General features: G+C 36.7%; 1 protein-coding gene across 1 annotated transcript; it reads left to right on the top strand.

Moving 5' to 3' along the window:
* The first annotated feature begins 16,798 nt into the window (after nucleotides 1-16,798).
* Nucleotides 16,799-70,259, top strand: LOC134844491 (uncharacterized). The gene is made up of 6 exons (XM_063861195.1): nucleotides 16,799-17,065; nucleotides 17,981-18,214; nucleotides 58,059-59,847; nucleotides 60,490-60,828; nucleotides 63,620-63,949; nucleotides 69,793-70,259. The coding sequence occupies exons 1-6, from the start codon at nucleotides 16,892-16,894 to the stop codon at nucleotides 70,239-70,241; spliced, it is 3,315 nt and encodes a 1,104-aa protein (XP_063717265.1). The 5' UTR covers nucleotides 16,799-16,891; the 3' UTR covers nucleotides 70,242-70,259.
* The last annotated feature ends 1,830 nt before the right edge of the window (nucleotides 70,260-72,089 follow it).

The raw sequence follows: 72,089 nt of genomic DNA, 5'->3' as shown, positions 1-72,089 counted from the left end.
AAAAAAAAAAATCAAAAAAAAATATTTCTCTTGTAATTTTTTTTTGGATTTTCAGAATTATTGATTCTCAAAATGTCTTTTAAAAACTCCAAAACCGAATTAATGGGATTATGGGATTCGAATTAAAATTATGCAAAAACAAGCTGCTGTAAACGGCTTAAAGTAAGCATAGATATGCCTGCTTGCTCGCTCTACTCGCACGAAAATAAAGAAAGAGTCAAAAATTTCAAATCAACTTTTCTCAACACTAGCGTCACTGGCGGCGACTTAAAAGGCGTCAAAAAGATAAATCACTCAACCCAGTCCAATATTTTTTGTGGTTCCTGATTTTGCATGGAAATCAAAAAGACAAAAACTAGAAAATAAAAACACACCCGAATACTAAGTTCCCAATGGTCAGAACAAAAAAAAATATTTTAAATTTTTTGAAAAATATAAAATTTAATTCTTTGAAATGGCAATGTTTTGCGCAACAAGCATGACAAATGGTAATCCTTGTTAAGAAAGTATAATTAATTGCTACCTGTTGAAATATTTCACTAAAAAAACTATGAAGCCAATGCGCATTGCACACAAAATTTTAATTTTTCTAACCGTTTTCACATTGATTTTATTAATAAATGTTTACCTGAGTACGATTGAGTCGGCTCAAGCGTTCAATTTTAATTGAAAAAAAAAACGTGAGCTAAGTTATTGAAATAAGTAAAACAACGAAAAAAATATAGGGAAAAACGCAAAAAAAAAACTAAATGATTAGTGATAAGTCGTTTTCGCAACATAATCAAAAATTAATTAGTTTAACATACAATTAAACTACGATATTCTTTTTTGGCGCTTCAAATAGGATGGTTGATTCTTTCAACCGATATCATTGAAATTTTTAACGAACTCTGGACTCGTTTGTTTTTGTAACGCAACTTTTCGTGCCGGCTATTAGCTCCGCAGATCTGATCTTCATGATTTTGTTTCGAAAATGGTGACTTCCAGGACGTTTTCTGCAGTAAACTTCCAAACGTTTCACGCCACTCTCCAATTGAGAAATAATTTAAGTACGTTTTGCGAGTGCATCAGCATAGAAAATTGATATACAAGAAAGACGAATAATGCGCGCTAGAAAGACAGTACAGAGTAACTATAATTCATGTGAAATGAGATGATTTCCTTAATGTAGACCTTAATTTGAAAAAATAAACGGAGAAACAAGAATAGTCGGTTACTGTGCAAGTAGCACAGAATGTTCCGACCACAGTCTTAAACAACACAAAAACCCTTTTTTTTCAAGTCAGTGTCGTTTTTTTCCACATGGTGTGATAAAAAGATCTGAGCGAGAAAAACACAATAGGCATATATGACAGTCATAGTAGAAAAAAAAACATTCGGAAAATAGTTTTTGAAGAAAATTGACTGAAAAACGAAAAAAAGTAAAAAAAAATGAAAGTTTTTCTCAAACAATTTTTCAGAAATTTTTGGAATTTTTAAACTTTGTTTACAAAATGGAGCTCTAAAGTATTTTTATTAGATTACAAGTAAGTTTTCCCGGCTTAAGGTAAGCTCAAATAAATTATTGCAAGTCTTCTTTCTCACACTGTTTTTGTTCGAAATTAGACCAAAATTCAAAAATTCAAACCGGTTTTTCTCGACACTGTGAAATGTCTTCGAATTTTTTAAAAAGTTGTTCGAATTACAATTGAAAGAGCTTCAATATGATATATCACTCAACATCGGTAATGATTTCTGGTACTTGAAGAATTTTTGGAGAAAACAGAAAGAAAAAACTAAAAAACAGCCGAACACAAAGTTCCTCCCCATTTGTCAAATGGTCTGAACAAAAAATCGGACAGTATAAACGTTCTGACCTTTAAAAAATGGGAAAAACTTTGTATTCGATTGTGTTTTGTTTTATTCCGACCATTGAAAATGTGAGGAGTTTTGTGTTCTGGTGTGTTTTAGTTTTTGTTCCGAGCATTGAAAATGGGGAGGAGTTTTGTTTTCGGTTGTTTTATTTTTTTTTGCTTCTTGTTTTTCACGCAAAATCAGGTACCGCAAACAGTCATTGGCCTGTGTTGAGTGATATACCATATTAGAGCCCTTTTAGTCGTGATTCAGACCACATAAAAAAGTCTAAAATGAGAAAAACTGGTTTGAATGTTTTTAGTTTTTTTCCTAATTCGTGCGAATAAAGCAAAGGAGCAGCCTTACAATTTGAATTATGCCTCACTTAAGTCCTTAAAACTTAATTTTAAGCAAATAAAACTAATTTTGATGTTTTTTAGCTTCTTTTTGAATTTTTTTGTCGCGTTTTTTTTCGTCATTTTTCTGCAAATATTTTTGTCCAGTATAGTTTTCTTTTTTAAGCTGCCGAAAAAATTAAGCTTAGCCGAAAAAATTGAAAGTGAAAGAGAATGGGAAACTAAATAAACTACGATAAAATTTAGCCTTGTTCCAAAAAACTTCTTGTAAGCAACTCAAATAAAGTTCACTAAAAATCTGAGAGCTACAAGCAAATCAGTTTAAAATCTTGCTTGAGTTTTTTCAAATTTTACGATGATAACGAAACGACAGACAAAATAATTGAGAACAAGCAGAAAAACGGAACGATATGAAACTGGCTTTAAATGAAAACAAGACTGCTCGTAAGTCAAGGCAAAGCCCTGAATTCACTGCTCGCACTTTCAAGCCAATTTTAAAGTTTTTGATCGTAAAACTGATAAAATAATCGACAATTTTTTTCAATTTTTTTAAATTTTTTTTCTCCGCTATTTAAGATGCTTTTCATATTCTTCTATGAAAAATTACCTCAGTTTGGCTTGCGTGTTATCAGAGCCCAAAATATTGCCCAGGGGCACTTTTTCATAACCGTCTCAAATTTTTTAAATTATCCATTTTAAAATTCCTATAAATTTATGACAAGTTGTCACAATTTTATGGAGCTTCAGAAATGCTTTCAGATGATTAAAAACAACCCCAAGTCTAAACATTCTGTTTTTTCTTCGAAAGTCAACAACAGGACTGTACATATCAAGGCCAAACACTAAAGTTTCTGAATACCCTTAAAAAATGTTCGGTCGGGTTTTTGCTTTGATAAAATCATGAATGCTTTTTAACTTACCCCCAGCCAACGTCAAATATTGAATTTCTTATCTTGACTTTTCTAGGGTATGAATTGAGCTAATTAAATTGCCTCTATTCAGCTTTTTGAGCGCTCACCATGCATGTGTCCAGGCATGAAAACTCGCTCTAAGGTGCTGAGCATCACAATATAAACTTCTAAAAACCCCAATGCAGGTTTGTAAGTTAGCAATTTTGAAACTTCCGAAAGTGAGTATTATTGATTTATCGTTTTTATTTGGACCCCCGGGCAAATCTCCACTCAAAGAATGCTTGTCATACAATTCATTAAGAAAATGATAAAAATTTTATGTATGAAAATTGTCTAAGCAATTATCTACATGACTACAAAATATTCCAAGCAATAATTCGCAAACGGAATAAATGTTGTAAGTTTTTTTAGACGAAAATCAGGTCTCTGCTCAAACAAGCATTGTAAATTTTTGTCCAAAATCAGTGTGGACTAAGTTTCCCACGTTTCATCATGCCGAGCCAGAATTCTGATCAGCAATCAAAATTCGTTAAATTTGCGTTAAATTCGTCAAAAAACAGGCTATAATTTGCAACCACTGTCAAAATAGACGCGTGATTCGGATGTACAAAAACTTTTTGTGATAATTTTATGTAAAATTCATTACAAAAAATTTTATAGCAAATTTCTTTACCTCTACTTGACCTGTGGGTTCTCTAATATTAAAAAAAACTTGGTTATTGTGTTTTGAACAAAACACAAAAATATAAAGTGCAATCTTTTCAGTTTATGCAAATGAATGATAAGCCTTTTTCCATAGTATGAAAGCGTATGATAAGCCAGCCTTTTTGTCAACCCCGGTCAAAAAGCCATTATCTGCTTTGGGGCATAAATAATTTCTTTCTTTTAATCTGAACATAAAAAACTGTTTATGCCAGCAAAATGGAATCCGACGAGTAATTTATAATTTTTCCGCTGTTTTTTGCGAAATGACAATCTGCTAAGAAATTGGTGGAACAATTTCTTTGCGAACAGATTAGATCCTTTTTCGTTTGAAACCATCCTAGCTCTACCATTCGCCTGATCATCCTACTATTCAGTTTTAGTATAATATTAACTAGTCATTGTTAATAACCTAACAATTTGAATAAAAATCTTTATCTCACAATAGATTATCAGTTCATTGTCATTCAACCTTAATTAAACAATTTTCGATATAAAAATGAATCGAATCCTTGTAAATTCATTCCACAGCTTTTCTCCTTCAAATATTTTAAAACCCAATTTCAGATAATAAAAGAGTTTCGAATTTTCTGATTCCTTCAAGATGAGTTACATGAGAAGCCGAAGCAGCAGCAGCATGAGTCATTCCTCGGCCTCTCGGTTCTGCAGTCCCTGCCTGCCGATTCCAGTGGCGTTCCCTAGCCACGACACCCAGAGTTACGTCAGCGAACACAGCGTCCACGAGGACAACGGAATGGGTGCCACACGACACGAGAGGGTTCGTATTACTTAAAAATAGCTGTCGTGTTTTAAATAGCTCAAATTTTTAGTAACAATTACGTCGTAATCAAACTCAGGAATTTCAGTTTCACGCGTGGCAAAGTTTTTTTCTGAATAATTTGGCAATTCGTATTGGGCAAAATCTATTGTCATAAGTTAGATGCATGATCATCAGTCAACATTATTTATATATCGATAGGTATTTTACAAAACTTTGCATATCTTTGCGTAATTGTGGATGCAAGTATTACATAATCTGTCTGTTTTAGTCTCACCGCCACAGACGATCTCACAATGCATTCCCTGCTATGATGGTCCTCGGAGGTTACGGAGGATCTTTCTCGAGCAGCCATCACAGCAGCAGCAGTCACCATCACGCATTATAACTCCTAACTCTATTGGACAAAAAGCGGACCAATTAGAATACGCGCTCTAAGTGCTTGGATTGCCAATTAAATCAGATGAGCATGCTTGAAACTAAAATGTTAATTGCTTCTGAAAATGTTTTGTTTATTGATTGCCAAAAGAATGAAATTTTGCGCTTGAGTTTTTTCTAATAACTAATGATATACTTGAGCTTCAAATCACAGGCCGCAAGGGAAGTCTTTTTAGGTATCGCATATTGTTCAGGCCACCAAAAATAAGGACCAAAATTGAAAATTAATTTCTTTTTGTATCTTCTTACAATGCTTGAGTCATTTTTTTTGGCTAAAATTGGTTTAATTTTTGATGATCAAGTGAAAAGTTGCTCTAATTTTGGCTCTTTTTCCTCCCCCCCCCCCCCCCCCCCCCCCCAAATTTGCAGGTGGGGGAAAAGGAAAAAGAGCCCTAATTTCTTTAAAAACTTTAAAAACAATCAGCCCGTCTGTGGCTGAAATATTTGACTAAAAACAGAGTGAAAGTGAGTTGTTTATCAAAGTAGTGGGTGATTTATTAGAATCTTCTGCTTTAAAGTCTGAAAACGGAAAAACACCAGACCAATGTTTTCTGATTGAGAATTACTGTCCTTTGAACGTGTCCTGAATTTCCACTGAAGAAGTATTCTGAAAACACAATTTTAGGTCTTCTTTCACGGCTCGTATCTAAAATCTACTGACTGTTGAGCACAAACCTGTGCTTTCTATTTCACCAAATATTTGCTAGCAAGGTCTTCTTTGAAGCTTCTTCTGGAAAATAAAATCACAACTGAGTGGAGTTTTTGTCGAAGTGTCACTCAACCCCTTCTTATTGTTCCGACCATTTGAAAAAAGTAGAAGAACTTCGTATTTGGGTGTGTTTTAATTTTTTTGCCACGCAAAATCAGGTGCCACAAGTAATCATCAGTCTTTTTAGATTCGAAGGGCATTTAAAATTTTTTCGTGTTAAGAAAAACTGGTTTTAAATTTTTGAGTTTTGGTCAAATTTCGAGCGAGTAAGGTGATCGAGTAACCTTCGTAAGATATAAACATAGGTCATTTAGGCTTATAAAACTTGAACTAAAAAGTAAACCAGTTTTGGAAGCTGCATTAATCGCTTTCTTGGCCATAAAATTTTTCGTACAACTTTGTTTTATTTTATTTGAAGACAATTGCAGTAGTTTCTGCCTAGTTCACTAATTTTCAACGCGTTTGTATAGCTCTATAATTACACCACGAAGAAAAATGATGCTAAATTAAAGATAAAAATGTATTTTTTTTACGAATGTGGTCGGAACATTCTATGCTGCTTGCACAGCAACCGGCTATCCTTGTTACTTTGCAAACCTTACTGCACGACAAAAGACACCTTAAGCCATAGTTTTTTGACACCCGTAGAAATGGTCGGAGCTTTAACTTGTGGCACAGTTTTTTTTACATCGCCATTTACGTTGTCTATCTACAGATTGAGCTGAATAAAAGAAGCTGATTTTTTTTTAAAAAATCTATACAATTATAAGTTTCGAATTTAAAAAAATATATTAAGCCTTCAGCACGTAACATGGTAGGTTCCTCTGCTTTTAGCACTGAAAACGCCAGCAGTAGCTATCGGGATAAAAATTGGTTGAGGCAGAAGAAAAACCGAAACGTTCGTTTCAATTTTTCGATTTTTATTTTGAGTTTTTTAAGTACCCTTTTTTGCTTGGGGGAGGGGGCTGACTAGAGCGTTGAGAGGAGAGGCAAAATTAATTGTAACTTAATATTTTAAGCCCCACTCCAAAATGACAAATGGTTTAAGTAGTTTTTTAGCAACTGAAATTTAAAAAAATTCTGGTTATCGAAAGTCGCATTGAATAGATTCTAGTGGGTTTTAAATAGCTAAAAACTTTTTTGCAACAAAAAAATCTATGATATTTTTGCGAAAAAAACTTAGAAATTTTTCGAGCAACGACTGAAGAGTCTCAAAAAAAATAAACACAGAGGCGAAATTGCACTTCGCATACACAAGCAAAAAAATGACCGATAACGCTACTGGGAAAAACCAAATGAGTAAAACTTTGAGTCTACAAAATTTCTTAAGTGACGCACGCCAATTATGACGCATTAGAGGTAACAGTTAGTTTTTTTTAAAAAGACCATTAACAACTAACATGCCTCAAATTATACAGCAGTTCAATCAGTATAAGAAGAAAAAGTTTTTTTTAAAAACATCCGATCCGACCCTGCCCAGGTTCGAACCCTCTTATTTTGTTGCGGGTCTCTTTCCCTACTTCTACACTACAACTCCATGATACCTTGAAGCTAAAGAGCTACTAGAGGCCCAGCTAAAGCCAGAGGTACCTGTTTATTATTTTTCGACTTTGCACTTTTGCTGATCGATAGTGGAATTTAATAAAAAGAAGGCAATGAAGTGAATTTAAAAAAAAACAAATCAAAAGCCAATCTGCTAAAAAAATCAATTTTAAGCGAGAAAATTTTTTTTAGATTTATTCCTCTAAGAAAACAAAAGAGATCACCAAAACTTATTTAAAATTGTTCACTACGCTCACAACTCTTACAAACCAGTCCATAAAATTGACGCTCACAACTCCAGTCCATAAATTTGTACAAACCTTAATTAAAAACACATCAACTTATGAAAAACTCCAAAAGATTAAGATTTCAAATTCAAAAGTAAAATATTTAGTCTGAAAAATAAAAAAGACCAGATTTTAGGTATACGTCAGGGCTAAAAAATGTTTTAACTTGATATTACACTTGGTCCTTAGGAGATTTTCTATGAGCTAGTCAAAACTGATTTTTAAAAAGTAAATCGTTTGCTATATTTTTCCCTCTCTCTGAGTTGGTCGAAACGGAAAATTTATAGGATGGCAATTCTTCATTTTAGTTCTTAAAACGTTGGCTGTACTTATTTGCATGAATCGTTTTTTAAAATTCTATTAGATGGTTGGCTCAAGCTCAATCAAAATTGGCAGTAGGAGTTGCTCTTGAACTTGTGACTTATATTGCAAAAATTGACTTGTATTACAAGAATTGACAAAGATTTTTTGAGAAAATTTCGCTAGCAAAAAAAGTTAATGCATCCAGGGGTGCATTGCATAGACATGACTGTCCTCAGATTTTGCCCGATTTTGCACTTTTGAAAAAAATACGATACGTGATTTATAATTTTTTGTATAATGGGTATAGAACATTTAGAGCAACTGATACTGTTCGCTAGCATCTCAAAAGCAGCTACTGAACAAAAAAGATCCACCATTTTTTCTTCTTAAGATTCTTTCCAGAAATTCAAGGGCATCAAAAATAACGGTTTATTTCACTTGCCCAGAAAAACTTGAATCGAATTAAAGCTTTTTGAAATTCACGTTTCGTTTAGAATGCCTGGATAAACCTAATCCAAATTGAGGTAGGTCTTTCGTGGCTGTGAAATCTAAAACTTTTGAAAATAAACACAGACGCGAAGTTGCATTTCACATACACAAGCAAAAAAATGACCGATAACGCTACTGGGAAGAACTGATTGAGTATAACTTTGAGTCTACAAAATTTCTCAAGTGACGCTCACTATTTATGAATCTAAGTAATTGCTAAGTGACGCAAGCCAATTATGACCTATTAGCAGAACCAGTCAATTTGATAAAAACAATTACCCACTAAGTTGCCTCAATTTATAGAGCGGGTGCATTTTAACTAGTGTACGAAAAAAATCATTAAAAACATCCGACTTGCCCAGGTTCGAATCCTCTTATTTTGTTGCGGGTATCCTTCCCTGCCTCTACGCTACAGCTCCAAGATACCTTGAAACTAACGCACAGCTCCAAGATACCTTAAAGTAAATCGTTTGCTATATTTTTCCCTCTCTCTGAGTTGGTCGAAACGGAAAATTTACAGGATGGCAATTCTTCATTTTAGTTCTTAAAACGTTGGCTGTACTTATTTGCATGAATCGTTTTTTAAACTTCTATTAGATGGTTGGCTCAAGCTCAATCAAAATTGGCAGTAAGAGTTGCTCTTGAACTTGTGACTTATATTGCAAAAATTGACTTGTATTACAAGAATTGACAAAGATTTTTTGAGAAAATTTCGCTAGCAAAAAAAGTTAATGCATCCAGGGGTGCATTGCATAGACATGACTGTCCTCAGATTTTGCCCGATTTTGCACTTTTGAAAAAAATACGATACGTGATTTATAATTTTTTGTATAATGGGTATAGAACATTTAGAGCAACTGATACTGTTCGCTAGCATCTCAAAAGCAGCTACTGAACAAAAAAGATCCACCATTTTTTCTTCTTAAGATTCTTTCCAGAAATTCAAGGGCATCAAAAATAACGGTTTATTTCACTTGCCCAGAAAAACTTGAATCGAATTAAAGCGATTTGAAATTCACGTTTCGTTTAGAATGCCTGGATAAACCTAATCCAAATTGAGGTAGGTCTTTCGTGGCTGTGAAATCTAAAACTTTTGAAAATAAACACAGACGCGAAGTTGCATTTCACATACACAAGCAAAAAAATGACCGATAACGCTACTGGGAAGAACTGATTGAGTATAACTTTGAGTCTACAAAATTTCTCAAGTGACGCTCACTATTTATGAATCTAAGTAATTGCTAAGTGACGCAAGCCAATTATGACCTATTAGCAGAACCAGTCAATTTGATAAAAACAATTACCCACTAAGTTGCCTCAATTTATAGAGCGGGTGCATTTTAACTAGTGTACGAAAAAAATCATTAAAAACATCCGACTTGCCCAGGTTCGAATCCTCTTATTTTGTTGCGGGTATCCTTCCCTGCCTCTACGCTACAGCTCCAAGATACCTTGAAACTAACGCACAGCTCCAAGATACCTTAAAGTAAATCGTTTGCTATATTTTTCCCTCTCTCTGAGTTGGTCGAAACGGAAAATTTACAGGATGGCAATTCTTCATTTTAGTTCTTAAAACGTTGGCTGTACTTATTTGCATGAATCGTTTTTTAAACTTCTATTAGATGGTTGGCTCAAGCTCAATCAAAATTGGCAGTAAGAGTTGCTCTTGAACTTGTGACTTATATTGCAAAAATTGACTTGTATTACAAGAATTGACAAAGATTTTTTGAGAAAATTTCGCTAGCAAAAAAAGTTAATGCATCCAGGGGTGCATTGCATAGACATGACTGTCCTCAGATTTTGCCCGATTTTGCACTTTTGAAAAAAATACGATACGTGATTTATAATTTTTTGTATAATGGGTATAGAACATTTAGAGCAACTGATACTGTTCGCTAGCATCTCAAAAGCAGCTACTGAACAAAAAAGATCCACCATTTTTTCTTCTTAAGATTCTTTCCAGAAATTCAAGGGCATCAAAAATAACGGTTTATTTCACTTGCCCAGAAAAACTTGAATCGAATTAAAGCTTTTTGAAATTCACGTTTCGTTTAGAATGCCTGGATAAACCTAATCCAAATTGAGGTAGGTCTTTCGTGGCTGTGAAATCTAAAACTTTTGAAAATAAACACAGATGCGAAGTTGCATTTCATATACACAAGCAAAAAAATGACCGATAACGCTACTGGGAAGAACTGAATGAGTATAACTTTGAGTCTACAAAATTTCTCAAGTGACGCTCACTATTTATGAATCTAAGTAATTGCTAAGTGACGCAAGCCAATTATGACCTATTAGCAGAACCAGTCAATTTGATAAAAACAATTACCCACTAAGTTGCCTCAATTTATAGAGCGGGTGCATTTTAACTAGTGTACGAAAAAAAATCATTAAAAACATCCGACTTGCCCAGGTTCGAATCCTCTTATTTTGTTGCGGGTATCCTTCCCTGCCTCTACGCTACAGCTCCAAGATACCTTGAAACTAACGCACTTCTAGACGCCCAACTAATGTACCTGTTTGATATTATTGAATTTTTTTGACCGATGCGAGATGACGTAGATAACTTTAAGAACTTGAGCATTGGGATTCACACAAAACGTTGGATGTTGCTCTATCAAAAATTGAGTGAAAATTTTTAAATTTTGAAAGTTTCCTAGAAATATGTTTCTTGTCCCAACTTTACTAGCCGTTTCAGAACGGAAGCTTCTTACAACTTGTTGCCTTGATTAAACATTTGATATCAGATTGAGTTTTTTCGACAAGCCAAAAATCTAAAAACAAAACGGTCTAGAAATCAAACATTGAATTTTCTGAAGGCCATAACTTTTTGGTATAAGAAAAATTGATCGTAACCGCTTTCACAGATGACCTTCGGTCAACCCTTTTACTCTTCATTGAACAAAAAAAATCAGATTTGAGATGGTGGTTTTCAAGACAATTAGTAGAAAAACTGCTAAAAACAGTTTTTTGACTTTTGAAAAGCTGCCAAAAAATTGAGTTTTCCGAGGGTCATAACTTTTTGTATACAAAAAAAAATTTTGGGCAAAGCGTTTTATGCAGGGGAGTTTCCCACAACCCGTTCTACCTATTAAAACCAAAATCTTAGATTTGGGAGGTAGCTTTCGATAAAAGTCAACAAATTTGAAAAAACCGTCAAAAAATCAGAAATTTGACTTTTCAGAGGATAATTATTTTTTGAGTAAGAAACTATTAGGGGTAATAATTTATGCATCGGAGCTTCTCACAAACCATTCTACTCATTAAAACGAAAACCTCAGAATTTATGAGGGTAGTTTTTTAGAAAAATTGAAAAGTTTCAAAAACGTTCAAAAATTGTAGGCTGACCTTTGTGAGCCCTATTATTTTTTATTTGAAAATATTTGAGCGAAACTGCTATTGCAGCGGAGCTCCCCACAACCCGTCTGTTTGTTTGAATTCTCACATTTGGGTGGTTAGTTTTCGAGAAAAATTTAAGTGTTTCAAAAATGGTCAAAAATCAAAAAATTGATTATTTTGAGAGCCATCAGTTTTTGTCTAAACAATTTGGTGCAACCACTTTTGCAGGAGAGCTTTCCACAACTTTTTACTTCCAATGAACCCAAAATCTCAGATTTGGGCAGGTAGTTTCGAAAAAAAAAATAGAAAAAATTGGGTCAAAAATTCACCCCATACTTTTTTCGGAGGCTGTAGAAAGTGGTGTCAGGTAAAAAAAAAAGACTACGGGAGTATGCAGGCGTACAGGGGAGTGGTCGGAATTCCCATTGATTCCAATTTTTTTTTGAAAATCTGTTCTCGAGAAGAACAAAAACTTTCCATAACGTCTCAAAAAATTGAAAAACAAAAAAACCCAATCCCATACATTTTTTAGATACTTGTTTTTATCAAACAAGAACCAGAGGCCAGCTAAAACTGAATATACCTGTTTGATAATTTTTGAAATTTTTGTATTGATGCGGAAGGTCAAAACAGACCTATTGCAAAGAAAAGTGAATCCCAATTTAATGACTTCGAAATCAGTTAGGTACATCTACTACTTCAATTTTTTTAAAACTTGAAATGATTACAAGAATTTGTTAGGTTTAAAGATGCTTAAACCGTTGCTCAATAAATTTGGGTGGGTAGTTTTCGAGAGAAATCGAAAAGTTACAAAAAACGGTAAAAAATCGAAAATTTGTTTTTCCGAGGTTCATGACTTTATTTAAATAAAAATGAGGCGTAACCGGTTATAAAGGGGTGGGGCTTCCCTCAACGCGTTCTTCACGCTGAAATCAATATCTCAGATTTGGGAGGTTGTTTTTGAGAAAAATCAAAAGTTTTCAAAAAACATCAAAAATCGATTTTTCCGAGGGTCAGAACTTTCTGTGTAAAAAAATTTGGGCGTAACCGCTTATACAGGGTACCTTCCCATAACTCGTTTTACCTATTGAAACAAAAATCTCAGTTTTTGCGAAAAGTCAAAAAGTTTGAAAAAACTGTCAAAAAATCGAAAGTTTGATTTTTCGGAGGGTCATAACCTTTTGATTAAAAACATTTAGTCATAATCGTTTATGCAGCGGACTCTACCCCAATACAATTATTGAAATCAAAACCTCAGAACTGGGTTCGAGAAAAATTGAGTGAAATTTTTCCATAATTTCAAAAAACGGTTAAAAAATTGTAAGTTTAATTTTTCTGAGGGTGATATATTTTTGTGTGAAAAATTTTGAGCGTAACCGCTGATGCAGGGGAGCTCCCCAGAATCGGTCCATTCGGTTCAAATCAAAATCTCATCTCTTCTTGGGAGGCTAGAACTTGAGAAAAAGAAAGCGTCAAAAAATGGTCAAAAAAATCGAAAAATTAACTATTTTGCGGGCCATAACTTACTTTTTGTGTAAAAAGTTTTTTCCATTGAACGCAAAGTCTCAGATTTGGGAGGGTAGTCTTCGAGAAAAATCATTTTCAGGGTAAGGGAAAAAGAGACTAGGAGAGGATGCAGGCACACAGGGGAGCAGCCGGACTACCCATTGGTACCACTCTTTTGAAAATCGAAACAAATAGTTTATGGAAAAAAGCGAAACAATTTTCCAAAGCGTCTCAAAAAAACAAAACAAAACAACCCGATCTCAAACATTTTCATAATTATTGTTTTTTTTAAACAGGAATTTGTAATGCAATAGTCTGTGTTAATGTCCTTAGCATTTGACAAGGCCTTCGTTTGAGGAGGCTAAAAGGGTACCGCACTGGGGGATGGTTTTCCTTGTCTTCTTCCTTAGGAGGCGCTGGGATTACCTCTGTACCGCGCTCTGGGGCGTGGGGTGTACCTCCGTACTTCGCTTATTCGACACCTTTTGCTACGGAGGAGGCGAAGAGCTATTTTGGTTTAATAGCCTTTGTTTGGAAATTGTTTCATTATTGTAATCGAGTTAACTTCTTTTCACATCATTTTGATCCTATGATCTATCAAGGGAAGATTTTTTCATCAGATTGTTCAATCAGGAACAGCATTAGTTGTACTTAATAGATGGCTATTGCCCAAATTGAACACTTTAAAAACGAACACATTTTGTCGCCACAATAATTGCGTTGCGACAATTTTTGCGACTTAGATTGTGTAAAAAGAAGAGTGTTCATACTATAACACAAGCTTTGTGCGACTTGAGTTTCTGCGGAAAAAACTATGCGCAAAGCAATGTTTCTCTCCCACAAAATTGGCCGGAATATAAAAATTGACATCTAAACGAAAACTGAAGATAAAAAAGCGAGAAAAAACTGCTAGAACTCGACAAATCATAAAATATAACATGAAAGAATCTTTTGAAATATAATATACTCGTTTCGCCTCAACGCCCAAAAGTATAGCACATCGAAGGATGAAAGCAACGCTGCAATTAATAAGTCTAGACAGTAGCGCAATTTTCGTTTTTTAATCTGAAGTTTAAAAGCGCTCTAGATTATCATAAGTTAAAGGCAGCCTAGACTACTCATATTTGGGGAACGATCTTGCAGCAGACCAATCTTATAGCACAAAGAAATAAAAATGAAATTTTTAGATGACAAATGTTATACTACTGATTCATAAGTAGTTGACAGTCAAAAAAGACGTAAGAAATTAGCCGCAAACACTGATGCACGCGCAAAATTATATTCTGGTGTACGTGCAGCGGAGCAAGCCGTCGCCACCTGCCCATGCCAAGGTTGAAGGTAGAATTTTGCCTCATGAATTGTTTTGAGTCTGCCTAAGGATCGGTCGGCTAAAAACCGGACTGCTAAAAAATCTAGAACCTTCTGTTTCTGATGCAAATTGCTTGAAAAAAGCCTCACAATTGCTTCGCTTTCTTGTGAAGTTCTATTGATTTATTAATAAAACTGCTCAAAGCAAAATCTTCGATGTTTTGATTTCCTTTTGAAATTTGGATGTCAGCTTTGCCTCACAAATTTTGAAGTTTTATCAATTTTATTTTTGAAAAACTTCTTCATAGAGGGATTAAATTCAATCTGGAATAATTTCGCGCGCATGATAAAGCCCGTGAATTTTTAGTCAGGTTATTGATCGCAGGTAAAATATCTAACAGATTTTGAGGGTAGTAACATCTTCCAAATAGTAAAGTTAGTTAAAAACTCGAAAATTATCTCAAGAAAAAAGCCACACCTAGCACAAATATTCATATATTATCTTCGAAGAGAGTCGGAAAAATGTATATTGCAAAATAAGATCAATAATTTTTTGCGTAACATTACGAGGCCAAACTGTGCATTCTGTGCATTGTAAGCGGATTCCGCAAAAAGGCAAAATCAGATTTGTCGCGAAATCCGCAATTATGCTACTTTTCTTTGATCTTCTTCGCTGTTTTGGATTGCACAAACAAATACCTAAGACACTGTACCGCTCAAAATTGCTCCAAAAATAGGCAATTTTGCGGAATTCGCAATCGTACTTGCGGAATCCAGAACAGTTCGTTGAATCCACAAACAAATAATAAAACATTTTTTTAGTAAAATTGAGCTGTTGCGGATTCCACAACTGTAAGCGGAATCCACAGCGTGTACGTGGAATCCGCAAATTGTAAGTTTATTTGCGGATTCCGTTTACATATATGTGTATGTGTAGTATAGCGTTTAAAATTATATCTTTTAATTACTGGTCAACACAAAAATTCAATCTCAATTACTATTACTACATTGATCAACTACCAGTTGAAACGTTTGGTCTCAGTTCCTGTCAACCCAACTTTGATCTCAAATCCTGTCAACTTCAATCTAAACTTCGATCCCAAATACTGACCTACTGAACTTCGATTCCAAATACTGACCTACCGATCCAAAATACTGACCTACTTCGATATGAACTTCGATCCCAAATACTGATGCAATCCCAAATACTGACCTAATTCGGCGATATGCTGTTTGTTGTGTTTCCAAACACTCTCAAGCCATGGACTACAAATATTTATTTTTTCGGCGTTAAGCTTTCAAAATCAGTATTTGGGATTGACGCAATCCCAAACACTGACCTAAATTGGCGATATGCTGAGTGTTGTATTTCCATACACTCTCAACCCAATGACTCCAAAAATTGAACTTATTCGGTGTTGTGTTTCCAAACTACTAAGAGTTGAAATCCACCGATTTAGTTAACAAAGGTTTTGAGATTTGTTCGTGGATTCCGCTGACAAGGGTTAAGTCCTTGCCTTTAAGTTCCGCATTGCTATAGATAAGAATTCCAGTTTTAGCTTTCAATTGGTCATATGCAAGTTCAGTAAAAGACAAAATTTTGAATCCACTTACAGTTGCGGAATCCAGAAAAACTAGCTATATTCGCTTGATGCGGAATCTTCGGCACAACAAATGTGCCGACAAAATTTACGTTAAAGGTATTTGTACGCGGAACCCACGGAAGTTTTGTAAGTGGAATCCACTGACATTTTGGAACATGTTTAAAGGTTTGCCTATGGAATCCAGGAACATACAGCTACAAAATTGTGCGCCTATCCAGTGCACAGTTTGGCTTCGTAATGAAGTTTTTGCAGCGCAAAATGACAGGGAATAATGATCGCTTCATAAGATTCTAATTTTGGTTCTTCGCATAAGGTTTCGTTGAGTTTAAAATTTTCATCATCTGGTCATTAATTTGTAAAATCAGTGTCACTCAAGTTAGGGGTGGGTGTAGGTCCCTCTTTTGGTATACTTGGCACTATGTTCAATCATCCCATAAAATTGTCTCAAGATGCCTTAGGTTCCGATAAACCAGTCTCTGGTTTGGGCATTGATTGGACAAAATTTTCCACAAAAATTAAAATTTTCGAAACACGCCAGCAAGTTAGCGAAAACACATCATTATTACAGCTTAAGATAACTTTAATTTAACTCTTAATCTGTAATTTCTGACTAGTTAAATGGTTTTATCAATCATTTTTTCTACCGTGTGGCTTAGACGTATTCTCAAATTAACTTGACAAACTACATGTTGATGTGCTTTTCAGACTAAAATTAATTTTCTGCCTTTAGTCAACCATTTTTAGCATCACACATTGCTGTCGTTAGCGAGTTTTCAAAACAAAAAAATGAGCGCTGAACAAAAACCGAATGGCGTTTCTTATGAATTTTTATCTGATTTGCATTCCAAACTAGAGCAGTTTGACAATGCGATTGAATTGACACTGCTTGATGTCGTGAAGAATATTATTATCCCGGAAACTCTCCAGAACAAATCGAATTATGTGTCAACCTTGGATCAGGTAACTTTTTAAACTTTTTGCTTTGAGATTTGAAAATAGTCAAATAATCGACAACAGAGTTGTCAATAATCAATTGCTGAATGGAATCATTGACTCGACTATTCTCTAATCTATGACCCCACAGGGTCCTTGTCGGGTTTTAAAACTCATTTTTGATTTTATATTATTTTTGCATGAGGATCTGTTGATTTTTGTTCTGCTTTTGAGCCTTTTTTTGCTCTTGGACCAGTCCATGTTAAGTAACGGATATTGTGTGGTGGGAATTGTTGTATAATTAAGCGTTTAATTATTGCTTTGTAGGCAGGATTTCTTCTAGGCACCATAGAACGGATAGCAGGTGCGAGTAATGGGGAATAGGGCAGGGGCAAAGGCGAATTTAAATGGGGGGGCGCTGGGGTTTGGGGGCGGACGTTTTTTTCTCTCAGCGATTCGACCCTCTCACCAAGCAAATGGTCCCTCATTTGACATTATTTTATGACATCCAGTTAAGGCCGACCACCCCTAAAGTTGTTCTAAAGGCGCTTTGGGGCCAATATATGCTAATTGTGAAAGGGAGTGCGCGCCGAAAAACGCATTTTTTCGGTCAAATAATCTAAAAAGTGCCCAAAAGCGGCACAAAAATTTCCGGCAAAATAAAGTTTTTATACTGTTCTGCTGAGAATTTTTTCAAAATTCTCCAGGTGCGGAGAAAACTTTTTTAGTCTTTCAGAAGAGCTCGGAAAATCTGTATAACTTTTTAAAAATTTGACAAAATGTTCCAACATTTTAAACAAAAATCCTCACGCCTCGAGCAAATCCTATATCAATCGAAATGTGGTATCTTAGATCTTTGAAAAATCTGAAGTACTTGAATCTTTTTCTAGTCTACGAACCGGCTGGGGCTATTCAACAAGAAGAGAATTATTTTTTTTTCAGACATCCGACTTGGTGGGCGTGGCAAATGTCATAGTGATTGCTTCTGAAGACACTCCTGTCTTGGAAACCCTGAGCATCTTGAGGAGTTACGCGAGGGAGAAGATGCCGGCCATTCGATGCTACTTCTTCATCGAGGAGTTCTCGCTCTCTCAACACAAGAAGGGACCCAAGTTTGAAACTTCTTCCGATATTGAAAAGCATTTCAATCTGTTCCCAGCTGAAGGAGTTATACAAGTAAGTCATGTCGTTTTGACCGAGTGGCCGAGATCGAGCGCAAACTAAAAAAAATTTGTCGTCTTCATGCGCAAAATTTGTCCCTTCATCGCCTTTTTGTTTCAAGGTTCGGCTAACTTTTTTAAGAGAACGAGACACACTGTTTCAAATAGTGAAACACTGTTTCAAATAAGTCTCAAAAATACTAACTCCAAAAAAATTTTATATAGAATTTTTCTAAGATTGTTTTCAGTGTCTCAACGGGAAGCTATTCTCATTACAGAAGAACCAAATACACGAAACCCAATCGAAAGCTTAAGTCAACTATCGGCACCACAGCAGTCCAAAGTTAAAACAATTTTTTCCGTTTTTTTTATTTGCGAAAACTCATTTCTGACAAGCTACTATAATTTGAAGGAATTCGTTCTTTCAGCCGTAAGGCAGTCCTCCCTAAGATTAGATCGCATGCATGATTGAATACCCTTGCAAGCGAAACAAATGCGGGTTGCTGTCCAGGTAAAACGGCATAAGAAATTTTTCGATACAGAGGTGAAGCGGCACTTCGCAGACTCATAAAATTTTAGTGAACGTTTTTTGTTTGCAGACAACACCAATATAACTAGTGTAAACTGTTCCACTCAAACACTAAAGCTCTGACATTAAACCAATAGTGCAATGCGGTATTCTAGAGTACGGTTATACTAGTTATATAAATCTTTTGCCCTTTGGATGATAAAAAAAGAAATAATTTGGTTGATTTTCTTTTTAAAAAAATTTGAAAGCAGACGAAATGTATTCCTCGTTGAAAAGTTTCTAGCACTTCACAAGCTCCATGTATATGGAATTCTAAAATTCGTTTTGCAATCAGTCTCAGGGCTACATTCGAAAAGATTTTTAAATGAACTTTTCCAATTTGATGCGCCTTCGTATACAATACTAGAAGAGCAATTTTAGATTTGATGAAAGTACTTAGTCATAAAACAAAGTTGAACGAGCGGGGAACAAAGTTCTATAAATTACTTTGAGAACATTCACTTCTTCCCACGTTTTTCTCAAGCCAATGTTTAACGGATTGCTCACCAAGTGGGCGATCTATTCATATTGAGGAATGAAGATCTGACCAAATTATTTTTTGTTTTTGATTTGTCTTCTTACTAAACTGATAATTCAATATAACATTTCAGACGCGTATGTCTGCTGCCAAAATTTTTACATTTTAGATAGGGTTTTCAAATCGCTTTGTAATTGCCGCTTGGGCTCAGATAGGTGTGTACTGATTCCCAAGCCCCCATTCGATGATTTTGATGTTACGGGGCTCTAGGAAAAGACACACAGTTAGCAGAATTATTAACCGCTTAGTGAACAAGTTCAAGTTTGTGTAATGAAAACGGTTAAAGGTGCCTCCGACCAGCGAGTTTTCAATATTTTTTCAATAAAAGAAGTAGTTTTAAAACATTGTTACTCCGTTTTTTCTACTACAGTAAAACTAATGTCATTCAATTTGAACCACTTTTGTTCATTAGATGCAAAAAATGAATGAGAATTGTCGAGATGGTGCCACATACCCTTTTGTATGTATTTATTTTGGCATTTGCAAGATCTTTTTCTTCAGCTGTAGCATTTAGGCTTGAATAATTGTGTATCTGATTTTTTTATCCGTTGTATCTAAATTGAATTCAAACAAATTCAGGGCAGCACTTGGAAACCCTCATGGGTTCGTTAGCCGTCCGCTCTTTATTATTGATGTATTTAGCGTTAATTCATCTTATTAACAAAAACAAAAAAATTATCGAGAAATTATTTCTTCTTCTTCTTTATGCAAATAAAACGGCAAAAGGAGCTCTGAAACTTCAGGGTAAGGCGCTGAATATTCCGATTGCTCCTTAATGGGTTTCGAATTGTGTTTTAAGTAAAGTATAAAATATGTATTACCAATATCAAATGCAAGTGCTAAGGTTAGAGTAGAAAGAATATGACGAAGGTTATTTGGCATCAATTCAAATTGGAACTTTTATGAGTGCGGATGAATTGCCGCCCAAAATTATTTTGCGTATTGAAACTATCAAAGTATTTTTCGATCAGCGTTGACATCAGCTTTTAAATGTTGTACAAGCATACTCACTTGGCAATCCAAAGACTTCAGCATTGATGCCCGTACGCTGTCAGCTCTTTAAATATTGGTCTCAAATCGTCGCAGGCATATATTTTGCTCACTTTCTTCCTAAGTCGGAACAATAAGTCAGAAAAAGAATCAAAATTGCACGAATCAGGGCAGAGAAGTGAATGTTCTGACAGCACTTTAGGGAATCTGTAGTAGACTTTCAAAACAAATTCAAAAATTATTAATTTATTTTTTGTCAAATTGCGCGCACAAGAAAAACAAGCGGTAATTTTCTGATCTAAATAAAGATTTTTCAAACTAAAAAAATTGCATATTGCTCCGACCGTTTCAAAAATGGGGAGAAACTTTGTATTCGGATGTGTTTTAGTTTATCTTCTTTCATTGTTTTCCAAATACAGGCACAAAAAACAAATAATCAATGAAGGCTTCGAATGATACATGATATTGAAGCCCTTTCAGTCGTGATTTGAACTACTTTCAAAAATTTTCATACAATTTTTCCAGTGTCGGGAAAAACCGGTTTGAAATATTGATTATTCGTCTAATTTCGAGCCAGTAACGCAAGACAGCAGGTTATCGGTGCCGATTTTGAGCCGTTCACAGCAGTTTATTTATACTTAGTTTCGATTTTACTGATTGAAATTGTTTTGGAGTTTTTAACGCCCGTTTAGAATCGGGAAGCGTCGAGAAAAACCGGTGTGGAACTTCAGTCTAATTGCGAGCAATTGAAGCAAGCGAGTAGGCTTATTATAGAAAAACAAATAGTAAAATAAAGTAACTGTAAAAATTTCAGTAAAATTAATTTTTGAAAGTTTTCAGCGCAATCTTTTAAGCAAAAAATTTCAATAACTCGAAGTTTCTGCAAAAAAAATTAAAAATTTTTTGAGTTTTTCTAATGTTTTTAAGATAGTTTTTGTGTAAGACCGTTGTTCAATTTGCTTGGCTAATCGACTACGACTGTCAATTATATCTTTTTCTAGGTTTCCGTGAAACCTTTTCATAACACCAAGCACAAAACAACACTAATAAAAAACATGATAAACTTCATGTAATTTTTTTTTAAGAAAGGGGTCGGAACATTCTTTCCTACTATAACCAGCTGCCCCTATTTTTTTGTATTGCGCAGGTTATATTCGCCGCACTTTTTACGCGTAATAAAACTATAAATTGCACAGGATTTATTGGCCGCATTAATGGAGGATTTGTATAATTTCCCATATTTTTAGTTGGTATCAAAAACTTTTTTTTTCAAAACCGAGAGTTAAAGCATATTACACACCTCAAGAAAAATAGTTCCATCAAGTTTATCACAAGCTAGTACAAAAATCACTGACACTAAGTATCGATCTCGGCAAAATTTGTATCTTTATCAATTTTTTTATTTCATGAAAAGTAATCCAAAAAGCTCGAAGACATTCAAAACACTGCATTTGCCCTGAAACTGGCAGTTTTGCTATTATAGTTTTCGCAGATGCTTCAAAAGTAAATTGCAGGCAGTTTTAAACGCGGCTCAATTAAAATGGATGAAATTCCGGCTATTTCAACAATCAAATTTTTAAACTCCTTCTTTGTTTCAAAACCAATTTTTACTTGTACTTGTATTGATCACATAGCTGAATTGGAACCAAACAGGCAACAGATAAATTACTATTAAATCAGAGTTGACGTTTTCGAGAAACAAATATTTTTCAAAATAAATACGATTGTCATGCCACGCATATAACATATCATGTTTATACGTTGCACACATTGCTGCAGTTATTGCAGTGGCGCCAAGGTCGCCCACCAGTCTTGGTAAGTTATCTCACACGGTGCTAAATTTAAATTCATCTGTCTGTATATCGAAATACGATTCAGATCTACTCTTTTGTTATGTTAATTTAACAAGCTCAACTCTATATCCTCTTATACCCAATACACTTTGTAAACATAAAAATGATTCTATATGGGCTAAGTCTATTCTACTTCTATGTACACACTACGGTTGTATTTAACTAATTCAACTCTTCTATTTTCCAGAGTTTTATCAGTCCTTGAGTTCGGTGAATGTCATGGCGCAGCCAACAGTTCCTGTTTCGGATGACAGGACGGACCTCGCTGGCTCTCCTCCGTTTTGGACTTAACCATCTTTATCCCCGCCATACAGTTGGGACAGCTGGTTCGGACAGTTCAGCCCAGCGTTAGGAACAAAGGACAATTTCAATGTGTCTGATATCCTTGTTGAACCCGGTGCGGTGCACGATGATCCACCTCCAAGGCCAGAAACGAGGACAGACCCACAAACACAACCAGAGGCAGATGATCGCCTCCGCAGAGACGCTGCTGCAAAAAGACGCGTCGACGAAGCAAACGGAATGAACTGGTTTTTTCACGAAGCAGAGGCAAGAGCTCGATCAAGAGTAGTCTTTGCTCTTGGCAATAAGGCAGAAAGAAACTAGTACAAGCTTTCCCATACGCTGATCTCAACCTGCTTTCGTTTAGAGGATTTTTTCAAAACTGCTTTTACGTCTTCAAGGTTGAACTAAAGGTCAGCATGGAACATATCAAACTCTATAACTCCTGATACATGGAAGCTAACGAATCATTTCTGTCATTTTACTCGAGGTTGTCGGCCCAAGCGGCGTTCTGTAATTGGACTGAACAGGAGGAACGCAGGGTGGTAAGAGATCTATTTATAGGTCGTATTCGTGGCTCCGATGTACAGAGTACATTAATCGGGAAAATCCAGGCCATACTGGAACATTAAAGCTAGCGTTGGAACTAGAAAAGGGTGCATTTACGTCGATGGAATTCAGGAAAAAACTACCTCATAACAAGAACGCTCGATCTTATAGTTTACCTAAAATAAAACAAGAACCAGCTTTTTCAAAATAATCGCGTCGGGGTGGGTGTCAATCTTCTTCCCGCAAACAGAACGCCCCGGACCGAAAAAATCAAAACCATTCCAGGTCGTGTTATTTCTGTGGTAATACCTTTTCAACCGATCATCGGAAAAATTGCGCAGCACGAGATGTAGAGCGCCGGTCGTGTAAGAAAAAAGGACATTTTGCTTAAGTATGTAACTCTAAACGTCGAGTCAATCGTATGGAAGAGGAGGATGCATAGGCGAGCCTGAAAACAGAAATTGATAATAATGTGTTGGATCAAAATGACGACAGCGAACCCGAGTGTGGGATTCTCAGTATTCAGCCACAAAACAAACGGTCCATAGTCAAAATTTGCAGTTTAGAACTACTGAAAACCAACCGTGGAACACATATAACTTGAGCGTGATGTCACGCTCGGGTGCGAAATCATTCTACGCCACAGTAGACACGGGAAGCCCGGTTTCCTTCTTAACAAAAGGACTGCGGATGTTCTACTTTGGCAAAATCCTAGTTCACATTTCACCAGTGTTCAAAGTTTGCCTAACGAGGTTTCCTATATAGTTTCTAACAAAAACTCAATCAAGATTTTCGGTAGTTGGACAATCACTATCTCGTCTGGTGGGTGGAAAAATCATTACGCCACGTTCCTCGTTTCCGAGAACAAAACACATTGCTTGTTGGGGCTAGATTTGCAAAATACAGTCGGAATAGATACAATCCAATGGAATCCGCCCCAAGTGAAGAGTGCAGAATGTGGCGGAAATTCAACCTCCGATCTGATTAAATCGCATTTGGTCAAGACATTCCCACTTTGTCACTCAATTGGGCAGATCTAAGTCTCACCAAGTGCATACTATCTTCATGAACCCGTTGATTCATAGACAAGTTAAAGGTCGGAAAGTGCCAAACCACATTCAGGATCGCTTGTCTGAATAATTGAAGGCGCTGGTCTAGGATGGTCATATTACGAAGCTCGATAAAAGCCCTACAGATCATTTCATCAACCCCATTGTGATTACTGCAAAAAGATGAATCGATTAAACTTGCCATGGACGCTAAACCCCTCAATGGGCAAATCTGAAAAAATAAGTATCAGATGTCAAAAGTTCCGGTACTAATCAATTCAGCCGCCCAGATTATTACCAGTGATATCCCTGGTTCAGTGTGGTTTACTTCAGTCGATTTAAAATATGCGTTCAGCCAGATTAAACTTTCGAAAATGACGAGAAGTCATTGTAATTTCAAAATCGTTTGAGGGGAGTCAACAGGAACATACACATTCAACACTGGGTCTTACGGTTTAACGGACATGCCGTAGGAGTTTCAAAAAGCGATGGGTTGTACGCTGCAAGAAATTCCGGGGACTAAATGCTATTTCGATAATATCCTCTTGGTATCTAAGGGGACGTTGTCACAACATAATGAAATTAGCCATAAAGTTCTCTCTCGCTTGGACGAAGAAATTTTTGCGTTGAAGTTGTCTAAGTGTCAATTTGCGGTGGAAAAGCTCGAAAGGCTGAGATTTGATATCTACTCAAGAAGTTACTCTCCAAAATTTTCCAAGATCGAAGCAGTCAAGAATCTGGAGGCTCCTAGAACTCATCAGCTTCTACGGTACTTCATGGGCACGCTCAGCGACTTCCAGAAGTTTATGCCTGGTTTGCATAATCTTACGTGTGAATTTCGTGAATCACTAAAGCTTTGCAATAAAAATAAATTCGTCTGGAATGAGTCTCAGGAGGCTGCATTTTGGAAAATTCTGGATCTCATTGCAGAAATTACAGACTTGTTCTACTACGACCCGACAAAAAAGACGCTTGTGAAGTGTGACGCTAGCCACAGATGCTTAGGAGCTTGTCTGGAGCAAGAGACAGATGCAGTCTTGTTGGTACCTATTTCGTTTTTTAAATTCAGCCTCGCGCTTTTTTAATTCAGCGAAACTCAAATATAGTACGAAAGAACTTGAACTACTAGCAGAGGTCTGGGCTTGTGAACAATTTCGCACTTATCTACTAGGCAATAAATTCGAGATAATAACAGATCATAAAGCCACAATTTCGGCCCTAAAAGAACAGAGGAAATAAAGCATACCAATCACGCTTAACACGTTGGGCGGATAAGCTATTACCGTTCGACTACGACTTCAGGCAAGTACCTGGTGCATTTCGTGGTTTGGCTGATTATCTTTCCCGAAACCCTACGTTTGATGCCCCTCCTACTTCAGTTTATGATGAGTTGTTTGTCATAAAAACTATTGAAAACTTCACTCAAGCGTGTAATTCAATAAAGGCGGGCGCTGCAATGCCACCCGGCCCAATCGATTGCACATTCCTTTCTAATATATCGGTGGAGGGTTCTAACTCAGCTAGTTGGTCATATGGCAACGATAACTTCGGTGATAAATCGCGTGAGGGCGGATATTCAAATCCGTCTAGTTTTGACCAATGAGATTCAATCTTATGTCTTGCGCAAACGCCGGTAGGGGGCAATAACTTTTTATCGCTTTCCCACAAAGGTTTCTGCGGTTGTTGACCGCGTGAGGACGTCATTTGCTTAACAAGTAATCTCGGCCAATCAGAGCATACTCTGGTTTCGCGCAATTTGCCACCACTTGAGTGTTGTCTGTTGACGGAAAATACTGACCAATCACGTTCACATTCGCGAGTAAGTTATTTGTCGCACGAGGGATGCACAAACTTGACGGATATTCTAAGCCATTCAGAAAAAAGACGTATAGAAGGCATCAAATCGCTAGAACGCGACCGGTCATAAGATTCCGCGTTCAACCAATCAGAATTAAGATTGAAATTTGTGTCCAGTCAAGGCCGAATCAAGTCATTCTCAAATCAGTTTTGCTCTATTGTTTTCTTAAATTCATTTTGCCAATCCCCCTCCGATGTAAATTCTCCTATCAACGCTTCGCCTTACTCGATAAAACAGCAGTTCGAGAGAATCTTTTAGACTTCGTCGAAAACTTTGATGCGGGCCTCAGTCACGAGACGCCCAACACCCCGGCTCCTACCATCGTCGAGATGGCTCCGATCAACCCAATGCGTTCTCTTCCACTGCTCAGGTTCAACCGCTTCCAGTCTCCAGAAGTTAAGATAGGAGGACTCGTCAATGATCTCCCAGGACACCACTACAGTCAATTGCGAGTTTCATCAAAAAGTGTCAGCGAAGGCGAATTTCCAACCGGGCTCCTCAGCTGTACGCTACAGAGGGAGTTCGTTCCATCAAAAGGAAGCCGTTCATCCCACAGGATAAGAAGGAAATCGTGGGCCAACCCAGCCAGTTCGATGTCGGGTTACTGGCGTAGCTAACCGATTAAGACGAGTTTGTCGAGCCGATGAAGAGGGCAATCATAGAAAAAGATGTTCAAAACAACCCTTCTCAAAACAGGGCCTGTACATTGCTCAGTTTTTACCAGTAGCTTCGGTGGTGGATAATTGCATCCTCATTGACAATAAATTGGCAAAAACATTCAAGCTCCAGTCGGCATTTTTGACATGACTACACCGATCCCACTCCGGGCAACAAGCCATGATAGAGTACATCTGGTGGCCCTACATGAATCAAGAGATCGTTGAAAAATGTCAGATGTGTATGGAATGTACGAAGTTTGGTAAGAACATGAAATCGTCTCACAAATTTAATACTTCGCTACCGCTCTCATCCCCCTTCGCTCCTAATGAGGAATTACAGTTAGATTTTGCTGGATCACAGGACGAAAAAGGAAAAAAAGTTTTCATCTTGGTGGCAGTAGACCGGTACTCAAAGTTCCCGTCCGTTCTAAAAACTAAAAATACCGGTTCCAAAAAAGTAGTCATATTTCTGGAAGCATATATACGTATCCACGGCATACCAAAATATATAAGCACAGACCATGGCTCCGGTTTTAAAAAAACTATGCTTAAGGATTTTTGCAAAAATTTGGGAATCGAACAATTGTTCTGTCCAGTCGGGGACCACCGTGGCTGTGGGTTAGTGGAACGGACTATCCAGACGATAAAACGTAAATTGGGTACAGAGGCATTTAGCCCTCATTATAAAGGTCTCAATCATGTCTTATACACGATCTTGGATGACCTAAGGAAATCCAAGCACGCAACTTTTAAGAAATCTCCTTTTGAAGTACATTTTGCTCGAAGACCCAATACGGAACTTTCTTTGGCCAGGGATAAGATTCTTGCTAGTGCTTCAGATCAGAGTACTCTAGCTCGGAGCCTCTTGAACCCGAAAGACCGACACAGCCGGGAATATAGCCTGGACAAGGTGAAAGTGGCGAAACATGGTTCACTCAGTCCAGACGTGGCCCCGCGCTTCAAGAAAGTTGTTCGGGGTCAGAAGATAGCTGACACCAAACAATATAAAGCCCCTGAAGATCTCGAACTCGCTGCTAATCGGTGGAGCCTGCTGAAACGCAATATTAACGTAGAGACTGGGCCTAAATTGATGCCAGTCGCGTAAAAGACCTACCGGTACAAGTAATTTAAAGTATTTGTTGTTGCATAGTCCTGGCAGTGTAAAAATTGACAGAAAGTCCGGAAAACCACGTAAGAAACCGGCAAAATTCAAGGTCATTCGGTTCACGAGCAACACGTATATTACGAACAAGAGAAAAGTTTTCCGCAAGATTCACATAGCTCTAAAACGCAATTTTAGTCACCGTGAGGTTTTTGGCTAAAAGGTCAGCAGGCGCCCCCATTCGGGGAGTCAGAGCCGGACAAACTTTGCCTCCACGAAAGATCGCGCCAAGAGGCCAGATTACTACGCGTACGCAAAGATGGCCAATTTCGATAGTGCCAGCCTCTCACAAACGGTCGGCAGATCCACCAGCGGTCCTCTTGTCGGACTCGGATACCCAAGAAGTAATATCACGAACACAATCACCGAGGAAGTCTCCTCGGTCTATGTCTACGCTTCAGCGGACTCCGAGGGTCAATTCAGCGTCTTTTCAGGGGCCATCAAGTTCAACCTCAAACGCCTTTAACCCTATTGTACCCGTCTTTGACTTCGGATTCGCCCATGGGAGGCTTCAACCCGTCGAACAGCTCGGTGGCCACTTTGTCTGCTACCGACACGAACTTCAACTCTCCGATCTCGGTACGCCATTCCGGTGGTCCCAGACACCCCAGCGGAGACTTCAACTCAAGTTACGTCAGAAGTCGCAAAACCAGGTTTTGCTCCTTCAGGGAGCCCTAGCCACTCCGAATCACAAAAGTCAGCGGTGCAGGCGATGTTGAGTCAAACATTTCTTCTTCTTCGAGTGCCAGGGCGTCAGGTCGAAACAGAAACGCCCCAGCTCGCTAAGGAAGCCCAGTTCGCCACTTCGTCAAAGTAGTGGAAGAATCCGCTGCCTCTTCTCCATGCCCGGTCAAAATGAAACAGTTCCCCGGTCACCCCGAAGCGTCGCTTTATTCAAAGAAACGCCGAAGATTTTGTTCAATCTAGTTGGTCGCCAAATAAACAATCTCCGAAAGGGATTGTCTTCAAAGATTAATCAATGATAGTGCAAAACTTTCTTCAAACTTTCTTCAAACTTTCTTCAAACTTTCTTCAAACTTTGTCTTGTTGTTGTAGCTCCTAAATGTTAAAATTTTTCTCAAGCTTTTTGTTTCCCACCCAGGTGGTGTTAATTATCTTAGAATAAAAAATCGTTCATAAAACTTTTTTTTGTGCCCTCGTGTATGTCATGCCACGAATTTAACATATCATTTATACGTTGCACATATTGCTGCAGTTATTGCAGTGGCGCCAAGGTCGCCCACCAGTCGTGCTAAGTTATCTCACACGGACACGATGCTTAACTTAAATTCATCTGTCTGTATATCGATTTACGATTCAGACCTACTATTTTGTTACGGTAGTTTAATAAGCTCAACTCTATATCTTCCTATACCCGATACACTTTGTAAACATAAGTTAATTATGTTTGGGCTAAGTCTATTCTACTTCTATATAATACTACGGTTGTATTTAACTAATTAAAATCTTCTATTTTACCGAGTTTTATCAGTCCCTGAGTTCGGTAAACGTCAACGATGTTTGTCTGTTCAACTATCTGATGCAGAACTTTGATTTGAAAATTAACAAATTTAGTAAATTATTGTTTGGAGTTTTTAGTAAACACTGCCCAAAATGAAACAGAGGCGAAAAAACGCTTGGAAAAAAATTATAGCAAAAACTAATGTCAAAAACTAGATAACGAAAAAAATTTTGCTCAAAATTTGGAGAGTTTTTCTGAGCAAAGAAAATTGTAATAAATACAAAGTTAAGCGTCTGAAAATTGAAACAAATTCTCACAAAAAAAAAACATTTTAGGAGTTACGTGAAAATTGACTTCAATTCTAGAAAATTTCACGCTGGTTTAACCGAGTTTTCAAAACTCAAAGCTGACGACTTTACCTGATTGTTCGGAAAAATACATGGGTCAAAATTTGCGGCAACTAACCCAAAGCATACCTTAACGAATAACCCATTTCCATTCATTTTTATCCGACTTCTGAAAATGAAATGCCTTATATTGTGAGTGAACTCATTTGATAATGACGGCGTTTCTAATCAAATGACAAAAATTGTGCACCGTCAGTTTTTTTCTAGAGCAACTGCTTTTTGTGAACATAGTAGAAAAAAAATTCGCAAGGTCTCTTGAGGTGGCCAAGGGGTCCCGGAAGGAGAGAGCCTTTTTGCGGTGGGACCAACAACCAGAGGACTACGAAGACTCCGGTTGCAAACTCTCTGGATCGGGAGCGACGACCCGACCTCTGCTACCAGCAGACCAACGCCAAACTCTTCTCACCGGGCGCCCATGCGTGGGACCCTCGGCCGGGTTTTTGTTATCGGATCAGCCTAAGCCGGCGAGTCTGATCCGCACCCTCCTACTAAGAGCCGGCGTCGAGCCAAACCCTGGACCACCCAGACGCCCTCAGACACTGAAATCCCCCTGCACGGTGTGCACTGAAACCTGGGGAGGCGGCACCACCGTATGGTGCCACTGCTGCGGAACCTGGATTCACCAGCGGTGCAGCGGCCTTCGGACTGTGGCCGAATGGCACAGAGACTATGTCTGCCCGGGGTATCCACCAGTCACGCCTATCAGTGCACCCACACCCTCCCAAGCAACCACCCAGACTGTCGACCCTCCAACCCCCACTACACCACCCCACCCCACCAACTGAGTTCCCATCCCACCTCCAAATCCACGACCCCGACAACCGAAGGCAGAGCCACTGACGTTCCTGCAACTAAATTGCAACGGGATACGGAACAAAACAACAGAACTGAGCCGTTTTCTCCGTACCCGTAAGATCAAAGTGGCCGCCTTGCAGGAGACAAAGCTCACCGCCAAAGGGAAAGACCCAGTCTTTGAAGACTACACTGTAGTCCGAAAAGACCGAGGAAGCGGAGCCGGCGGAGGACTTATGTTTCTCGTGCACCACACAATCCCTTTCACCCCTGTGGACGAGAACACACCTCCTGGCGAGCCCCTCGAACACCAATCGATTCAAATCCCACTCCTAAACGAGGTGCTCACAATAAGAAACGTGTACATCCCCCCAGCAGTAGCTGCCCCTCGAACTTCACCCCCTCGTTGACTCCTTTCCTCGAGACTAGATGCTCCCTGATACTGGGCGACATCAACGCACACGACCCCCTTTGGTGCTCGTCCATTCAGGACTCGCGCGGAAAGACCCTAGCCGACGAAATTGAGGCATCGAGCTTTGGAGCGCTGAACACACCCACAGCGACCCGTATGCCAACTTCGGAAAAACACCCCAAAGTACTTGGTATCAGGTTTGACCCGATGTTCAAGTTCGGGGAACATTGCAGGGTCGCTGCCTCCAACGCCTCCAGGGCGGTCAACGCCATGAAGGCCTTGGCAGGCACGGACTGGGGTCAGGACACGGAAACGCTACTCGTGACTTTCAAAGCCCTGGTCAGGCCTCGTCTCGAATACGCGGCCCCAGTTTGGTCTACAGTCGCATCCGAGACCAGTGTCAAGCGTCTGCAGACCATCCAAAACGCGGCTCTGCGGGTCGCCACCGGGAACCATCTAACGGCCCCCCAAAGCCACCTACACGAAGAGACGCAGGTGCTCCCGGTGAAAGCCCACACGGCAATGCTTGCAACACAACATCTCTTGGCTTGCCACCTCCCCGAACACCCTGGTCAGAGACTCCTCGAGAAACCTCCTCCCCCCCGCAAAATGAAACCCACACTAGTCTCTGCCCATGCCCCCCGTCTGGAACACCTCCTCGAAGGCGTTGACCTGCCGCTACCAACGAAGGAGTACCGACGGCTCCTGAAAACTGTGCACACAGAGACGGTGGCGACGACAACCCAGTCGTATCCACCGTCTGGAGTCCTCGGTACAAGACCCCCTCCTGTCAACGTCCGAGAGGAGAAGAACCTACCCAGACGTACTCGGAGGACCCTCAGCCAACTTCGGTCTGGCTACAGTCAACACCTGTTGTCGTACCGGGCCAGGCTCGAACTAGACCAAGGGTCCTCCTGTCCCCTCTGCCATACAGCCCCCCACACGACTGCCCACCTGTTCCAGTGCCCCACAAACCCCACTGACCTCCCCCTCACTGCCCTTTGGACAAACCCGGTGGAAGCCGCCCGTTTCATTGACCTGGCCGGGGTACACCCCACAATGTAGGGCCCCGGCGAGAGGCAACTACAACAACAACAGGTGGCCAAGGTATTTTTTGATACAAATAAGGGTAATTGGATGACCCTGGTAGCTTTCGACTCATAAGTCTTATTCCAATTGTTGCAAAAGTTTTCAAAACAGTTTTATACAAAATATTTGTTGCGTTTTTAAAATTGCTAAATATATTTTGCTCCACAACATTTTGTTCTCCAAAAAAACTCAATTATGTGTTCATGCTATTGTATCAACAAAGAAGCTGACGAGACAGTGAATTGATAAACATTGGGTTAGACGTGCATGATTTATTGGTTTTAAAAAAGCATTTGACGCCAAAAGCATAGATTGCCTCATTCTGGAAGAAAAGCTTGAACAATATGACTTTGTGGGTCAATAATGGATCTTATAAAATCTTACTTATAAATAGGGTACAGTTTGTTCATCATGATTTGAAAAACATGATCTCGAAAAGTTGATATTCCATGCGGTGTACCTCTAGGATCGATATTTGGTCTTTCGAATCATGATGAACAAACTGACTTTCGTTGTTTCTATTAAACATTATTGAATTGCAAAAAATTTAGTACCTAAAAACGAGGTGCGTTTAGTCAGTGACGATTCTACTTTAATGAAAGCAGGAGCAATTAGTAAGACAGTTTATTGTTTCACGCGTGATCTAAGGAGCGTTGAAGATTGAAGAACAAGTGTACATTTGACCATAAACTGTTGAAAAAGTCGAATGAAAATCTCAGCAGAAAGACTTCCAATTACAAGTACGAAGTTTTTTGTGGGCTTCAAGTTCAAATCTCGGACAATTAAAAAAATTAGGGTCTTTCTTAAAAACCAAATTACAATTTAAAAGTCTTTTTGACCATATTTGCCGAAAACTGGCCTATTGTATTGAGTTACCGTATCACGCTAGAAAGTTCTTTTTATGACAAGAGTATTTACATTCTTACAATGCAAATGCAAAAACAAACAATACTGCTCGTATCAGGGCGAAGCCCTGAAAGTTCCGACTGTATTATAAGGTTTATGAAACAGTAATAACATAAGAAAAATTAAAAGTAAAAACAAAATGAAAAATTTTTCTTCCTTTTGAAAATTTGAAATATTTTATGAAAATCATCCCCTCACACACCGTATAAAGTAGAAAAGGATGGATTTCGGTACTTGTAACAAATCAATTATGGCAAATAAGCTTCGTTCAATCAATTTTGAACGATTTCTAAGACGGATTAACTCTCCGCTTACGCGTTAATAGCGCGAAGTATATCGCGCTCAATTGTCCCAAATTGGCCAAAATGGCTTTCTTTAAACCCCCATAATTTTACTAAAAATGATCACAGGTGAAATATCTTTTCAACTTCAAGCTCAAGACAACAATACCTTTCGAATGATATAAATGATATAAAAATTCCGTCAAAAATAGCTAGTTAAAAAGTCGAAATTTGTCTGAAGAAAAAAAAACCACCCGAGCACAAATATTCCGTTACTTTCGTATCGAAAGTCGGAACAAAAAATGTTTATGATCTACTGGCGAAAGCTCAACAAAACCGTATCTAAGTTGCAATCTTTTGATGCAAAAAAGAATCCTTAGAACAATGTTGTTTCGTTCAAGCGCACAAACGCAAGTTTGATCATGTACAAATTGTGTTCAGCCAACATGCTTTTGAAACAGTTTGAATCTTTTTCCGTGAAAGTTTTAAAAAGACTGTGAATCAGACTGTGAATAGGTCACCGCTTTGTTTCTCAAGCATTTACAGCTTTCAGAAAAAAGATTAACTAAGTCCAGAGAAAAAAATCTACTTTTCATTCCTTGTCGCCCTTTTTGTTACCAAAGCTCGTTAAAATTAAGCGTTATTAATATTAAAAATTTTTGTCTCTTAACAAAATCAATGAGAAGAAGTTGTTAAAAAGTCGGAAAATCTGTTCTAATTAGTTTGAGGCACTTTTCATAAAGTGGAACTTTTTGACATGATCTATAACAAAAGACCCATGAGTCAGCTAATATTTTCTTGACATGATCTGTAACAAGTGACCCATGAGTCAGCTATTATTTTCTTGACATGATCTGTAACAAGTGACCCATGAGTCAGCTAATTTTTTCTTGAAATGATCTGTAACAAGTGACCCATGAGTCAGCTAATATTTTCTTGACATGATCTGTAACAAGTGACCCATGAGTCAGCTAATATTTTCTTGACATGATCTGTAACAAGTGACTCATGAGTCAGCTAATGTTTTCTTGACATTATCTGTAACAAGTGACCCATGAGTCAGCTAATGTTTTCTTAACATTATCTGTAACAAGTGACCCATGAGTCAGCTAATTTTTTCTTGACATGGTCTGTAACAAGTGACCCATGAGTCAGCTAATATTTTCTTGACATGATCTGTAACAAGTGACCCACGAGTCAGCTAATATTTTCTTGACATTATCTGTAACAAGTGACCCATGAGTCAGCTAATATTTTCTTGACATGATCTGTAACAAGTGACCCATGAGTCAGCTAATTTTTTCTTGAAATGATCTGTAACAAGTTACCCATGAGTCAGCTAATATTTTTTTGACATGATCTGTAACAAGTGACCCATGAGTCAGCTAATATTTTCTTGACATGATCTGTAACAAGTGACTCATGAGTCAGCTAATGTTTTCTTGACATTATCTGTAACAAGTGACCCATGAGTCAGCTAATGTTTTCTTAACATTATCTGTAACAAGTGACCCATGGGTCAGCTAATTTTTTCTTGACATGATCTGTAACAAGTGACCCACGAGTCAGCTAATATTTTCTTGAAATGATCTGTAACAAGTGACCCATGAATCAGTTAATATTTCCTTGACATGATCTGTAACAAGTGACCCATGAGTCAGCTAATATTTTCTTGACATGATCTGTAACAAGTGACCCATGAGTCAGCTAGTATTTTCTTACATGATCTGTAACAAGTGACTCATGAGTCAGCTAATGTTTTCTTGACATTATCTGTAACAAGTGACCCATGAGTCAGCTAATGTTTTCTTAACATTATCTGTAACAAGTGACCCATGAGTCAGCTAATTTTTTCTTGACATGGTCTGTAACAAGTGACCCATGAGTCAGCTAATATTTTCTTGACATGATCTGTAACAAGTGACCCACGAGTCAGCTAATATTTTCTTGACATGATCTGTAACAAGTGACCCATGAGTCAGCTAATATTTTCTTGACATGATCTGTAACAAGTGACCCATGAGTCAGCTAATTTTTTCTTGAAATGATCTGTAACAAGTGACCCATGAGTCAGCTAATATTTTTTTGACATGATCTGTAACAAGTGACCCATGAGTCAGCTAATATTTTCTTGACATGATCTGTAACAAGTGACTCATGAGTCAGCTAATGTTTTCTTGACATTATCTATAACAAGTGACCCATGAGTCAGCTAATGTTTTCTTAACATTATCTGTAACAAGTGACCCATGAGTCAGCTAATTTTTTCTTGACATGATCTGTAACAAGTGACCCACGAGTCAGCTAATATTTTCTTGAAATGATCTGTAACAAGTGACCCATGAATCAGTTAATATTTTCTTGACATGATCTGTAACAAGTGACCCATGAGTTAGCTAATTTTTTCTTGACATGGTCTGTAACAAGTGAACCATGAGTCAGCTAGTATTTTCTTGAATTGATCTGTAACAAGTGACCCATGAGTCAGCTAATATTTTCTCGAAATGATCTGTAACAAGTGACCCATGAGTCAGCTAATATTTTTTTGACATTATCTGTAACAAGTGACCCATGAGTCAGCTAATATTTTCTTTACTTGATCTATAACAAGTGACCCCTGAGTCAGCTAATATTTTCTTGACATGATCTGTAACAAGTGACGCATGAGTCAGCTAATATTTTCTTGACATGATCTGTAACAAAAGACCCATGAGTCAGCTAATATTTTCTTGACATGATCTGTAACAAGTGACCCATGAGTCAGCTAATATTTTCTTGAATTGATCTGTAAAAATTGACCCATGAGTCAGCTAATATTTTCTTGACATTATCTGTAACAAGTGACGCATGAGTCAGCTAATATTTTCTTGACATGATCTGTAACAAGTGACCCATGAGTCAGCTAATATTTTCTTGATATGATCTGTAACAAGTGACCCATGAGTCAGCTAATATTTTCTTGAATTGATCTGTAACAATTGACCCATGAGTCAGCTAATATTTTCTTGACATTATCTGTAACAAGTGACCCATTAGTCAGCTAATATTTTCTTGACAAGATCTATATCAAGTGACCCCTGAGTCAGCTAATATTTTCTTGACGTGATCTGTAACAATTGACCCATGAGTCAGCTAATATTTTTTTGACATGATCTGTAACAAGTGACCCATGAGTCAGCTAATATTTTCTTGAAATGATCTGTAACAAGTGACCCATGAGTCAGCTAATGTTTTCTTAACATTATCTGTAACAAGTGACCCATGGGTCAGCTAATTTTTTCTTGACATGATCTGTAACAAGTGACCCACGAGTCAGCTAATATTTTCTTGAAATGATCTGTAACAAGTGACCCATGAATCAGTTAATATTTCCTTGACATGATCTGTAACAAGTGACCCATGAGTTAGCTAATTTTTTCTTGACATGGTCTGTAACAAGTGACCCATGAGTCAGCTAGTATTTTCCTGACATGATCTGTAACAAGTGACTCATGAGTCAGCTAATATTTTCTTGAAATGATCTGTAACAAGTGACCCATGAATCAGTTAATATTTTCTTGACATGATCTGTAACAAGTGACCCATGAGTTAGCTAATTTTTTCTTGACATGGTCTGTAACAAGTGACCCATGAGTCAGCTAGTATTTTCTTGAATTGATCTGTAACAAGTGACCCATGAGTCAGCTAATATTTTCTTGGCATGATCTGTAACAAGTGACCCATGAGTCAGCTAAAATTTTTTTGAAATGATCTGTAACAAGTGACCCATGAGTCAGCTAATATTTTCGTGACATGATCTGTAACAAGTGACTCATGAGTCAGCTAATGTTTTCTTGACATTATCTGTAACAAGTGACCCATGAGTCAGCTAATGTTTTCTTAACATTATCTGTAACAAGTGACCCATGAGTCAGCTAATTTTTTCTTGACATGGTCTGTAACAAGTGACCCATGAGTCAGCTAATATTTTCTTGACATGATCTGTAACAAGTGACCCACGAGTCAGCTAATATTTTCTTGACATGATCTGTAACAAGTGACCCATGAGTCAGCTAATATTTTCTTAACATGATCTGTAACAAGTGACCCATGAGTCAGCTAATTTTTTCTTGAAATGATCTGTAACAAGTGACCCATGAGTCAGCTAATATTTTTTTGACATGATCTGTAACAAGTGACCCATGAGTCAGCTAATATTTTCTTGACATGATCTGTAACAAGTGACTCATGAGTCAGCTAATGTTTTCTTGACATTATCTGTAACAAGTGACCCATGAGTCAGCTAATGTTTTCTTAACATTATCTGTAACAAGTGACCCATGAGTCAGCTAATTTTTTCTTGACATGATCTGTAACAAGTGACCCACGAGTCAGCTAATATTTTCTTGAAATGATCTGTAACAAGTGACCCATGAATCAGTTAATATTTTCTTGACATGATCTGTAACAAGTGACCCATGAGTTAGCTAATTTTTTCTTGACATGGTCTGTAACAAGTGACCCATGAGTCAGCTAGTATTTTCTTGAATTGATCTGTAACAAGTGACCCATGAGTCAGCTAATATTTTCTCGAAATGATCTGTAACAAGTGACCCATGAGTCAGCTAATATTTTTTTGACATTATCTGTAACAAGTGACCCATGAGTCAGCTAATATTTTCTTGACTTGAACTATAACAAGTGACCCCTGAGTCAGCTAATATTTTCTTGACATGATCTGTAACAAGTGACGCATGAGTCAGCTAATATTTTCTTGACATGATCTGTAACAAGTTACCCATGAGTCAGCTAATATTTTCTTGACATGATCTGTAACAAGTGACCCATGAGTCAGCTAATATTTTCTTGAATTGATCTGTAAAAATTGACCCATGAGTCAGCTAATATTTTCTTGACATTATCTGTAACAAGTGACGCATGAGTCAGCTAATATTTTCTTGACATGATCTGTAACAAGTGACCCATGAGTCAGCTAATATTTTCTTGACATGATCTGTAACAAGTGACCCATGAGTCAGCTAATATTTTCTTGAATTGATCTGTAACAATTGACCCATGAGTCAGCTAATATTTTCTTGACATTATCTGTAACAAGTGACCCATTAGTCAGCTAATATTTTCTTGACATGATCTATATCAAGTGACCCCTGAGTCAGCTAATATTTTCTTGACGTGATCTGTAACAATTGACCCATGAGTCAGCTAATATTTTTTTGACATGATCTGTAACAATTGACCCATGAGTCAGCTAATGTTTTCTTAACATTATCTGTAACAAGTGACCCATGAGTCAGCTAATGTTTTCTTAACATTATCTGTAACAAGTGACCCATGGGTCAGCTAATTTTTTCTTGACATGATCTGTAACAAGTGACCCACGAGTCAGCTAATATTTTCTTGAAATGATCTGTAACAAGTGACCCATGAATCAGTTAATATTTCCTTGACATGATCTGTAACAAGTGACCCATGAGTTAGCTAATTTTTTCTTGACATGGTCTGTAACAAGTGACCCATGAGTCAGCTAGTATTTTCTTGACATGATCTGTAACAAGTGACTCATGAGTCAGCTAATGTTTTCTTGACATTATCTGTAACAAGTGACCCATGAGTCAGCTAATGTTTTCTTAACATTATCTGTAACAAGTGACCCATGAGTCAGCTAATATTTTCTTGAATTGATCTGTAACAATTGACCCATGAGTCAGCTAATATTTTCTTGACATTATCTGTAACAAGTGACCCATTAGTCAGCTAATATTTTCTTGACATGATCTATATCAAGTGACCCCTGAGTCAGCTAATATTTTCTTGACGTGATCTGTAACAATTGACCCATGAGTCAGCTAATATTTTTTTGACATGATCTGTAACAATTGACCCATGAGTCAGCTAATGTTTTCTTAACATTATCTGTAACAAGTGACCCATGAGTCAGCTAATGTTTTCTTAACATTATCTGTAACAAGTGACCCATGGGTCAGCTAATTTTTTCTTGACATGATCTGTAACAAGTGACCCACGAGTCAGCTAATATTTTCTTGAAATGATCTGTAACAAGTGACCCATGAATCAGTTAATATTTCCTTGACATGATCTGTAACAAGTGACCCATGAGTTAGCTAATTTTTTCTTGACATGGTCTGTAACAAGTGACCCATGAGTCAGCTAGTATTTTCTTGACATGATCTGTAACAAGTGACTCATGAGTCAGCTAATGTTTTCTTGACATTATCTGTAACAAGTGACCCATGAGTCAGCTAATGTTTTCTTAACATTATCTGTAACAAGTGACCCATGAGTCAGCTAATTTTTTCTTGACATGGTCTGTAACAAGTGACCCATGAGTCAGCTAATATTTTCTTGACATGATCTGCAACAAGTGACCCACGAGTCAGCTAATATTTTCTTGACATGATCTGTAACAAGTGACCCATGAGTCAGCTAATATTTTCTTGACATGATCTGTAACAAGTGACCCATGAATCAGCTAATTTTTTCTTGAAATGATCTGTAACAAGTGACCCATGAGTCAGCTAATATTTTTTTGACATGATCTGTAACAAGTGACCCATGAGTCAGCTAATATTTTCTTGACATGATCTGTAACAAGTGACTCATGAGTCAGCTAATGTTTTCCTGACATTATCTGTAACAAGTGACCCATGAGTCAGCTAATGTTTTCTTAAAATTATCTGTAACAAGTGACCCATGAGTCAGCTAATTTTTTCTTGACATGATCTGTAACAAGTGACCCACGAGTCAGCTAATATTTTCTTGAAATGATCTGTAACAAGTGACCCATGAATCAGTTAATATTTTCTTGACATGATCTGTAACAAGTGACCCATGAGTTAGCTAATTTTTTCTTGACATGGTCTGTAACAAGTGACCCATGAGTCAGCTAGTATTTTCTTGAATTGATCTGTAACAAGTGACCCATGAGTCAGCTAATATTTTCTCGAAATGATCTGTAACAAGTGACCCATGAGTCAACTAATATTTTTTTGACATTATCTGTAACAAGTGACCCATGAGTCAGCTAATATTTTCTTGACTTGATCTATAACAAGTGACCCCTGAGTCAGCTAATATTTTCTTGACATGATCTGTAACAAGTGACTCATGAGTCAGCTAATGTTTTCTTGACATTATCTGTAACAAGTGACCCATGAGTCAGCTAATGTTTTCTTAAAATTATCTGTAACAAGTGACCCATGAGTCAGCCAATTTTTTCTTGACATGATCTGTAACAAGTGACCCACGAGTCAGCTAATATTTTCTTGAAATGATCTGTAACAAGTGACCCATGAATCAGTTAATATTTTCTTGACATGATCTGTAACAAGTGACCCATGAGTTAGCTAATTTTTTCTTGACATGGTCTGTAACAAGTGACCCATGAGTCAGCTAGTATTTTCTTGAATTGATCTGTAACAAGTGACCCATGAGTCAGCTAATATTTTCTCGAAATGATCTGTAACAAGTGACCCATGAGTCAACTAATATTTTTTTGACATTATCTGTAACAAGTGACCCATGAGTCAGCTAATATTTTCTTGACTTGATCTATAACAAGTGACCCCTGAGTCAGCTAATATTTTCTTGACATGATCTGTAACAAGAGACGCATGAGTCAGCTAATATTTTCTTGACATGATCTGTAACAAGTGACCCATGAGTCAGCTAATATTTTCTTGACATGATCTGTAACAAGTGGCCCATGAGTCAGCTAATATTTTCTTGAATTGATCTGTAACAATTGACCCATGAGTCAGCTAATATTTTCTTGACATTATCTGTAACAAGTGACCTATGAGTCAGCTAATATTTTCTTGACATGATCTGTAACAAGTGACCCATGAGTAAGCTAATATTTTCTTGACATGATCTGTAACAAGTGACCCATGAGTCAGCTAATATTTTCTTGAATTGATCTGTAACAATTGACCCATGAGTCAGCTAATATTTTCTTGACATTATCTGTAACAAGTGACCCATGAGTCAGCTAATATTTTCTTGACATGATCTATATCAAGTGACCCCTGAGTCAGCTAATATTTTCTTGACGTGATCTGTAACAATTGACCCATGAGTCAGCTAATATTTTTTTGACAAGATCTGTAACAAGTGACCCATGAGTCAGCTAATATTTTCTCGAAATGATCTGTAACAAGTGACCCATGAGTCAGCTAATATTTTCTTGACATTATCTGTAACAAGTGACCCATGAGTCAGCTAATGTTTTCTTAACATTATCTGTAACAAGTGACCCATGAGTCAGCTAATTTTTTCTTGACATGGTCTGTAACAAGTGACCCATGAGTCAGATAATATTTTCTTGACATGATCTGTAACAAGTGACCCACGAGTCAGCTAATATTTTCTTGACATGATCTGTAACAAGTGACCCATGAGTCAGCCAATATTTTCTTGATATGATCTGTAACAAGTGACCCATGAGTCAGCTAATTTTTTCTTGAAATGATCTGTAACAAGTGACCCATGAGTCAGCTAATATTTTTTTGACATGATCTGTAACAAGTGACCCATGAGTCAGCTAATTTTTTCTTGACATGATCTGTAACAAGTGACCCACGAGTCAGCTAATATTTTCTTGAAATGATCTGTAACAAGTGACCCATGAGTTAGCTAATTTTTTCTTGACATGGTCTGTAACAAGTGACCCATGAGTCAGCTAGTATTTTCTTGAATTGATCTGTAACAAGTGACCCATGAGTCAGCTAATATTTTCTCGAAATGATCTGTAACAAGTGACCCATGAGTCAGCTAATATTTTCTTGACATTATCTGTAACAAGTGACCCATGAGTCAGCTAATATTTTCTTGACTTGATCTATAACAAGTGACCCCTGAGTCAGCTAATATTTTCTTGACATTATCTGTAACAAGTGACCCATGAGTCAGCTAATGTTTTCTTAACATTATCTGTAACAAGTGACCCATGAGTCAGCTAATTTTTTCTTGACATGGTCTGTAACAAGTGACCCATGAGTCAGCTAATATTTTCTTGACATGATCTGTAACAAGTGACCCACGAGTCAGCTAATATTTTCTTGACATGATCTGTAACAAGTGATCCATGAGGCAGCTAATATTTTCTTGACATGATCTGTAACAAGTGACTCATGAGTCAGCTAATGTTTTCTTGACATTATCTGTAACAAGTGACCCATGAGTCAGCTAATGTTTTCTTAACATTATCTGTAACAAGTGACCCATGAGTCAGCTAATTTTTTCTTGACATGGTCTGTAACAAGTGACCCATAAGTCAGCTAATATTTTCTTGACATGATCTGTAACAAGTGACCCACGAGTCAGCTAATATTTTCTTGACATGATCTGTAACAAGTGATCCATGAGGCAGCTAATATTTTCTTGACATGATCTGTAACAAGTGACTCATGAGTCAGCTAATATTTTCTTGACATTATCTGTAACAAGTGACCCATGAGTCAGCTAATGTTTTCTTAACATTATCTGTAACAAGTGACCCATGAGTCAGCTAATTTTTTCTTGACATGATCTGTAACAAGTGACCCACGAGTCAGCTAATATTTTCTTGAAATGATCTGTAACAAGTGACCCATGAGTTAGCTAATTTTTTCTTGACATGGTCTGTAACAAGTGACCCATGAGTCAGCTAGTATTTTCTTGAATTGATCTGTAACAAGTGACCCATGAGTCAGCTAATATTTTCTCGAAATGATCTGTAACAAGTGACCCATGAGTCAGCTAATATTTTCTTGACATTATCTGTAACAAGTGACCCATGAGTCAGCTAATATTTTCTTGAATTGATCTATAACAAGTGACCCCTGAGTCAGCTAATATTTTCTTGACATGATCTGTAACAAGTGACGCATGAGTCAGCTAATATTTTCTTGACATGATCTGTAACAAGTGACCCATGAGTCAGCTAATATTTTCTTGACATGATCTGTAACAAGTGACCCATGAGTCAGCTAATATTTTCATGAATTGATCTGTAACAATTGACCCATGAGTCAGCTAATATTTTCTTGACATTATCTGTAACAAGTGACCCATGAGCCAGCTAATATTTTCTTGACATGATCTATATCAAGTGACCCCTGAGTCAGCTAATATTTTCTTGACGTGATCTGTAACAAGTGACCCATGAGTCAGCTAATATTTTTTTGACATGATCTGTAACAAGTGACCCATGAGTCAGCTAATATTTTCTTGAAATGATCTGTAACAAGTGACCCATGAGTCAGCTAATATTTTCTTGACATTATCTGTAACAAGTGACCCATGAGTCAGCTAATGTTTTCTTGACATGATCTATAACAAGTGACCCCTGAGTCAGCTAAGGTTTTCTTGACATGATCTATAACAAGTGACCCCTGAGTCAGCTAATATTTTCTTGGCATGATCTGTAACAAGTGACCCATGAGTCAGCTAAAATTTTCTTGACTTGATCTGTAACAAGTGACCCATGAGTCAGCTAATATTTTCGTGACATGATCTGTAACAAGTGACTCATGAGTCAGCTAATGTTTTCTTGACATTATCTGTAACAAGTGACCCATGACTCAGCTTATAATTTCTTAACATGATCTATAACAAGTGACCCATGAGTCAGCTAATATTTTCTTGACATGATCTGTAACAAGTGACCCATGAGTCAGCTAATATTTTCTTGACATGATCTGTAACAAGTGACCCATGAGTCAGCTAATATTTTCTTGAATTGATCTGTAACAATTGACCCATGAGTCAGCTAATATTTTCTTGACATTATCTGTAACAAGTGACGCATGAGTCAGCTAATATTTTCTTGACATGATCTGTAACAAGTGACCCATGAGTCAGCTAATATTTTCTTGACATGATCTGTAACAAGTGACCCATGAGTCAGCTAATATTTTCTTGAATTGATCTGTAACAATTGACCCATGAGTCAGCTAATATTTTCTTGACATGATCTGTAACAAGTGACCCATGAGTCAGCTAATATTTTCTTGGCATGATCTGTAACAAGTGACCCATGAGTCAGCTAAAATTTTCTTGACTTGATCTGTAACAAGTGACCCATGAGTCAGCTAATATTTTCGTGACATGATCTGTAACAAGTGACTCATGAGTCAGCTAATGTTTTCTTGACATTATCTGTAACAAGTGACCCATGACTCAGCTTATAATTTCTTAACATGATCTATAACAAGTGACCCATGAGTCAGCTAATATTTTCTTGGCATGATCTGTAACAAGTGACCCATGAGTCAGCTAAAATTTTCTTGACTTGATCTGTAACAAGTGACCCATGAGTCAGCTAATATTTTCTTGACATGATCTGTAACAAGTGACCCATGAGTCAGCTAATATTTTCTTGGCATGATCTGTAACAAGTGACCCATGAGTCAGCTAAAATTTTCTTGACTTGATCTGTAACAAGTGACCCATGAGTCAGCTAATATTTTCGTGACATGATCTGTAACAAGTGACCCATGAGTCAGCTAATATTTTCTTGACATGATCTGTAACAAGTGACCCATGAGTCAGCTAATATTTTCTTGACATGATCTGTAACAAGTGACCCATGAGTCAGCTAATATTTTCTTGAATTGATCTGTAACAATTGACCCATGAGTCAGCTAATATTTTCTTGACATTATCTGTAACAAGTGACGCATGAGTCAGCTAATATTTTCTTGACATGATCTGTAACAAGTGACCCATGAGTCAGCTAATATTTTCTTGACATGATCTGTAACAAGTGACCCATGAGTCAGCAAATATTTTCTTGAATTGATCTGTAACAATTGACCCATGAGTCAGCTAATATTTTCTTGACATGATCTATATCGAGTGACCCCTGAGTCAGCTAATATTTTCTTGACGTGATCTGTAACAATTGACCCATGAGTCAGCTAATATTTTTTTGACATGATCTGTAACAAGTGACCCATGAGTCAGCTAATATTTTCTTGAAATGATCTGTAACAAGTGACCCATGAGTCAGCTAATATTTTCTTGAATTGATCTGTAACAATTGACCCATGAGTCAGCTAATATTTTCTTGACATTATCTGTAACAAGTGACGCATGAGTCAGCTAATATTTTCTTGACATGATCTGTAACAAGTGACCCATGAGTCAGCTAATATTTTCTTGACATGATCTGTAACAAGTGACCCATGAGTCAGCTAATATTTTCTTGACATGATCTGTAACAAGTGACCCATGAGTCAGCTAATATTTTCTTGACATGATCTGTAACAAGTGACCCATGAGTCAGCTAATATTTTCTTGAATTGATCTGTAACAATTGACCCATGAGTCAGCTAATATTTTCTTGACATTATCTGTAACAAGTGACGCATGAGTCAGCTAATATTTTCTTGACATGATCTGTAACAAGTGACCCATGAGTCAGCTAATATTTTCTTGACATGATCTGTAACAAGTGACCCATGAGTCAGCTAATATTTTCTTGAATTGATCTGTAACAATTGACCCATGAGTCAGCTAATATTTTCTTGACATGATCTGTAACAAGTGACCCATGAGTCAGCTAATATTTTCTTGAATTGATCTGTAACAATTGACCCATGAGTCAGCTAATATTTTCTTGACATGATCTGTAACAAGTGACCCATGAGTCAGCTAATATTTTCTTGACATGATCTGTAACAAGTGACCCATGAGTCAGCTAATATTTTCTTGAATTGATCTGTAACAATTGACCCATGAGTCAGCTAATATTTTCTTGACATTATCTGTAACAAGTGACGCATGAGTCAGCTAATATTTTCTTGACATGATCTGTAACAAGTGACCCATGAGTCAGCTAATATTTTCTTGACATGATCTGTAACAAGTGAACCATGAGTCAGCTAATATTTTCTTGAATTGATCTGTAACAGTTGACCCATGAGTCAGCTAATATTTTCTTGACATTATCTGTAACAAGTGACCCATGAGTCAGCTAATATTTTCTTGACATGATCTATATCGAGTGACCCCTGAGTCAGCTAATATTTTCTTGACGTGATCTGTAACAATTGACCCATGAGTCAGCTAATATTTTTTTGACATGATCTGTAACAAGTGACCCATGAGTCAGCTAATATTTTCTTGAAATGATCTGTAACAAGTGACCCATGAGTCAGCTAATATTTTCTTGAATTGATCTGTAACAATTGACCCATGAGTCAGCTAATATTTTCTTGACATTATCTGTAACAAGTGACGCATGAGTCAGCTAATATTGTCTTGACATGATCTGTAACAAGTGACCCATGAGTCAGCTAATATTTTCTTGACATGATCTGTAACAAGTGACCCATGAGTCAGCTAATATTTTCTTGAATTGATCTGTAACAATTGACCCATGAGTCAGCTAATATTTTCTTGACATGATCTGTAACAAGTGACCCATGAGTCAGCTAATATTTTCTTGGCATGATCTGTAACAAGTGACCCATGAGTCAGCTAAAATTTTCTTGACTTGATCTGTAACAAGTGACCCATGAGTCAGCTAATATTTTCGTGACATGATCTGTAACAAGTGACCCATGAGTCAGCTAATATTTTCTTGACATGATCTGTAACAAGTGACCCATGAGTCAGCTAATATTTTCTTGAATTGATCTGTAACAGTTGACCCATGACTCAGCTAATATTTTCTTGACATTATCTGTAACAAGTGACCCATGAGTCAGCTAATATTTTCTTGACATGATCTATATCGAGTGACCCCTGAGTCAGCTAATATTTTCTTGACGTGATCTGTAACAATTGACCCATGAGTCAGCTAATATTTTTTTGATATGATCTGTAACAAGTGACCCATGAGTCAGCTAATATTTTCTTGAAATGATCTGTAACAAGTGACCCATGAGTCAGCTAATATTTTCTTGAATTGATCTGTAACAATTGACCCATGAGTCAGCTAATATTTTCTTGACATTATCTGTAACAAGTGACGCATGAGTCAGCTAATATTTTCTTGACATGATCTGTAACAAGTGACCCATGAGTCAGCTAATATTTTCTTGACATGATCTGTAACAAGTGACCCATGAGTCAGCTAATATTTTCTTGAATTGATCTGTAACAGTTGACCCATGAGTCAGCTAATATTTTCTTGACATTATCTGTAACAAGTGACCCATGAGTCAGCTAATATTTTCTTGACATGATCTATATCGAGTGACCCCTGAGTCAGCTAATATTTTCTTGACGTGATCTGTAACAATTGACCCATGAGTCAGCTAATATTTTTTTGACATGATCTGTAACAAGTGACCCATGAGTCAGCTAATATTTTCTTGAAATGATCTGTAACAAGTGACCCATGAGTCAGCTAATATTTTCTTGAATTGATCTGTAACAATTGACCCATGAGTCAGCTAATATTTTCTTGACATTATCTGTAACAAGTGACGCATGAGTCAGCTAATATTTTCTTGACATGATCTGTAACAAGTGACCCATGAGTCAGCTAATATTTTCTTGACATGATCTGTAACAAGTGACCCATGAGTCAGCTAATATTTTCTTGAATTGATCTGTAACAATTGACCCATGAGTCAGCTAATATTTTCTTGACATGATCTGTAACAAGTGACCCATGAGTCAGCTAATATTTTCTTGGCATGATCTGTAACAAGTGACCCATGAGTCAGCTAAAATTTTCTTGACTTGATCTGTAACAAGTGACCCATGAGTCAGCTAATATTTTCGTGACATGATCTGTAACAAGTGACCCATGAGTCAGCTAATATTTTCTTGACATGATCTGTAACAAGTGACCCATGAGTCAGCTAATATTTTCTTGACATGATCTGTAACAAGTGACCCATGAGTCAGCTAATATTTTCTTGAATTGATCTGTAACAATTGACCCATGAGTCAGCTAATATTTTCTTGACATTATCTGTAACAAGTGACGCATGAGTCAGCTAATATTTTCTTGACATGATCTGTAACAAGTGACCCATGAGTCAGCTAATATTTTCTTGACATGATCTGTAACAAGTGACCCATGAGTCAGCTAATATTTTCTTGAATTGATCTGTAACAATTGACCCATGAGTCAGCTAATATTTTCTTGACATGATCTGTAACAAGTGACCCATGAGTCAGCTAATATTTTCTTGGCATGATCTGTAACAAGTGACCCATGAGTCAGCTAAAATTTTCTTGACTTGATCTGTAACAAGTGACCCATGAGTCAGCTAATATTTTCGTGACATGATCTGTAACAAGTGACTCATGAGTCAGCTAATGTTTTCTTGACATTATCTGTAACAAGTGACCCATGACTCAGCTTATAATTTCTTAACATGATCTATAACAAGTGACCCATGAGTCAGCTAATATTTTCTTGGCATGATCTGTAACAAGTGACCCATGAGTCAGCTAAAATTTTCTTGACTTGATCTGTAACAAGTGACCCATGAGTCAGCTAATATTTTCGTGACATGATCTGTAACAAGTGACTCATGAGTCAGCTAATATTTTCTTGACATGATCTGTAACAAGTGACCCATGAGTCAGCTAATATTTTCTTGACATGATCTGTAACAAGTGACCCATGAGTCAGCTAATATTTTCTTGAATTGATCTGTAACAATTGACCCATGAGTCAGCTAATATTTTCTTGACATTATCTGTAACAAGTGACGCATGAGTCAGCTAATATTTTCTTGACATGATCTGTAACAAGTGACCCATGAGTCAGCTAATATTTTCTTGACATGATCTGTAACAAGTGACCCATGAGTCAGCTAATATTTTCTTGAATTGATCTGTAACAGTTGACCCATGAGTCAGCTAATATTTTCTTGACATTATCTGTAACAAGTGACCCATGAGTCAGCTAATATTTTCTTGACATGATCTATATCGAGTGACCCCTGAGTCAGCTAATATTTTCTTGACGTGATCTGTAACAATTGACCCATGAGTCAGCTAATATTTTTTTGACATGATCTGTAACAAGTGACCCATGAGTCAGCTAATATTTTCTTGAAATGATCTGTAACAAGTGACCCATGAGTCAGCTAATATTTTCTTGACATTATCTGTAACAAGTGACCCATGAGTCAGCTAATGTTTTCTTAACATTATCTGTAACAAGTGACACATGAGTCAGCTAATTTTTTCTTGACATGGTCTGTAACAAGTGACCCATGAGTCAGCTAATATTTTCTTGACATGATCTGTAACAAGTGACCCACGAGTCAGCTAATATTTTCTTGACATGATCTGTAACAAGTGACCCATGAGTCAGCCAATATTTTCTTGACATGATCTGTAACAAGTGACCCATGAGTCAGCTAATTTTTTCTTGAAATGATCTGTAACAAGTGACCCATGAGTCAGCTAATATTTTTTTGACATGATCTGTAACAAGTGACCCATGAGTCAGCTAATGTTTTCTTAACATTATCTGTAACAAGTGACCCATGAGTCAGCTAATTTTTTCTTGACATGATCTGTAACAAGTGACCCACGAGTCAGCTAATTTTTTCTTGACATGGTCTGTAACAAGTGACCCATGAGTCAGCTAATATTTTCTTGACATGATCTGTAACAAGTGACCCACGAGTCAGCTAATATTTTCTTGACATGATCTGTAACAAGTGACCCATGAGTCAGCCAATATTTTCTTGACATGATCTGTAACAAGTGACCCATGAGTCAGCTAATTTTTTCTTGAAATGATCTGTAACAAGTGACCCATGAGTCAGCTAATATTTTCTTGACATGATCTGTAACAAGTGACCCATGAGTCAGCTAATGTTTTCTTAACATTATCTGTAACAAGTGACCCATGAGTCAGCTAATTTTTTCTTGACATGATCTGTAACAAGTGACCCACGAGTCAGCTAATATTTTCTTGAAATGATCTGTAACAAGTGACCCATGAATCAGTTAATATTTTCTTGACATGATCTGTAACAAGTGACCCATGAGTTAGCTAATTTTTTCTTGACATGGTCTGTAACAAGTGACCCATGAGTCAGCTAGTATTTTCTTGAATTGATCTGTAACAAGTGACCCATGAGTCAGCTAATATTTTCTCGAAATGATCTGTAACAAGTGACCCATGAGTCAGCTAATATTTTCTTGACATTATCTGTAACAAGTGACCCATGAGTCAGCTAATATTTTCTTGACTTGATCTATAACAAGTGACCCCTGAGTCAGCTAATATTTTCTTGACATGATCTGTAACAAGTGACGCATGAGTCAGCTAATATTTTCATGACATGATCTGTAACAAGTGACCCATGAGTCAGCTAATATTTTCTTGACATGGTCTGTAACAAGTGACCCATGAGTCAGCTAATATTTTCTTGACATGATCTGTAACAAGTGACCCACGAGTCAGCTAATATTTTCTTGACATGATCTGTAACAAGTGACCCATGAGTCAGCCAATATTTTCTTGACATGATCTGTAACAAGTGACCCATGAGTCAGCTAATTTTTTCTTGAAATGATCTGTAACAAGTGACCCATGAGTCAGCTAATATTTTTTTGACATGATCTGTAACAAGTGATCCATGAGTCAGCTAATATTTTCTTGACATGATCTGTAACAAGTGACCCATGAGTCAGCTAATGTTTTCTTAACATTATCTGTAACAAGTGACCCATGAGTCAGCTAATTTTTTCTTGACATGATCTGTAACAAGTGACCCACGAGTCAGCTAATATTTTCTTGAAATGATCTGTAACAAGTGACCCATGAATCAGTTAATATTTTCTTGACATGATCTGTAACAAGTGACCCATGAGTTAGCTAATTTTTTCTTGACATGGTCTGTAACAAGTGACCCATGAGTCAGCTAGTATTTTCTTGAATTGATCTGTAACAAGTGACCCATGAGTCAGCTAATATTTTCTCGAAATGATCTGTAACAAGTGACCCATGAGTCAGCTAATATTTTCTTGACATTATCTGTAACAAGTGACCCATGAGTCAGCTAATATTTTCTTGACTTGATCTATAACAAGTGACCCCTGAGTCAGCTAATATTTTCTTGACATGATCTGTAACAAGTGACGCATGAGTCAGCTAATATTTTCTTGACATGATCTGTAACAAGTGACCCATGAGTCAGCTAATATTTTCTTGAAATGATCTGTAACAAGTGACCCATGAGTCAGCTAATATTTTCTTGACATTATCTGTAACAAGTGACCCATGAGTCAGCTAATGTTTTCTTAACATTATCTGTAACAAGTGACCCATGAGTCAGCTAATTTTTTCTTGACATGGTCTGTAACAAGTGACCCATGAGTCAGCTAATATTTTCTTGACATGATCTGTAACAAGTGACCCACGAGTCAGCTAATATTTTCTCGAAATGATCTGTAACAAGTGACCCATGAGTCAGCTAATATTTTCTTGACATTATCTGTAACAAGTGACCCATGAGTCAGCTAATATTTTCTTGACTTGATCTATAACAAGTGACCCCTGAGTCAGCTAATATTTTCTTGACATGATCTGTAACAAGTGACGCATGAGTCAGCTAATATTTTCTTGACATTATCTGTAACAAGTGACCCATGAGTCAGCTAATGTTTTCTTAACATTATCTGTAACAAGTGACCCATGAGTCAGCTAATTTTTGCTTGACATGATCTGTAACAAGTGACCCACGAGTCAGCTAATATTTTCTTGAAATGATCTGTAACAAGTGACCCATGAATCAGTTAATATTTTCTTGACATGATCTGTAACAAGTGACCCATGAGTTAGCTAATTTTTTCTTGACATGGTCTGTAACAAGTGACCCATGAGTCAGCTAGTATTTTCTTGAATTGATCTGTAACAAGTGACCCATGAGTCAGCTAATATTTTCTCGAAATGATCTGTAACAAGTGACCCATGAGTCAGCTAATATTTTCTTGACATTATCTGTAACAAGTGACCCATGAGTCAGCTAATATTTTCTTGACTTGATCTATAACAAGTGACCCCTGAGTCAGCTAATATTTTCTTGACATGATCTGTAACAAGTGACGCATGAGTCAGCTAATATTTTCTTGACATGATCTGTAACAAGTGACCCATGAGTCAGCTAATATTTTCTTGAAATGATCTGTAACAAGTGACCCATGAGTCAGCTAATATTTTCTTGACATTATCTGTAACAAGTGACCCATGAGTCAGCTAATGTTTTCTTAACATTATCTGTAACAAGTGACCCATGAGTCAGCTAATTTTTTCTTGACATGGTCTGTAACAAGTGACCCATGAGTCAGCTAATATTTTCTTGACATGATCTGTAACAAGTGACCCACGAGTCAGCTAATATTTTCTCGAAATGATCTGTAACAAGTGACCCATGAGTCAGCTAATATTTTCTTGACATTATCTGTAACAAGTGACCCATGAGTCAGCTAATATTTTCTTGACTTGATCTATAACAAGTGACCCCTGAGTCAGCTAATATTTTCTTGACATGATCTGTAACAAGTGACGCATGAGTCAGCTAATATTTTCTTGACATGATCTGTAACAAGTGACCCATGAGTCAGCTAATATTTTCTTGAAATGATCTGTAACAAGTGACCCATGAGTCAGCTAATATTTTCTTGACATTATCTGTAACAAGTGACCCATGAGTCAGCTATTGTTTTCTTAACATTATCTGTAACAAGTGACCCATGAGTCAGCTAATTTTTTCTTGACATGGTCTGTAACAAGTGACCCATGAGTCAGCTAATATTTTCTTGACATGATCTGTAACAAGTGACCCACGAGTCAGCTAATATTTTCTTGACATGATCTGTAACAAGTGACCCATGAGTCAGCCAATATTTTTTTGACATGATCTGTAACAAGTGACCCATGAGTCAGCTAATTTTTTCTTGAAATGATCTGTAACAAGTGACCCATGAGTCAGCTAATATTTTTTTGACATGATCTGTAACAAGTGATCCATGAGTCAGCTAATATTTTCTTGACATGATCTGTAACAAGTGACCCATGAGTCAGCTAATGTTTTCTTAACATTATCTGTAACAAGTGACCCATGAGTCAGCTAATTTTTTCTTGACATGATCTGTAACAAGTGACCCACGAGTCAGCTAATATTTTCTTGAAATGATCTGTAACAAGTGACCCATGAATCAGTTAATATTTTCTTGACATGATCTGTAACAAGTGACCCATGAGTTAGCTAATTTTTTCTTGACATGGTCTGTAACAAGTGACCCATGAGTCAGCTAGTATTTTCTTGAATTGATCTGTAACAAGTGACCCATGAGTCAGCTAATATTTTCTCGAAATGATCTGTAACAAGTGACCCATGAGTCAGCTAATATTTTCTTGACATTATCTGTAACAAGTGACCCATGAGTCAGCTAATATTTTCTTGACTTGATCTATAACAAGTGACCCCTGAGTCAGCTAATATTTTTTTGACATGATCTGTAACAAGTGACGCATGAGTCAGCTAATATTTCTTGACATGATATGTAAAAAGTGACCCATGAGTCAGCTAATATTTTCTTGACATGGTCTGTAACAAGTGACCCATGAGTCAGCTAATATTTTCTTGACATGATCTGTAACAAGTGACCCACGAGTCAGCTAATATTTTCTTGACATGATCTGTAACAAGTGACCCATGAGTCAGCCAATATTTTCTTGACATGATCTGTAACAAGTGACCCATGAGTCAGCTAATTTTTTCTTGAAATGATCTGTAACAAGTGACCCATGAGTCAGCTAATATTTTCTTGAAATGATCTGTAACAAGTGACCCATGAGTCAGCTAATATTTTCTTGACATTATCTGTAACAAGTGACCCATGAGTCAGCTAATTTTTTCTTGACATGATCTGTAACAAGTGACCCACGAGTCAGCTAATATTTTCTTGACATGATCTGTAACAAGTGACCCATGAGTCAGCCAATATTTTCTTGACATGATCTGTAACAAGTGACCCATGAGTCAGCTAATTTTTTCTTGAAATGATCTGTAACAAGTGACCCATGAGTCAGCTAATATTTTTTTGACATGATCTGTAACAAGTGATCCATGAGTCAGCTAATATTTTCTTGACATGATCTGTAACAAGTGACCCATGAGTCAGCTAATGTTTTCTTAACATTATCTGTAACAAGTGACCCATGAGTCAGCTAATTTTTTCTTGACATGATCTGTAACAAGTGACCCACGAGTCAGCTAATATTTTCTTGAAATGATCTGTAACAAGTGACCCATGAATCAGTTAATATTTTCTTGACATGATCTGTAACAAGTGACCCATGAGTTAGCTAATTTTTTCTTGACATGGTCTGTAACAAGTGACCCATGAGTCAGCTAGTATTTTCTTGAATTGATCTGTAACAAGTGACCCATGAGTCAGCTAATATTTTCTCGAAATGATCTGTAACAAGTGACCCATGAGTCAGCTAATATTTTCTTGACATTATCTGTAACAAGTGACCCATGAGTCAGCTAATATTTTCTTGACTTGATCTATAACAAGTGACCCCTGAGTCAGCTAATATTTTCTTGACATGATCTGTAACAAGTGACGCATGAGTCAGCTAATATTTTCTTGACATGATCTGTAACAAGTGACCCATGAGTCAGCTAATATTTTCTTGACATGGTCTGTAACAAGTGACCCATGAGTCAGCTAATATTTTCTTGACATGATCTGTAACAAGTGACCCACGAGTCAGCTAATATTTTCTTGACATGATCTGTAACAAGTGACCCATGAGTCAGCCAATATTTTCTTGACATGATCTGTAACAAGTGACCCATGAGTCAGCTAATTTTTTCTTGAAATGATCTGTAACAAGTGACCCATGAGTCAGCTAATATTTTTTTGACATGATCTGTAACAAGTGATCTATGAGTCAGCTAATATTTTCTTGACATGATCTGTAACAAGTGACCCATGAGTCAGCTAATGTTTTCTTAACATTATCTGTAACAAGTGACCCATGAGTCAGCTAATTTTTTCTTGACATGATCTGTAACAAGTGACCCACGAGTCAGCTAATATTTTCTTGAAATGATCTGTAACAAGTGACCCATGAATCAGTTAATATTTTCTTGACATGATCTGTAACAAGTGACCCATGAGTTAGCTAATTTTTTCTTGACATGGTCTGTAACAAGTGACCCATGAGTCAGCTAGTATTTTCTTGAATTGATCTGTAACAAGTGACCCATGAGTCAGCTAATATTTTCTCGAAATGATCTGTAACAAGTGACCCATGAGTCAGCTAATATTTTCTTGACATTATCTGTAACAAGTGACCCATGAGTCAGCTAATATTTTCTTGACTTGATCTATAACAAGTGACCCCTGAGTCAGCTAATATTTTCTTGACATGATCTGTAACAAGTGACGCATGAGTCAGCTAATATTTTCTTGACATGATCTGTAACAAGTGACCCATGAGTCAGCTAATATTTTCTTGACATGGTCTGTAACAAGTGACCCATGAGTCAGCTAATATTTTCTTGACATGATCTGTAACAAGTGACCCACGAGTCAGCTAATATTTTCTTGACATGATCTGTAACAAGTGACCCATGAGTCAGCCAATATTTTCTTGACATGATCTGTAACAAGTGACCCATGATTCAGCTAATTTTTTCTTGAAATGATCTGTAACAAGTGACCCATGAGTCAGCTAATATTTTTTTGACATGATCTGTAACAAGTGATCCATGAGTCAGCTAATATTTTCTTGACATGATCTGTAACAAGTGACCCATGAGTCAGCTAATGTTTTCTTACCATTATCTGTAACAAGTGACCCATGAGTCAGCTAATTTTTTCTTGACATGATCTGTAACAAGTGACCCACGAGTCAGCTAATATTTTCTTGAAATGATCTGTAACAAGTGACCCATGAATCAGTTAATATTTTCTTGACATGATCTGTAACAAGTGACCCATGAGTTAGCTAATTTTTTCTTGACATGGTCTGTAACAAGTGACCCATGAGTCAGCTAGTATTTTCTTGAATTGATCTGTAACAAGTGACCCATGAGTCAGCTAATATTTTCTCGAAATGATCTGTAACAAGTGACCCATGAGTCAGCTAATATTTTCTTGACATTATCTGTAACAAGTGACCCATGAGTCAGCTAATATTTTCTTGACTTGATCTATAACAAGTGACCCCTGAGTCAGCTAATATTTTCTTGACATGATCTGTAACAAGTGACGCATGAGTCAGCTAATATTTTCTTGACATGATCTGTAACAAGTGACCCATGAGTCAGCTAATATTTTCTTGACATGATCTGTAACAAGTGACCCATGAGTCAGCTAATATTTTCATGAATTGATCTGTAACAATTGACCCATGAGTCAGCTAATATTTTCTTGACATTATCTGTAACAAGTGACCCATGAGTCAGCTAATATTTTCTTGACATGATCTATATCAAGTGACCCCTGAGTCAGCTAATATTTTCTTGACGTGATCTGTAACAAGTGACCCATGAGTCAGCTAATATTTTTTTGACATGATCTGTAACAAGTGACCCATGAGTCAGCTAATTTTTTCGTGAAATGATCTGTAACAAGTGACCCATGAGTCAGCTAATATTTTCTTGACATTATCTGTAACAAGTGACCCATGAGTCAGCTAATGTTTTCTTGACATGATCTATAACAAGTGACCCCTGAGTCAGCTAATGTTTTCTTGACATGATCTATAACAAGTGACCCCTGAGTCAGCTAATATTTTCTTGGCATGATCTGTAACAAGTGACCCATGAGTCAGCTAAAATTTTCTTGACATGATCTGTAACAAGTGACCCATGAGTCAGCTAATATTTTCGTGACATGATCTGTAACAAGTGACTCATGAGTCAGCTAATGTTTTCTTGACATTATCTGTAACAAGTGACCCATGACTCAGCTTATAATTTCTTAACATGATCTATAACAAGTGACCCATGAGTCAGCTAATATTTTCTTGACATGATCTGTAACAAGTGACCCATGAGTCAGCTAATATTTTCTTTCCAACTTTATGTGAGATTATGCAGTGCAACTCCTGAAAGAGTCTTCGGCTCTTGATTTTTCCCAATGATTGTTTGTTGCATTAAAACCACACAAAACTCAATTTCAACTTAAAAATATTAGACAGTCTGATAGACTGTAATCTGTGCACAGATACTAAAATTGAACATAGTAAGTTGAAACTTTGGATAAAATAACTAAAAACTGAAAAACTGATTTTTCAAAACAAACGTAGATTTCGTAGGAACGGGCAATTAATTTGAAAAGATTCCAAAAAAATTTTAGGAAAACTTCAGAAAAAAAAAACATTTTTTTTGCGGTTTCTGACGAAAGGGAGGCGTAAACTTAAGATTTCAGAAAAAAATTAAAATAGCTTCAAAGCTGAGCTACGAGCCGCGGTGAAATAGTTACGACTCCGCATCTTAATGGGAAAGTCGGATTGTCGAGGACCTCCATGATCAGAGCTCGTTGTTTAAGGGTGAGGCAACACCCAGAGTACCCAGCCCAGAAACATAACAAAAAAATGGCTTGCAATTCTTAAGCATGAACCTAATAGCGGTTCTCCTTAAAGAGCTGAACTGTAAATTGTTCCAGTTTGAGTGAACCGTGAGATACTCGAAGTCGCACTAGGTTTGTTAAGCTACAAGGCTAGAATTCTCACCCACTTCGTGAGCAGTTAGACCGTACAAAGTTGCGCTCTCCTACGAAAAGAAAACTGCCAGTATTTAAATATAAAATATAGAAGAGCGGCCTCCAATGTTTGCAGTCATAACAAGAAGCAAAACATAAGTCCTTTCAGTATGTACATATTTCAGTAAAATCAGAACCATCTCAGTCGAAAAATCAACCAAAAGTTAGGATTGTGATATTTTTTTTATGTATTCTAACTTAGTCAAAATGTTTGTATTCTAAGTTAATAGAAGATGTGATGGAGAAATTCTGAGCTGTGCCCATATTTGCCTGTTTTTCTTTTTAGGCAGTCTCAACTCTTTCTCCGTGGCCGAATCCACTGCTGTTTCGAAGCGAATACGATCTGCTCAAGCAAGACAACTGTATTTGCAAAAACATCCCAATAGATTTCAGACTCTCGCAACCTTCAAACGTCAATGTCAGAGCAGATTTGCTGGAGAATTTCTCAGAAACTGTTGATTTATTAGCTTCAATAAAACACCAAAATGCCATCTCCAAGAATGATAACGATAAATATGTCTTCGGAGAGTACGTGAATAAGCTCGCCGGAGGCTCCGAGAACCTCAATGGTCGTTTGTTGATCACATTGTACGATTGGCTCTTTTCCATAACTCAGAACGCCGAAAAAGTTCTGCTGGAAATCATTTACGGTGACGTTAATAACGCACCTGAAAGTCAGAGAAAAAGAAGTTCGGATCTTGACGAACTGATGAAATCGAAATTTCACAACAAAACGAAAACAGCCTGCATAGAAATTGAAGGTGTTGCAGAAAATGATGATATAACAAACGTGGAAAACGCAGAAGTTTCCATTGGCGCAGAGGCTCAATCAAATTCAAAGCACCAAAATGAAGTTGTTCGAAACGAATTAGGTGATGATGAAAGCGCTGAGACGACCCCGGCTTCCACTAAAAGCGAAACTTTGGAAACTGAGAGCGACGAAACTCCTCAAATCGAAATATCACAAGAAAATGTTCTGCTTCCAGAACACACTTATACACCCAAGAAAGAATCTGAATCTGGTTCCGTCCTGGAAACGAACTCGGAAACTTCTGCAACTGTAATTGCCGTCAAAAATGAAGATAAAGGCGAGTTAAATGCTGACAATAATGAGAATAATAATGATGATGATGATAAGAACGATTATCAAGTTGATAGCAACGTTCATTTCAAGCATTCGGAAGTTCTGAATGATGGTTTTTCAGGATCCAAACAAGTGAGGTTGCCTGTTAATCAGAACAAGAAAAAGAGTGTCACTTTCAACGAGTTAGTAGACGTTAAGGAAGTAATTATAAAAAGAAAAACTGGATTGGAAGGCATTAATTTGTTCATGGACGACGACAACAACGATGAACTTCAGAGAGCCGAACACAGTTCGAATTTTGTCGATGATGATAACGATGCGGATACTTCAGTTCAAGAAGAGGTTTTTAGGGTGAAACTGGAGTTGCAGAAACCTGCAGTCACCTTAATTGACAGCGAAGAAGCGTTTCAAAATTTGGACGACAGTGATAATGATGGTTTTGGTGTAGATAACTCTGTTCTGAAAATTGATCACGAACCAGACGGGGTAAATATCATTCCTCAAATCAAAATTCATGAGTGTGAAGAGCTCCAAGAAGAAGAAGAAATTGAAGATTCAAGCACTGAGACTAGACCCGTGAACAATAACTTGCCTGAAGATGATAATGACACGCAGACAACTTCGGATGCTGAAAATTTTGCTGAAAACGATAAACTAATAACAAAAGAAGGCTTCATTGAAAACACCGACGATACACAAAGTTTGTCTTCAGAAATTGATATCAACATCGAAAGTAAAATTGACAACGAAAGTCACGTGGATATTACAGGAAAGGAATCGGCGAATAATGCACTTGTGCAAGATAAAGAGAAAACAGTAGACTCTTCTTCGAATGTCGAAAGGGAACCAAATGACGACGAATCGCAATTAGCCGAGGAGTCATCGGAGGAGGAAACAGTTGCGGAAGAAAGGGAGGATTTCAAAGAAGACTTGGATCCGACGATGGCGTACAATTTGACGCAGTTGCAGCAGTTACAGAGTAATCTAGCAGGTCAGACTGAGACTATTTTTAGATTATCATTGAGCTATTGAGGACTTTTTTTTGAACATATCTCAGTTAATATACGGTATTGATATGACGTTTTGCTTAAACCACATCAAAATCATAATAAATTTATAACAAAAAACTTCATTTCACAAAAAATACATGATTTTATAATAAGATTTCTACTTTTTTGCAACCAATAAAAATTTTACTCAGCAAGAATTCGCTACTCAAATGTCGAAATTATCATGAAACTCTTCTAGAAATGTTCTAGACTTGGCTGGTAATGTCACGTGGTTCTGTAATTTGTTTCCGTTTCATCGCGGATTAAAATTTCATCAGGAAGTCTAATAAATTACATTAAGCTGGTAGTGCAATAGCGTTGAAACATGTACAAAGTTCTCAGAGATGAAATTCAGCTGAATTTTGAGCTATGCTTGAAGGATGCGGTCTGTCAAAGTGGGACAGAATTTACCGTTCAAGATATGTTGAACTTTTTGCTGCTCAAATTAATCGAATAACTTTTGTAGAAAAAAATTTGCAAAAACTCAAAAAGCCGAATTTAAATTAAATTAGCATTTTCATTATGTTAAACATTTAAGAAATTTCTACTTTTTTAAATACATGGTTTTTCTGATGACTTCACAGGAATGCTCAGTACCTTGCATGGGAAGTCAGGATCCGCTGTCCAGTACTACTTCAAAGCCCTCGAGAACCAGAGGCGAGTGTTCGGTCGGCACAACGGGCAAGTGGCCGAATCACAGCTCAAAATAGCCGAAGTGCTGCAGAAAGAAGACAGAATTGAAGACTGCCTAGATTACTACAAAAGAACGCTTAAAACTCTCAAGGCTACCGCAAATAAGGAGGAGGATAAATTGAGTGAAAGTGAAGGGAATGCAGAGCTAGTAAGCCAAGTGGCCTTTCGGATAGCGGAACTCCAGTTGAACCAGATGAATAATCATGTAACCGCGCTGGAGTTCTACCTTGGTATGTACTATTTTATGTATTCAGTTATAAGAGGTTCGAAATTTACTATATACTTCAACTAGTAAAAATGCTTATGACTAGGGACGACTTATCGCAACTCTAAATCAAATTAGGACCATTAATTTTAAACGACTAGAAATAATACGCATTTGTTCGATAATCGGAACAAAAACACTTTACTCTAATGAATGGTGCTTTTTACATAATCAGATAACTGAGTTGTAGTCGGATTTCTTTTGCAATAAGAGATGATTCGGTACTAGGTACAAAACCCTCATATTTTTTATCAATTGAATCTACTTATCAACTTAACTCTCCTCCTTATGGTAAAATACAAACTATTACAAAACAGTTTCGTAATTAAAGCTATGCAAATAAACGACAAAGAATTGACGAAACTGATACATCAATTTCGAGAACAGTACATACTAGACAACAAGATATTAGGTGAATTATTGTGGCTTATTTTGATCCCAGGTAGAAGTAAAATTCTTTGCACTGATGGAGAAGGCTTTTTGTGTGAGCAGACGCCAAGCGGGTCAAACACAGAAAACATAAGAGGTCGAACTTGAAAAAAAATTGAAAAAAAAAACTAGATTAACCAAATTTTGTATGTATCGATAAAAAACATCTAGGGGCCCAGCTAAAACTGGAGATACATCTTTGCCATTTTTCGAACTTTTTATTGAGATGCGAGATGAAATGCATAATTTCAAAATGGATTTTACTCGAAACTCTTGTTGTTTCGTTACTAAAATAAGTAAGAGGAGCAAAAATTTTTTGAGATATTGGAATTTTCCCAACGACATGAAATTTTTCTAACTCGCCGCTTCTGCAACAAAAATTCTTGCAACTGGTTTTTCACACTGAAACCTTCTTCTCAGATTTGAGAGGGTAGTTTTTTAAGAAAAGGTAAAAAATTTCTAAAAAAAAAATATAAAATTCAATAACTTGATTTTCCGAAATCCATAAAAATTTTTCTGCAAAAAACAGGTCGAAGCCACTTCAGCAGAAAAAATTCCCAAAACGAGGGTTTTCGATTAAACACTTAACCGGAAATGTTTTTGAGAAAAGTTTAAAAATTTTCAAAAAAACGGTCAAAGTTTCAAAACTTTTTTGACGGCTAATATTTTGTAGAATAAATTGGGCGTAGCCAATTATAAAGGTGGGCTTCCAACAACCTGTTTTTTGGATTAAGCTTTGTATATCATATCAGATTTGGCAGGATATTTATCGAGAAAAGTCAAAAAATTCCAAAAATATGTCAACCAATCAAAAAGTTCAATTTTCCAACCATCATAGCTTCTTGTGTAAAAAAAAGTTGGACTTAGACGCATATGCAGAAGAGATTCAAGCAACCTGTAATTTCGATAGGAAGCCAAAAAATCAAATCAATTAGTTTCAAAAACGAAAAAAGAAAGGCTTTCCAGAGGGTCATAAGTTTTTGTGTAAAAAAGTGGGCGTAATCGATTATGCAGTGACCTTCACACAACGCGTCATTTCGCTTGAACCCAAAAACAAGACGCAGAATTGGGACGTTAATTCTCAAGAAAATTCAAACAGTTTTATCAGGAGTGGTCATTTATTCAGTGGTTTTCCCCACCACCTGTTATTTCCATTCAAACCACAATTTCGGATTTTTGAGGGTAGTGGAAAAGAAAAGTCAAGAAGTTTTTTTTTCTGAAAATCGGTAGAGTAGTTTCTGAGAAAAAAAAAGTTATGCAACAAGTGAAAAAATTTTCCGAATCATCTCAAAAAATGAAACAAGGGTAAAAACCAATTCCATACATTTTCATAGTAACTGTTTTTATCAAGTTTTAGATCTTAATATATATGCCAATCCAGACATTTGCATTTTAAATTAGCAACGGAACTAAATTTACGAAGCGGAAACAAAGCAGACAACTTTTGAGCAGAAACCAATTGAGCAAAAAAAAATTTAAAAAAATGTACGAAGTGTTACGTCCCCCGAAACTGCAATGAGCATTACTTGTAACCTTGTAACCAATATGATACTTTCTCGCAGCACAACCAAAAATTCGTGATATGGCATCTAAGTTGACAAAACTTGAGCAGGCAAAAACGTAAGTCCTGCAATTCAATTTTAACCGGAAATATTTATTCATTTTCTTTTATACTGAAAAACAACAAGGTCCTACCGGGACTCGAGCCCCAGCCCTTCGGGTAGAAAAGCGACCGCGTTACCTCCAGGTTAAAAAGGAAAGTTAATAAGTTATTAAGTTGTTAACCTGGAAGTTAATGTTCAATAAATAAGCAAGTTCAGTTTCTCGTAAAGAGAAAAGGTGTTTAGGGAAAAAAGTCTAGTTCCCGGTTCTTAAACCGTTTTTACTCGTTTTTGGTAAACAAACACTTACACGGAGCGTGCTCACTGCCTTTTGAAAATCTCCTTTGTTGTACTAAAAGTAAAAATACTTGGAAACGAATTTATTATGATTATTATTATCATTATGATTAAAACCTTTAATAGGGGTTGATAATTCAATCTAGGTACTATGGGCAACTAAAGAGAACCGTATATTCTTCATGATACTCATGGGAACTGTAAAATGGTGTCGAAACGATAAAAACAAGATCCCATGTTGCTATTGTATTAAATCTGTCATCGTCCAACTATACGATAGATCAATCTACTATAAAACGGTCGTTTTATATCTCAGTAGCACAATGCACGCTTGATTGCACCCAAGTTTCCATTTTCCATTGCTCAAATAAGAATTAAAATGTGAATGAATGGTAAACAAAAATATTTGTTTTCTTCTGATTTGTATAGAGGCATTGAGCGCCATGGAGCGAACACGATCAGCGTCTGATTCTGATCTAATCAATATCCACCAGAAGATTGGGAACCTCTACCTACGCGACAAGGATTACAAAAAAGCCCTCTGCCACTTAGAAATAGCCGATGAAAAGAGAAAAACGGAGCCATCGGAGGACAAAAAGCAGAGCTCAGAAGAGAACTTCATTAGTGACCAAATCGAGACTTGTATCAAAATGGGCAAAATTTACTTTCAAGCCTCTGAGTATGGAAAAGCTTCAGATAAATTATCACGCGCTCTGGACTTGATGGAAAGCGTAAAAAACTCAAGCACCGAAATGAAAAGTAAGACCATTTTACTGCTTTATTTTAATTTCAACATCAGCTAGGTTTTATCATCTAGGGTTCAGCAGTTCGCAGTTTCATAGTTTCGAATTTATTAGTCGAACTTTCTTGAGACTTGAACCATATATATCTTTTCAACATCAATGACAGGTTTGCTAAAAGTTTGAGTTCTAGTTCTCATTGTTGTTAAAAGAAAACAAAAGGCCATTGACCCTATTCGATTCTACATTTTGGTATTATGCCCTACTAACCATAGCCCTCCTGCCACTTTTTCCTTCTACACATTTTGCTTATAAAATCTAATTAGGTGGTTTCTTTTGTGATGAAGAGAGCGAATGATGGAAATTTAATTTCAGCCAATCATAATTCAGCATTAAAAAATCTCGTAGAAATAGCAATATTTTCAACTTGAGCAAAAAAAATTCTGGACAGAATAAGTGGAACTGAACGATTGTAAAATAAGCAGACGAATAATTGTCAAATATTGTCAGACCTACGACGAACTGAAAATAACAATTCTTAAAGTATACCGATTCAAAAAAAAAATTAAGAAAAAAATGCTTGGTTCCTGCTTGAATTCTACCGCAAAACTTGGGTATAAACCGCACAATCCCTCTCCCCGCCACCAAGTGATCAGCCGTAGATTGTAACCCCTAGCCACGTATTAATTTTGAAAATTAATTCTTTATAAAGTTTGCATTTCGAAACCAGCCAACGCACAAATAAAATTGGTTGTCACAATTTTTATGAAGGATTGCATTTGAATGCTGTTGATTACATAAGCTAATGTAATTTCAATCATTCTCTCTAGTAAAGTTGTTTATTTTTTATACAGGTAGGCTATACTACTGAGGGGGAGAATAGTTAAAAATGCAATTTTTTGAACAATTCATTGTATCCTTTTAATAAAATAACACTAGGCTCCCAGCCCAAAAACTTGAACAGATTGAACAGATTGAACAGTTTTTCCAGTATAAATTTGAGATTCTAAGGCTCGCTCATCGGAATGTTTTAAAAAATTCAAAATTTACCACGGAAAATGAGCTCATTGCTGTCACATTACCAGATATGAAAAGTTATGAACTAGAGTTTGCTTTTAAGTAGGCTTCAAACCACATGAGGGATTGTGAGAGCTAAGAAATGTGGAATTTCATCAGTCGTTCAAGAATATCTTGTCAAAACACAAAAAATTTCGAACAAATTTTTGTATGCCTTGATTAAAATATAATCTAGGCAAATTGAAGCTGGCTAATTTACCCCAAACATCAAAAAAAAATTTGACATACAAACTTGAAAACAGAAGTATGCTCAAAAAAATTTGTTTCAATTTTCGTAACGAAAGTAACGGAATATTTGTGCTCGGGGTGGGTTTTTTTTCTTCAGACGAATTTCGACTTTTTAACTTTTTTTGACGAAATTTCTTTATATCATTCGAAAGCTATTGTTGTCGTGAGCTTAAATTTGAAAAGATATTTTACCTGTGAACATTTTTCGTAAAGTTATGGGGGTTTGAAGATTGTCATTTTGGTCAATTTGGGACAATTAACGCGCGATATATTTCGCGCTATTAACGCGTAAGCGGAGATTTAATCCGTCTTAAAATCGTTCCAAATTGGTTGAAAGAAGCTTAATTGCCATAATTGATTTGATAATAGGAGCAAAATGTATCACTTTCTACTTAATATGTCTTGTGTGGGGATGTTTTCACAAAAAATCTCAAAATTTAATTTAATTTTATTACATTTAAATTTTTCATGTTTTTACTGCTCCATAGACCTTAAAAGGCAGTCAGAACATTCAGCGCTTCGCCCTGATACGAGCAGTCTTGTTTAATTTTTCGCAGGGATAAGTATGAAATTTCAAAGAATAATCTTTTGCAAAATTTAACACAGAGGCGAAGATGCGCTTCGCAAACACAAGCGAGAAAATGCAAAGAAGAGCTCTAAACCGGAAAAACAAAGTGAAACAAGACTGCTCGCATCAGGGCGAAGCCCTGAAAGTTCCGACTGCCTTCTAACGTTTACGGAGCAGTAATAACATAAAAAACATTTAAAAAAATTGAATGAAAAAAAATAAAATGAAAAACTTTTCTAAAATTTGAAAATTTTTCTACAAAAATCATCACCCCACATGCCATATAAAGTTAAAAACAATAGATTTTGCTCCTTGTAACAAATCAATTTTGGCAAAATAGCTTGTTTCAAACAATTTGGAACAATTTCTAAGACGGATTAAATCTCCGCTTAACTTTTTTCTACCGAATTCAAAGAATGAACTCTTGAGAAGGTAAGATCCCCATGATTTGCTTTTTTGGTTGACCTTTTCATCTCAGATTTGTGCAATTACTATTTGAGAACAGATAAAAATTTAAAACAATTAGGTCAAAAATCCCTCTATTGAAACTTTCGAAGGCTGTAGGCCTTGGGGAACAATGAAAAGAGACTAGTCAAATATACAGGCATAGAAAAAAAGCAGCCGGTTTTGCCATTAGTACTTTATTTGTAAATCAGTAATAGTTTTTGTGAAAAAAATGAAATTTCTGCTTTTTTTGTGATTTTTTTTTTCAAATTTCTTTTAGAAAACTCAAGCGAAACTTTTTTCAAAATTTGAAATTCCCAACCCTGTAGTTGAGGGCTATCAGAGTACTCTCAGGGGTTGCGAACCTTGCCTTCAATTATGACTGCTCAAATCCTTGTAGTTTTCGAGATATTACTTTTTCTGTGATTTTTTAAAAAGATTGCAAAAAATTTAAATTATTTTTTTTCCAAATTTAAAATTTCTTACCCTGTAGTTGGGTGCTTTCAGGGTACTCCCAGGGGTTGCAAATCTTGCCTCCAGATATGACTTCTTAAATCCTTGTAGTTTACGAGATAAAACGATTTTTGTTTTGTTTTCGAAATATTTTTAGAAAACTTATACGAAATGTTGGGGGGGGGGGGGGGGGGCTATCGGAGTAGTCTTAGGAACCTTGCCTCCAATTATGACTGCTCAAATCCTTGTAGTTTTCGAGATATGATTTTTTTTGTGATTTTTTCAAATTTTTCTTTAGAAAACTCAAGCGAAACTTTTTTCAAAATTTGAAGTTCCCCACCCTGTAGTTATGGGCTATCAGAGTACTCTCAGGGGTTGGGAACCTTGCCTCCAATTATGACTGCTCAAATCTTTGTAGTTTTTGAGATATTACGTTTTTTGTGATTTTTTCAAAAAATTAAATTAATTTTTTTTCCAAAATTTAAAATTTCGTACCCAGTAGTTGGGTGCTGTCAGGGTACTCCCATGAGTTGTAAATCTAGCCCCCGAATTTGGCTACTCAAATATTTGTAATTTTCAAGATTTGACGTTTTCGAGATTTGACGGAAAATTGAAATTCAGAAAAAGTTCATAAATTGTGAATTTACCAACCCTGTAATTGGGTGCTGACAGAATACACTAAAAGCCTGCAGATCTGGTTTCCAATATAGCGGTTTTTCATGAGTTGTCAAAAACTAGAAGCACCGGAGGTGCGTAACACGCTAGTTATGATTAAATTGAAATATACCAAGAGTGCCACCAAATGAGCACTTTTGTTTGCGACTTAGGTTGGAAAAAAATCCTTCGTAATAAAACATTCCGCTTCGCTTGTGTAAACAGTAAAAAGTGCCAACCGAAATATTTTCAAAAAGTTATCATTAAGTAAGCAGACAAAATTGAAGCCAACAAATTCCCAATAAGCCAAAAATCTTCCCCCAGGTACCATTTTGAGACCTCCATTTTTGGCTGGTTGTTTCTAAAAATTTTCTCAAGGCGTCTTTGGGGCCAATATATACAATTGTTAAGGGGGAGCGCGCGCCGAAAAAAAACACAATTTTTCGGTCAAAGCTATCCAACAATGTTTATAATCCACCCCTCCTCAAGAAAATCCTAGATCTGCCCCTGCATGTACCCCCCCCCCCCGCATATCATCTACACGCGCATTTCAGCAAATTTAACATTGTAATTTTTCATTCTGAGACTCAACTTTTTATCGTCAATTTATAGTTCGGGGTCTAGTACCTTATTGCAATATCTTGTTATTCGCAAGAATAATAACCCGATGCGAATAAGAACTTGCTTCTACATAGCTGCTCGCGGTCGCGCTTGAGAAAAGAGAAATATTCCGCAAAATACCATGCATTGAAGTTAATGAAATTGCATGAAAAAATAGTTCCCTTAACATAAAAAAGTTTTTTTTGTTGGTTTCATGATAAGCTTTTTTAGTTTTCACAATATTTTCTAGGGTCAAAATCTCGCCATTTTTGGCCAAAACACTTTGAATTAAATAGGAAGCTTTTGAAACAAAGCTTTTGGTTGGAGTCTGATTACGGCTTCAAAACTACAGTGCTGATTTAAATTAACCGGACAAAACGAGCTAAACTTGAAATTTAAAACGCGTTTTTCTCAAATTGGGTTGAGTTTAGGTGAAAACTTATGAAGACAAAACTTGCTTAAAATTTTAGCATTAATATGGTGTAATTTGTTTTGCGAAATGCGGGCCCAAAATTTTACCACAAAAATGGGTCATTTTGGCTTTTCTTAGTTAATCAAAAATTACGCCGAAAATACCCAGTCGATCTCAGACATAATTATACCAAAGGGAGCCCCTTACGCAGCCCAACAAACTTTAAGAAGGGTAAAAGTTTCAGCCAATCAAAATTCATCATCAAAATTCAATGCAAATAAACAATGAAATCAGTCAGTTTAAAGTGGTTTCATATCAGTATTTAGACAACCGCGTATTCAGACTGGTCAGTATTTAGACAAAGAAGAAATTAATAAATAATTATTATTTATTTTGGATTATTTATGTCTTTTCTCGATTCTGATTGGTTCATACAGTATTTGTCTAAACACTGACGAGTATGAATACGCGGCTGTCTAAATTTTGGCTGCACTCCGTTTAAAGCGAACTTGATTTGTTGAAAATTTTCGAGCATTTGTTCCTTTGAGCATGACAATAGCCTTATTGCCAGGGATCTGACAAACATGACGACAGCTGTTAATACGGTGGGTATTCACGAGTGCCAAAATGATAAATCAGTCCCATTTGTACCAAAAAAAAATCAATCGCGTTAGTACCAAAAATATTCAATTGTCCTAAGACTATTAAGCCGACTACTTCGAGCTCTTGGTTTAAGGTCGCCGGTGGGCGCGCTATGCGCGCGTGTCGCCGCTTTGCGGCGATAACCGGCTCTAATTTTCGTTTAGAGTCCTACCCTCTGTTGGCAAGCTCGCAACACGTTGGCGCGACTGCGGCGGTCACTATTCTGCTACTTAGTTTTCTTCTGTTTGAACAGAAGAAAATTAATTTAACAATTCGTTGGCTCACAATTCGACCAATCAGAAATTGAGTTGAATAATTTTGGTACAAATGGGACCGATTTTTCATTTTGGTACAAATGACCGTTGGTACAAATGGGACGTCACCGTTAATACGACAACCGTTTTTGATGAGTCTTAAGAGCTTTCTCAATTGATTTTCTGAGACATATAAACTGCTCAAAATCGAAAAACTCAAATTGAATGTTTTAACGCTCATTTGTCGACTCAAGTCTTGTTGTCTTATTTACCAAGTACTCCCTAGTCATGTCCGTTAACTTCAAAACCTATGCGCAATTAGAAGCGAGAATTTAGGTCTTTGTAGGAATTCAAATGGCCAACTTCTCGCTGTTTTTTGATGTTATCTTCGGCAAAATTTCCTCTAGGATTGATAGTTTTTAAGTTAGATAGGGTAATTTTTATTCGGGAATTACAAAGGAGCAATATCGATATGAAAATCCCAATTTTGAAAACCGTGGTCATTCTAATCGTCTGAGATTTTGTTTTAGTGGAAATACTGGATATTCTTGGCTCCAGTTTGTTCCATCAGCAAAAACACACGGAAGCCCTGAAATACTTCACGAAACTTCTGACCTTGCAACAAACCACAGAAAAATCAGCCAACCAATCAAAACCGACATCAACCTCGGCGGAAGTGTCACTCAGTCTATGCAAAATTGGTCGATGCCATCTGCTTGAAGGGCAGTTCGAAAAGGCACTGAGCCATTTCAAAAGGGATCTCGACATACAGAAAAGTTTGTATGGCGAAGACAGCGAGCAAGTAGGAAGAGCTTGCGCCAACTTGGGAGAGATTTATTTGAAAAAAGGGGACATAGGGAAAACACTGGAATTTTGGAAAAAAGCTTACTGGATTCTGGACGAAAAACTGGGCGAGAAAAATGCAGAGACTCTATTAGTCAAATCTTACTTGGAAAAACTAATCTGGATTACTGCTTAATTTAGTTCTTTAGGTTTATTATTTGATGATCAGAAATTATTTTCTAAACTCGACCAAAAAGATTGAAACAAATTAGGGTTTCTTTTTTAAACTTCTGTCCAATCAATTTTTCCAAGTTTCGATTTTTTGATGGTATCAAAAACGTTAATAAGAAGACAAGCAACTCTATTAAGCTCAATGAAATTAAAACTAAGAATTGAAAGAAAACAAGTTTATAAAAAAAACTGCAGTCTGAGAGGGATACGAACCAAACTTCAATCAGCAAAGGTAAACCATCAACCGATACACCAGTGCTGACTAGTCAATCTAAATAACAGACAATGAAAGCATTTAACTAAGTGGATACAGATCGTATTATTGAAGTAACATAACCGACTATAACAATAGCTAATCTTTGGCATTTGAGTTTCTGATAGCTGAGAGCGTTAAAACTGATGTCTGTTTTTGAGCAATCCAACGCTTAGTCACTATTCGCAGCGATTATTAAAGTCTAAAAATTAGCGCAATCGAAAGAGCCCCCAACAATTTGAAAAAATTTAAATTTTACTTTAATTTCACTTGACAAACAAAATTTCACTTAAGAAAACACTTCGATATCATTTCTAAATATTACTACTCAGTTTAATAGAGCAGATTTGGTAGTTTTTTTAATTACAAAACTTTTAGTAACTATACGGAGCTAAGAATCATTCATTAAACTAACTTAACCAATTACAAATCAGACATTTTTTTCGAAGATAAGAAAAACAAACAAATTTCTACAATTAACAAATAATAGCAAAGATAACCGGTTACTGTGCAAGTAGCACAGGATGTTCCGACCAGTCTTAAAAAAATACAAAGTTTTTTTCCAATTAGAAACGAGCAAAAAAGTAGAGCTTAAGCATTTTCGTCGGTCATTTAAATTGGAAAACAATTTTTAAGACAAATAAGAAGAAAAAACAAAACGACCAAAAAAAAATTCTGTTTATAATTTTTCAAAATTTTTTCCCAAATTGTTGAAGCTTTTGATTGCTAAAATGAAGTTTAAAACTTCAAAAACTTACTTCAATACAAAAAAACTTAATTTTCAAGGCATAAATTAAGCATAAATAAGCTAATGTAAGACTGCTCACTCGCTCAAATTAGACGAAAAATCAAAAATTTCAAACCGTTTTTTCTCGACACCGGGAAAATTGTTTGAAATTTTTTGATGTCGTTCGAATCACGTCTGAAAGGGCTTTAAGATAGTATATCGCTCCACCAGTCCGATGATTATTTATAGCAGCTGATTTTGCGAGGAAACAAAAAAGAGAAAAAACTAAAAACCACTAAAAAACTAAAACTAGAACACGTATAAAATCATCTTCTAGTGATTGTACGACAATTCATTAAAATCACTCGAGAGAACATCAAATAGCGTTTCTGCCTGTCGAATGATGTCTCTTAAGCCCTTCTTAACGCGTTCGGTTTCACGTAAAATCTCATAGAAAGAAATCACACCAATCAAATCAATTTAAAAAAAAAACAACCAACGCTTACGATTGAGATTAATGCAAAAAAAACAGAAAAAATTGAAAATGTTTTTTTTATTTCAGACTTTTTTCTGCCGTTTTTTAATTTTCCCATTTTCTCCATTTATTTTAAAAACCATAAAAAAGCCTCTATTAATTCTTAATTATCCAAAATACAAACTTCCCAATAAGCAAGTGTAAATATTTCCCCACTTTTTTGGTTTTAAATAAAAAATTTCCTCGACTAAAGACTTCTCCAACGGTACTAATTTAATTTTAAAATTACGTATTGATCTTTTGCTGTTTATGATATTGTGATTTTAACGTTTCAAGTTTCCAACTCCGACTTAAGGCA

Source organism: Symsagittifera roscoffensis, chromosome 4 (assembly GCF_963678635.1).
Source record: "Symsagittifera roscoffensis chromosome 4, txSymRosc1.1, whole genome shotgun sequence".
NCBI lineage: Eukaryota > Metazoa > Xenacoelomorpha > Acoela > Convolutidae > Symsagittifera > Symsagittifera roscoffensis.
Note: the sequence above shows the minus strand (reverse complement) of the source record. Positions and strands in the feature narration are given on the sequence as shown.

Excerpts from the sequence above, each read along its gene's own strand:
- LOC134844491 (XM_063861195.1), top strand. The coding sequence starts at position 16,892 with ATGAGCGCTGAACAAAAACCGAATGGCGTTTCTTATGAATTTTTATCT. Across the intron at positions 17,066-17,980 it reads ATGTGTCAACCTTGGATCAG|ACATCCGACTTGGTGGGCGT; the intron begins GTAACTTTTTAA and ends TTTTTTTTTCAG. Across the intron at positions 59,848-60,489 it reads GTTACAGAGTAATCTAGCAG|GAATGCTCAGTACCTTGCAT; the intron begins GTCAGACTGAGA and ends ATGACTTCACAG.